The sequence below is a fragment of the Uloborus diversus genome, chromosome 1, assembly GCF_026930045.1.
Source record: "Uloborus diversus isolate 005 chromosome 1, Udiv.v.3.1, whole genome shotgun sequence".
Taxonomy (NCBI): Eukaryota; Metazoa; Arthropoda; class Arachnida; order Araneae; family Uloboridae; genus Uloborus; species Uloborus diversus.
Window position 1 is genome coordinate 92,823,683 of NC_072731.1, and position 72,089 is coordinate 92,895,771.

The window sequence follows — 72,089 nt, forward strand, 5'->3', positions numbered from 1 at the left end:
ATTTTTTCTCAGTTCCATAAAGGACGGATAATGGACGACATGGCCCTGGAACTTGTTGGAACCTCAAAAAGTTTCTTTCGGAATATCAGCTCCTAAAGTAGAAGTGCGGGTTGCTTGGACCAGAAGTCATCCACGTAACTGTGGGTGGGTTCAGTTCAGTGAAACACGGAAGTCTGCAGCCTATACGGTCGTTTCTCCACGGGATTTCTTGAGCTGACTGACGAAAAGGGACTATGTAAGTAATAAGGAACACTGAGCAAGAATTTAATCATGAAAAACACATTAAAGGTATACTACCGTATAAAGCACAAAATTAATGTCTGCAGCTAAGATTGAAATAGGATATTTTTGATGGACCCTTAGCGACATCTAATAATTTGTTCGAACTGCATAGTCCTAAACAAAGCATTTACTTAAATACAGTGTATTTAGGTAAAATATGTTAACAGCAGAAAGACGGAAGGTCCTGTGGGGACCCTCGCATACTTTGTTGTTCAGCAATATTCAATGGACTTGAAAAATATTTAATTGAGCTGAATGGAACTTTTTCACTTTTCATTACATGACCCTATTTGAATGCTTGTTTAATTATTATTTAATCATTCGCCCCACACTACTGTAAATATTGATTCTTTTACCTAGAAAGATGGGAGGGGCAAAAGTGGCCCGTAAGCTGTTTTACAATAAAAAAATACATTTTTTTTTCATTTGTTCCAATTGTTGTAGTGTAAATGCTATTCACACTAATTTAACCTGTAACTTCCTCTTTATGCAGCTGATTGAATATCCAAATGCTATAAGCTGTACCTATTGCTTACCAGCCGAACGGTAGCCATTGCTCTTGAAAAGATAAACGAATTCGACCTTTTGGCAAGTAAAGATAGAAAAACTGAAGATAATATTTTTTATTTAGTATCAAAAGAAAGTACATTGGGCATGTAGGCACTCAGGAGTAATTTTAAGAAAATTCACCGCAAAAATTGGTGGGGGCCGCACTAACTCCTTCAGTTTTTCTAGGTATACAGGAAATTTCAGACTTTCTAGTGTAAATAATAACCACCTGGAGACAAATAATATATTTTGCTAAAAGGTAAAGGTACGGCGTTAAAGCTTAGCATAGCAGTAGATGCGAGTACGAAGTAGTTTAGTGAAAAAGATTTTTTTTAATGGTACAGGAAAAGAAATCGCATAGATAAACAGTACTCAAAGTTTTGTATCTTTACGATGGTCTACTATGATGTTAAAACTTTTCTGTAATATTGATACCGTAAAAGTCATAGAGCAAGAGCCCATGAGCGTCAGACCTACGTCATCGTATAAAGGCCCAAAATTTTTCTGCTAAAGCACATCGCAATTAGTAAAATACGATCGCTATTGTTTTAACTGAATCAAGCTTGCTTTAGGAGGAAACAGATAGCGTACGTTGCGTCAAAAGCTGAGTCATCCCATGTCAAGTGACCTCGTCGTCTCCAACCGACCATCTCCGAATTGAACGAATTTTTGTAGAGGTGCACACAGACATGTCTTTGAAACTAACCTATACAAACTGCGTCCAAGACCCAAATTTTGAGGATCTAGGATCGACACAAAAAAAGGCTTCAAAAAGGCGGATTAGCTTTGTGAAACGACTTGTCATATTTAGCACGGTTACCCCATTGGAAGACTTTTTGAAGCCCCCTTCTTTTTTCTTTTTGAGGTATATTTGATACTCATATTTTGCGTCTTCAAATTTGCATGGGTTAGTTTCAAAGGCATCTTTGCACATCAATAAAATAACCTCCAAATCGGATATGGTTGGATGGGGATCATCAGGTCACGTGACATGTAATGAACCTAGAATGTTTAGATTTTGCAGAAATTTTACGCACCTTTGCTACCTCTTTCCTGCCAAAGCCAGCACAACTCAGTTTAAATAATATCTAAACTTTCTTACCTTGTATGATGTCCTTACGCAGAAAAATTTTGGACCTTTATACTATGACGTAGATTTGGTACTCATGGGATCTTGAATTATCACGGTAGGCCATGTCGGGCATTAATTATTTTTTCAATTACCTTGTTATTTGATTTAAAAAGTAATTGCAATTGAATTTTATTAATCGTAATTAAACTATAAATTGCACTTTGCAGTTAGTTTAATTGGATAATTGTACGTTAATCGTTTCTCACCATTAAAATAATTGCAATTAATTTTTGATTGTTTTATGACACAATTAAAACTAACAATTAACTTTATGTATCAATAGGTACAGCGCAGGGTACAGAGTCTAAGGTATTATTCAATTTCGTATTTTCGTTCAGTGCTGATTAATCGCTCGCCGCGTGAACTAGTCTCGTCTTAGCAAGCTCGTAATGTTTGTGTTTTAAGTGTTTTAAGTTTGTGTAAATCATTGTTTTAGTTTAACCCGTAACAGGGGACGTGAGATCTCAGAGAGCACTCTGTTTTATTTTATTACTAGCCGCCTGCGGCGACCAGCTGGTCCGCCTTTTTACGCCATTCGCCTTTTTCACTAGGGGTGACGCCTTCGGCGGCTGCTTAAACAATTTAGCGACGGCATTAATCAATGTTTTTCTCTATAAATCAGTATTATCATTCGTTTTTTTACGCCAATGTTGCCACCTTCGGCAGCTGCTTAAATAAATTTCGTGGCGGTGTCAATCAATCTACATCTATCTATATCATTAATAATTTGAATAAAATATTTTCTAGATCTGTCTCCAGTTTCGTCGTTTGGAATATTTTTAAAGGAGGGGGAGGGGAGACACAAACGACGTACTCTTCATGCAAATTTTGTCGAAAAATAACAAAAAGCACTTCCACTTTTATGTGAAAGCATTGTTTTTTCAAAGTCATGGTGTATGTGGGAGAAGGAGGGGGGGGGGGCATTGACATCCAATGTGCAAGCAGCCACCTACTGCGGATGTTTGGCTAACTTGTCATTTACCTTTTTACTTCAAGTTTGCCGCCTTCGGCGGTTGTTTAAATAAATTTGGCAGCAGTATTAATCAATGCATCTCTATCTTTTTTTTGTGCCATTCACATTTTTACACCAAGATTGCTGCCTTCGGCGGCTTTCTACCTTTACAATCTATCTCTACATTTTCTTATCCATCTCTATTTATTTTGACCTCCTCACACATTTCCTAATAAAAACAAAGAACACTCAAAAAACCGCTTTTTTTATTTAAGTAGAGCAAAAAAAAAAAGCTCAAATTCCCCGTAGTGTGCAAAAAGTAGCGTTCGACAAAGATAAAAAAATCTCGCTGTTTTTATTGAATTAATGCGCACAACTATGAAATGTAACGTAATATAGATACAGCGAAAGATCCAGCTTGGGGGGGGGGATGAAAAAAGAAATAAATGCCATCCCTAAATAAAACAAAAAAAAGGAAAGAAAAAAAGCAAGCGCTGCCGAAAAAACACGTGGTCATCACGTCAGAAAATGTAGAAATAAGCTATATAGTAAAAAAAAAGATTAACATTGCTTGCGATTAAAATTCCATCGTAAATATCGAATCGAAACCCAAGTAGTGACGTCACAGGCATAAAAGATTGAAGAACGCTTTTTTCGACTGATGCGTGAAAGGACATGATGTGTTCAGCATTAAAAAAATTGTTAAAAAAAACTATTGCGTATTTTTGAGAACTTTTTTCTTCTGAAGAGGGCGAAATGTTTTTACTATTACCAACTTAAATTTCAGAAATGAGGCTTTGATACTTCTCGCAGGATGATATTAGAAAGAAATAAAACCCAGAAAAACATGCAAATTAAAGGTTTTTTCAAAAATTCATAAAAAATACAAAAATTGCTCTATCTTCAAAATTTTTTTGTTCATCATATTTAAAATTAAATTTCCGACACTATAGTACCAAAAATATTTGTCTGGCGCGATTGGTTCGGGTTCTATGAGGTTAAAAGTACTAAAAAGGGATAAAAATCACATAAAATATTAAATAAATTTTTTCTAATTAAAATATCAAAAATCGAAGCCCGAGGTGCACAACTTCAGCAAAAACTACACCTGTATACCAAATTTCATCTTTCTAGGCCTTACCGTTTTCCCGGGATGCGCGCCACACACACAAACATCTTATTTTATTATTTGTATAGATTATTTTTTTAATCGTTTAATTAAGATACATTTCTGTAATTTCTCTCAGATGTTCTTTGGACTTTTATTATTACGAAAAAAAAAATATTTTTGAATTTTTAGTTGACATATACCTTTTCTGAGGAAATTTTTCTGGAGTCATATGGTTTTTGAGAAAAGTCATACGCTGCAGTAAATAATTTCTTACTCGTAATAAAGGCGAATCTGTTGTAAAAGTATATTGTACACAACCAGTATTTTTTTAAAGAGTTTGTTTTAATTTAAATTCACAAAGCAATTGACAATTATTAACTGTAGAAAATTACAATTAACAATTAATTTATTGTTAACTGTTACTACTACAGTTAACAATTAAGAATTTGTTTGTTGTAGTTTTCCACAATTACAATTGATCAACTGTTAGTTGTTTAGGTTACGCTTACCAATTAATCAATTGTTAATTTCAATTGTCCATGCATTTAAAATTGCCCAACACTGACCAGTACGACTTTCTTATTCAGCAAAATTGTCGACTCTTCTTTAATTAAAATCAACCCTTTTTCAAGTTAAAAGTCTAATGATTGAACAATTAGTTTCAAAAGAATGTTTTTGCTTCTAGCAAAAGGATCACGCATTACTTATTGATGTGGGATGCCAGTGGAGGCAACAAATACATACACGTGTACAAAACGATCTATTCATTTCAAAAAATAAACTGTTCAAATGTTGTCCATCCTATTCATTATGTTAAATGTTCCTAAATCATCGCATTGTTCTTGGCTCATCATCATTTCGTTTCTACTCATTCTGTGATTCATTTTTATCCACAGCATATACATAGCTATTTTTGTTTTAAAAAATATATTTTTAATTTGGAAGTCAAAGTGAAAATCCATTGCACCGGGTATTGCATAAAGCCAGGTATTCCATACCATACCGGTGTTTGGGGCAAAACATCGTACAGAGTACAGTATTTTATGCACTGCTCGTAAGTACTAGAATATAATTGTATAAATGATATTGAATAAAAATACGAAGCTTTGTTATTAACTTATTAAACCGTGCTAGAATTCAGTAGGCTAGAATTTTTATCTGGTTTTAATTCAAAAGTGTATTAGTAATTATTTAGCTTCATATGTAAGCATTGTCCATTCTTAGTGGTACTTCGATGTGCTGTTGAATTATCAATTTGGAGGAACGGGGATGTTGCTTGAAATATCATTTTACTTATGCATACCATGACACAAACTCACCCTAACTCATTTTGAAACATTTTTGAAACAACGCAAAAAGTTTAGATTCCTTTTGAAGTAAAAATATGCATTTCATCATGTACATATTTTTAAAGATAAAAGTGTAAGATAACGCATAACGAGTTAGAAGAAAAATAGCTAAGCCAAAGTTCTGATACATGTTGATGGTAAAGTTAAACTTTCACTCAATATCAGTTATATAAGACGCATAACTTAGAAAGTGTTAATAAACTAGGATTACCTCAATAACAAATGGACGGAATTCCACTAAATTAAAAGCGTCTTAATGCGATTTTTTAGCAATTATTCTTTGTCGAGAATTTAGTATTTTTATTCGTCATGAAGGCTAAAAAAATTCAGCCACGTACTCACACAGAGATCTCCTGATTTGGTGGTGGCCACATATGACTCATCATCCTCACCTCACTCTGATTTTGAGGCAGCAGTGGTTGAGCCTCTGGGGTTCCTTGCGGATCCAGTTTGGGCGTGTTTGTGATTGAGGGTGGCCCCATCATCGATATCCCCTGGTGCTTCGGTGGAAGCGAGTTGAGATACTGACTCGGATTCATGGTTGGATACGTAAAGTCCTGAACCTGAAGATACTGTCCAACTGGAGATGGCGGTGGAGCTCTAACAGGATGCTTGCTTGTACTACCCAACTGTGCTGAAGGATCGACATTGCCTCCTTGGTCAGGTCTATTTCCCATTTGTTGTTGTTGCTGCTGCTGTGGGAAATAAAAGTATTTCTAAGAAATGAGGTATTTTACAAAAGTTTTATACTAGGGTTTCCAAAAAATGGATGTGGTTACACCATATTGTTTTCCAGGGTTTGGTGAGGATTACCATGAAGTGTTTAATTATGCGAAGGGAAGATAAGGTTGCCGTGTGAAAATTATAATTTTTTAAAGGGTTCCGATAGTCATGAAAGTTTGGGAACCTCTTCCCTATACAATCAGATAACAAGAGTCAGTTCACATAATTGGATAGGACCAGTCAAGTGGACATTTTGCAGGTATCAATTGAAAATTTTTCTCCATTTCTAAATAATTGCTCTTGGTTGCAGTATAGACAATATCACCTGTTGCTGAGAGGAAGAAAATAATTTCTGAAGATTAATGGAACAAAATTGAAAACTTCATATTTTTCTACAACGAAATCTACTAGAAATATCAGCATTTCATTAACTTTGGTCGAAACGCTTGGATACACACAAAACAATTTTACATTAATTTATTTTCTTTTGAATATAAATAATTAAAGATTTTTACATAAAAGTGGGAACGAAATCATTGCAAAAACCAAATAATTGCACCACATTAAGTTATTCATTTTTTACAGTCATCCTGTGAAACTCTCTGTAGAAAACTTTGCCTCAACGTTACGTGGCTACAGAATTACTGAAAAGTGTTTAGGAGTAATTATTGTTGTTTCAATAACTTATTTTATAACTTTTTAAAACTTATATAGTTTAAAACTAATTAATCAGCTAAAATTTTACAAAACTTAACTATTTTGGTACTTTGATTTCGATAAATGTGAATTTTTGTCTTAAATTCATTTATTGAAAGCATGTTCAAGTTCCAAAAAAGCGCACCATCAGATTCTTACAGTCATTTCAGTTTAAACAAATTTTATTTTTTGTAAATGCGTAGTTGAATACTCAACATACTCGAAAACTAGACAAAAAGTGGTTTGCAATGCTGAAAAGGTTTCTAAATACGATGAACTAATAAAGGGAAAATCACATTTTTTGGACTTTCGTCAGTCTGGTTCTGAGTTAGAGTTTAGACACTTTTAAAATGCTGGATTTCATGCATAACTGAAGGAGAAAATTTTGAGTATGAACAACGAATTTAAAATATAAACAAATCAAATTGTTACTTACTACTTGGAAATTGGCTTTTTGCAGAGCTAGTTCCATCCTGTTCCTATCCCGCTGGTAATACACACCAGCGAAGATAAGCACATTCAGAATGAGCAAAGAACACCCAACAGCTATCGTAACACTAAGCGCAGTGGAATAAACTCCCATGTCAAAAGGACTCGTGGATGCTGTAGTAGTCCTCTCGTTAGTGGATGGCACGGTACTCCCACTATCGTCTAGAATACCAGACGCATTTTCATAACTATCCACTTGAGTTACACCAACATTATTGAGCTTGATAGTTACTTGTCTGCGGCTGGTGGTGGCATCAGGTGATTGTGTGGTTGATTGGGGGACATGAGCTTCAGATGGCATGTGCATGGGAGGTGGGAAGAAAATGTCTTCTGGTAGGATTCGAGAAAGATTAACAGGTCTGTCCCGCACTTTGCCATCGTAAGTGCGAAGGTTGTTGTGGTCGTCCAACATGTGATGTTCGTAGCTTAGATTTCCTTCTCCTGGTCTGTTGAGGGATGGGATGAGATGTAACCAGAAAGACAGACGATGAGAGTGGTAATGATCTTTCCCTTTTGATTTTAAACCTAGAATTGACACAAAGTTATGGGTGCTTTCATTCAAATGCAAAAATTATTGTCTATACTAAAGATAAATATATAGCTAAAGTATTAATATGGTTACCTTACAATTATATCAACATATAAATGCAAATAAGTAACTAATTTTTTTACTACAATAATGTATATATTGATTACAAATATATAATTAAAATATATAGTTGTTTATTACAATTATGTACAAAACAGCTTTCATTCATTGCAATTGCATTGATTTCTTACGTACCTCTGCTCCTAAAACAGATGTAACCCTTTTCACATAATTTCGGACTGTTTCATGACTTACTAATCTAAAATTCTCAAGCATATTCTTATGAAATCAGCATATAAAATTGTATTATTTTTTCTCACTTCTTCGTAGGGAATTGTTTGATATACGTCATGCCACAAAGTCAAAATGAGTTTTCCTGCCTCGTTTAATTAATCATTATATTTTTTTATCCCTTTTGCGTAACCGTGATTTTCCACCATAGATATGTAAAGTAGCCTATTTCATTAAAGATAATTTGACAGATTTAACGCAGTGAAATTAGCACTTTTTGTTCTTAAGAGTAATTTTTTTTAAGCAGGACACTTTTGATGGTTGATGTCTTCTATTTTCGTAAAAAATAATAAGATGCGTTAGTGGTACTGTGATAAGAAAAAGTAAAGTTTGTTTTTTTTAAAAAACAGATTTGTTTAACCTTGAGTAGAGATTAAAGTTAAAGGTCGTGGAAAAAAGAGCTAAATATTTTATTGTTTCGCTTCAAAAGCATTGAGTGAACCTAGCCAATTCTTTTAAATGTGGATACTACTTGATACTAGGTACATGGCAGCATAAATATTTTGGTGGCTCACTCACGGCTTTGAGTGCAAAGGTCAATTGAAGCTGCTACTTTTTTTTTACTTTTTGCCTTGTTTAGGCCCAGATTACTGCTAAAGCAAAGAGTATCCCACGGAAATCAGTACGTGATTAACTACTCACTACAACATAGTACTAAGAAAAATATAAAATAGCTTTCGTTTCTCTTGACTTTAGTAGTTAAACGGTCTCAAAGTCGATGATTATAAAAAAAGGCCAACTTTAGAGGTCAATAATTTTGTGCGTTACGGGTCAACAACTTTGGGACGCAGCTGTAGTTAGAGTCCGAGTGGTGTAGTTTAAAATCTAGGTTAGAAACCCATGGCAACTAATAAACTTTTTTAATTACGCGGTCTCAAAGTTGATAATTTTAAACGAAAAGAATCAAAGTTTTAGGTCAATAACTTTGAGCAAGAGCTGTAATTACGCTCTACGTGGTGTAGTTTTAGACTCATGTCAGAAAACCATGAGATCTAATAATCTTACTTAGTTAAACGGTCTCAAAAGAGATGATTTCAGTACAAAAGAGCGTTTTTTCACGAGTTTATATGCGTGCTACTCGAATTCTTATGAGCTCAAACCCACATAAATACTAGAACGAATCAACAGCCAAATGTCCCAAAATTTCATGGTTCCAGTGTTAATAAAATTTTCTGTAACCTTGACCACAACATGGCGATTCTTCTCACAAAGCTGATCCGCCATTTTGGAGCACTAAAGTTAGGAGATCCTAGATCCTCAGGATTCGGATCTCGGAAGCTGAAAACTAGCATCAGGTTAGTTTCAAAGACTTCTTTAACATTCTAAACTTTCATCCCAATCTGGGATGATCGAGCGGGGTCAGTTTGAAAAATCAGGTCAGTTGACGTGAAATCACTCTGATATAAACATTATGCACATTTCATTGCATCTTTTGTTGTTGTCTAACAAAACTGTGTTTTTTTTCTTGTTTTCTTTTTTATTTTATTTATTTATATTTTTACTTTTGAGGATTATTTAACAAATTTGTTTATTTATAGAAGTTTATTACTAAGTGTATATGCAAATTCTACTGTCATCGTTTAACATGACGGTGCTCCTCAACACTATGCCATCATTGTTCCGTAGTTTCTGGATACAACACTCTCCCAGTTTTGGATCGGCAAAGGTTCCGTGAAGCCATAGCCATCGCGATCCCCCGATCTGACTCCCTTTGATTTTTACTTGCTGGATTATTTGAAGCAACATGTGTTCAGTGAACGTATCGACGAAACTAATCATTTAAAACAGATAATTATAGACGTTATTCACTCTGTTACGATAGACGTCACTTAGTTTGTGTGAGAATAACTCTAATATCGTTTAAACGTGAGTAAAGCAATAAATAATGGCTATATCAAACTGCACTGAATATGTATGCAGCTTGGAGAGTTTTACTTTTATTTTATGAAGATTTCACTTTGCTTTCTTACTTTGTTGCTTTCCTGAAACCAGTCAAATGTGCACCATGACTTTTAAAGCACACTATATAATCTCTTATGTTCCTATATTAATTAGGAACATAAATTCTTTTTTTTATTTATTTTTGGTTTTGGTTTTTTCAATTTCCTTACTATCTACTTGAAATTATGTCAGTGAGTAAAATGCAGTATGAAAGTGCCTTTTAACTAAAAATTTTGTATTAAAGTTATGTATCAGTTGTAATTTGCTAAAACAAAAACAAAACAGTTTAATCACACAAGGAAGTTTTTGCCAAAGTTTTGATTCAATGCAAAATGAAAGAGACATCTATCTGATGTCTAAAAATACATGATCTTTTCTAACTCTTTAACATCATATGATCTCTCAGTAGGTATTCATAGCACACTTAATTCGACCAAATTAGAAGACTTTCTTCGGTTGTTTTTTTTTTTTTCATTTCATTTCATTTGGGTAAAAGCAAATGATAGTACTCAATGCTAAATATTTCTTTAATCATGGTAGACTTTCATTTCGTCTTCTCTTCAGAGTAGAGTCATAGAGTAGGAAACGAAATTCTCTCTCTTATACGAGTATTACACATACCACAGAAAATATTTCTCAAAAAATTTATAAAGTAGCGGCTGGATCAAATTAAATACTATTTTACATGCTGAGTTAAACTTTGATTCTGATAACAATTATGTAATAAAAAAAGTGTTGTTGTTAAAAATTTTAAAGTTAAAAATTTTAAAGTTTTATTATGAAACCCCTTAGCAATATTTCAATTCCGGAATCTTGGATTCCTTTTCTTTGAAATTTTACAAGTCTCTAGCGTAAATGCACCTAAAATACGAAACAGTTTAATTTTTCTCCCCGTAACTGTTCGATCAATGAATAACGCTTAAAGAAATTTAGAATTTAACATTGTTCTTACCAAGTGAAAAATAAGGCAACATTTTGTGTGTCACGGATAGGGAAGAGTGTTGTACCTTGGGACACTTTTCATATATTAATTTTTAACGTCAATTACTTGAATCAAATTTAAAATCTAAATTCACATTAAAATACCCCAGCACACTTCTATGCTATATATATATATATATATATATATATATATATATATATATATATATATATATATATATATATTTATTTATTTATTTATTTATTTATATTTTTAATCAGGCAGCTTAAAAATAAAATATTGCCAATCATTTAGAGTAAAAGTTCCAAGCTGTCCCAAGGTACAACATCCTATTGTACCTTGGGACACATCCTGTTGTACTATCGGAAATCCTTCACGATTCAGGAAACAGCCATAAACCAATTTTGCATCAAAAAACAAAAAAAAAAAAAAAATTCTCGTAGTGAATTAAATCATGAGTTATTAATTATGAATTAGGAATAATTTTGTTATCTAACATTAAATGTGTTTAAATGACCTCATAAGATTATAACTTTGTTCCATGTTCCTAAACATATCTTAATATTAAAGAACTATGCATATGTTGTACCTTGGAACGTGTCCTAAAGTACAAAATGTTTGGCTGTCTCACGGTACAATCACCACGTGGTTTAAGAAAAATCAAACCGATGGTAAATCTAGATGCACTATCATTAGTTTCGCGTAAGAAAAATATTTAAAGTACTTCTTTTTTACAACAAAATAAAATTCAGTTGATCAAATTTACAAAAACAAAGACAGAAAATCAATTAAAAATGAAGAAAATATTTACTTTGGAGTCAGGAAATTTTCTTTCTCTCACAAAATCGTCAATTTTACTCATTTGATGCCGATTTTTACTATAGCACTTTTTAGTGGTGAAGGTTACTATTACAGATTACAAAGGCATGGCTGCTAAAATTAGATTCTGAGAAACTAGCAGCGTCCCAAGTTAGAAACGCCCCAGTACAACACTCTCCCCTAATATCTGTAATACGACCCATACTTACTAATAAAAATATATCTTTGATGCAACCTGTCATACTGCGGCCAACTAACTATGTTGTATCTTGCTGAATCCCTATCTTCGCTTTCCACGTCTTCGTCATTGAAAATAACGTTTGGATCTCTGAAATTTAAAGCGTGATACATTTTTGCGAGCTTTTGAATCAAGAGTAAATGCACATATTAAAAAAAAGGAAAGAAAGAAGAATTTTTCATCATGAACAAAAACACCTTTATTTAATATGCAACGACAAGGTTCCGATGTGAAAAATAAGGAAAAGACATTAATTAATTATTTTATCAAAGTTCCCAAATACGAATAAAACAAATATATATGCTTGTTGCTTGGTCCTTGGCTTGGTGCAGTAACATTGTGCTCAAAATCTTTTTGGTTGATAACTTATTTTATTTTAGAACAAAAAATATAACTATGCATTTTGAAAAGCAATAATAAAGTTTAAAACAGAATCAGTTTCTGTCACGGATATTCATCATGGTTCACGTTGCCTAGACTAGAAACGTGACAAAATGTCATATGGTTCAAGACTTTCGCTAACTATCCAAAATTTTTATTTACAATCAAAAATGCATTACAATGCGAGTCCGCGAAAAAACCATTAGATTGTCTTTATATTGACGCCTCAAATATTCCGTTTCCGTTGATAACTTAAAAGGGTAATGAAAAATACTTTTTGCTTTAGAAATCACACGTGCGTATTATTTTTTTAGTAACAAAATTTTGAATAAGACACTTTAAAGAATTATTTCAAAGCATCATATCCGCTGGTAAGTGCGAAACAAACTGCCCGTTTTCCATGGCATGGCCCTGCTCCACTCTTTTAAATAAAACTATGCTTTCTACTACCCCCTGCGGAATGTTGAATGCAAAAAAGTTATATTAATACCATTATTTAGTTGAATAAAACAACAATATACTTATGCTTGAGTAGGATTAGCTGAACCACTATATGTTCTACTCGTATTCCCGTTGATACAGATATTACTAATATTGTTTAAAGAAAGTTTAACAAAACAGGATACTTAACCATGTCTCATAAACTAAAGATTAGTTTTTATCAATTTTTCAATGAGCTATTGCCTCACTTTTTAGATTAAAGGTAAATGCAAGAAAGCTGCTTCCGAGTAAATAGAACCAAACATACATAAGGAGTTATTTTGATTTATTTCAAAAGCCTTATTTTTGGAAAGAAGTAAAACAGGCTACTGCATTTCGAAACAAAACATGTCTTTTTTTTATATAAACTATCGAAACCTACTCAGTAACGAAGCTCATTTACATGGTTTCACCATGTTATTTCAGCACCAATATCATACTCACAATAAAAAAACATTTACATAAAACCTACTTTCTTCTCTCATCTCGTGAATCAAAATAGGGAAAACGCACCATCAGAATTTGCCCTAGTAGAAAATTTTACTTGCTGACTTTTAGCTGATCTTAAATTTTTCAACCAGGAGATCAGTTATTTCTTGGAAAGACAATCTTACAGGGAAGTTTTCTTTTTCTTTGCGTGTTTATTTCTCATTTTTGCTTTCTTAGAATCGCTTTTATTTCAGGAGAAGCAAATAGAATATCTTTGGCCATTTGAGTATGACCTTAACAATGATTACTTCTTTTAACGCAAATCAGTGAAAAAAAAAATCCGTTATTGGCTCGGATTTGAAATTAAATACTTTTATATTTCAACTTGAAAGTAATTCAAGTTAATGCAGCCCAATTGTTCATCCCTATTACCTCAAAAAGAGAAAAACGAGGTCAAGTTCATAGTCCAGTTTATTAGAGCTACACTATACTAAGACATGGTAAAATACTGTATACAGTCACTGGATTGATTAGATCGTATCAGAATACGTGGTTAAATAATCCACACATAACGCACTAGTTAAAGTATGATATGGCTGGGCCAGAGTTTCTCTTCTGTTGCTCTGAAACAGATTAGGAAGACTCGATGTCATCTTTCCCTAGCCATGTGCATGTGATTTTGGTGGGCTGAAATATCCAATCAAGATTTGTGCTTTAAGACTTCTGGATTAAACAAAAAATGTACTTCTCTGTTTCGTTCAGAACTTCGGCGCCATGCAAGCTGCGCTGTAGTTGCAAAATATTTTTGGGGAACTCGTCTTTTTACAAGGCAGATTTCATACTTGACATATTTTGATTAGGGCCAACAAAAAATGGACTGTTTAGTTTACCTAAAAAGACTTGCTTTTTTGACACATTTTTTTTTCTTTTAAAGAAACGTGGTTTGAAATCGGTTTACATTAAGTTCGCAATACTTTTACTGTAAAAAAAAAATTATTTCTGGGTTATATGTAAACGCTGCTTGATGGATGCTTGTCGTTTTACTTATCCACTCAACTTACTGTTGTTCTACCTACCACCCCAAGTCCTAGTCCCGACTAAAGGGCGGTACTTGTTACATGAATTTATAACCTTCCATTGCATGAAATGAGCAGTACTAGGCATGCAGGCCTTCAAGGCATGCTAATTTAACTGGACTGTCAGTGGAAAAATAATCTCAGCTTTAATGAGAGCACTTATTTCTACAGTTAGTTATGGCTATACTGATAATTGCAAATAATCGTGAAGCTGTTGCATCTGGGTACAATATGCGATCAGATTAGTTCTGGGTTAGAATGGCAACTTACAGCTCAATTCCCGGACCAAGTCTAATAAAACTAAATCATTTGTAGGAAGAAGTTTACTTTCGAGCACAACTCTCTCTCTCTCTCCCTCCCTCCCTCCCCCTCTCCCCCCCCTCTCTCTCTCGTTAGTCATCCGGTTTTTTTTTAAATGTTTTTTTATGAAGAAAGCTGAGTACAAATGTAACAAAATTGTACAAGATTTTCTCATAATGATGTGAACTGAATTGTGAGTCTTGGGGGAAATGATAACGTCGACTGAAAATATTACCAGAAAAAATAACTGTTATGAGACTTGCTGAAGCGGAAAAAAACAAGGATGTTTTCTGCATTTTGTTCTTGAAAAAAATAAAAAAATTGCAGGTGGAAACTTAGAAAAAAAAGGTTGTTTTTCAAACTTTTAGGGATGTCTAAATTAGAGCAAAAAACCGCGTCATTATTCGCTTTTCGTGCATTCTTGAAAAAGATGTATGAACTTTTATTTTCTGAAAACTGGCTTTGCTTTCAGTCTGCAAAGATTAAAGAACTTCTGAAAGTGTTTCCTGGATATATAAGTGATTAAATAACAACTGTTTTCATAAAAACTCAATATGACTACTTAATATAAAATCCGAATTTAAAAAAAAGTTAATGTGTGAATTGTGCATAATAATTTTAAATTTAAATACATGACAAAATATGCGTATGTATTACATTGGAAATAAATACGTTCTTATGCGTCTATTATTTCCAGTTAGTAAAATAAAGTAAAAAATAGATAAGACTTAATTGCAACTGGAATATTTTTATATTGCAGAAGAAATGTTATGTTGAAATTTAATGATTGGTAATTTAGCTATTTTTAATGTTTTCGTGAAGTAAGCTTTCGTTTGTTAAACTGTTTTTAAAAGCAGGCATAAAAAATAGATACATTTAGCGTAGTACTAAAAACACACTATCGGAAAAATAACTTCTTTTGCTATCAAATCTTATGTTTATAATTATTTTTTGTTGTTTTTACTATTATTAATATAATGAGCAATCAAAATACATAGCTAGTATAAAAGGTGCAGGCTGAAGTTTTTTAAAAAATATGTTTTTTTCTTTTTTTTTAATGAGCTTATTTTTAAATCCTTTATTCCTTCTTTTGGAAACCGGCTAATCATTTTGTCCTTTTTCTTTTTTTTTAATCGAAAAAAAATAAATAAATTACATGCTTTGTTTAAAATATGCTGCTACTTTATTTGTGCATTTATTTATTTTTGCTCAAGTATTTCATCAGATGAGCAAGGCATATTTTGTTTCTAAAAATCAGCTTAAAATGTTAAAAAGGTATATATGACATAATTTGCAGTCTTAGTTAATTTAGAGAATAATGATACTAGAAAGTCGATAACTGTGTACGGGAAAGTAAGCTCGTTTAGTTATGGACGGAACTTCTTGTTTTATCACTATTTATTGCATTGTTATTAGAGATGCAAAATTTCTGGAAATTTTAAAGTGGTGGGAAAAAATCCGGTTCTTTCGGCAAAATTTGGTAAAAATGGAAATTTTGATTTCTTTATGAATATAATTAGGGTTTCTTAATAGCTCTGTGTTTCTTGGAATATATAAAGGGTTAGGCATTAAAAAATATATGCTATCCACACATCTTCTTTTTTCTGCTTGACAGAAATACACATAAAGGTAAGATTAATAGAAAAAAAAAAAAAAAACTTTTCGTTTTATAACTGAGAGCTTTTATGGTCAAACACCAGAAATAAGTCCAGTCGTAATTCAAACATTAATATTGGGTAATGTGTGTCTAATCATAAAAATTACATTTTATATTTTAGATTGCCTTTGAAACTTGAAATATTAATTGAAATTTTCGACTTTCAAACATGATTTTTTTTAAAGAAAAATAATACAATGTTACTGTCTGAAAATAAAAGCTATTGAGTTTTTATTTTTTACAACTCAGTCTAAGTCCAAATCAAAACTAAATTGGTTTTTCTTAAGCTGAACCAAAACTTAAACTGCAGTTTCACTTTATTCATATGGCCGTGCTAAGCACAGTAGTAAAAGTAGTCATATCAGCATTTTTGAACAAAACTGAGTTATTAGAACAAAGTTGTTCTCAGTTTCGTACTTTACATAATAAATAAAATGTTTTAGGGTCATTTGATCAAGAACTTAAAAAAAGAGAAAAAAAGAAATCTCAATCAAATATATGGAAGAGCCAAACTTTAAAACACTATCTCAGTTTGAGCCCAACTTCAAATTCCACTTTTTTGCTTAGCAAGACAGTATACAGGATGCGGCAAAAAAAAAAAAAAAATCGGACGAAAATTGTATCATTGAATGGAAGAAAGGTAATTTCATTTTAATAAGTGCCTAATTCATTTTTATCTCTAATTTTATTAGAAAGTAGTTTACAATATATTTCCTAGTTTATGTATTGTTTTTCGGTTTTCTTACAATTTTAAATAAAATACCTGCGATTTTAAGTTGTTTAACCAAGTAGAACGACAGTTCGTTTGCTTGTTGTGCACCAGCAAACAGTATTTGAAACGGTATGTCATTTCGAGTGGCTTGGAAATGATGGTCGATGTCCGGAAAGTTGACAAAACGAACAATGAACATTTGAGTTAATCGTGAGGTCATCCAAAAGTGAGTTCAATGAAATCCTTGGGTCTTCACGAGAACAGTCGTTCGTAAGATGGGAATTTGTAACCGATAAGTGCGAGTAAGGGAAAAACAGCTCAAACAGAAGTTTTATGAGTTCCTAAAGGTTCAGATATTTGTATGACTCCAAAGATGCCAAAAACGTTTGAGACGGGCCACAAGGCCACGGTGAAAGAGATGGTATTCAACCAGCTCATATCCCCGAGAACAGTAAGAATTGGTCTGTAGCCAAGCACCTTAAAAAATGTTAAATACTGCCAAAATCCGAAGTCAGGCTTGGTCTGTGAAGGAATCAGCACAAGCGAAAAAATATCTCTAGTTTTTTGTGGATGAGGGCCGTAAAATGAATCAAAAAGTGAACCAGAAGGACAATTTAGAAGTTATTGTATTTCTGTGGGCCTAAGAGCACTTCATCAATGTAAACTGGACATTTTCCTTGAACTCCACACCGATTCATATGGGCAAAAAGACAAGATTGGTGCAAGGCGCATTTTTTTTTTTTTTTTTTTTTTTTTTTTTTGACATGATATTATCTTTTGAGTGGACGCTCTACTCGTTAGACCTCAATCTCATTTGTTGCACTGTATGGCCTATTTAGATGTCAAAGATCTACCCTAAACTACACGTATTCTCTATATCAATTGCGTTATAGGGAATAGGATTGATTAAAGGACTTGTGGCCCTTGAATAAAAAATTCAATAAGCAGTTGCATCTCTGTATTACTGCAAAAGGCTGCTAGTTTGAAATCAATTAAATTTATTGATTGCTAAAGGTCTACTCATATTATTATTGAGTTTCATGAAAAATTGCTTGCCCGGATATTTTTGCCGCACCCTGTATATTTGATTCGCACAGTCAGCAGAAACATAGTTTTGTGGTTGATGTTATGCTTGTTTGTTTTATGAAGAATGAAAATAAATTCGTCACTAAGGTTATTGGTTTAAGTTTTTTTGCAAAAAATATTATTAAACGTTTTTTGATCTATATGCAAATTATATTATCATTTATTAAGGTTAGACAGTATTTAAACACGAAACGGGGCGGGGGGAATTGCATCAGAATTTAAGTAGGAAAATTTTCTAATCACTTTTTGCTGAAAATTTCAATTAAAATCCTACAAAGTTTAAAAAACTATTTTTTTTTAATTTTTCCGAAGTGGAAATTTACTCTTCGGAAAAAACGGTTTTTTCCGTTTTTTTCGGAAATTTTCCGGTTTTTTCCGACTGTTTTCATTTCTAACTGTTATTAACAACTGTTTAACAGTGCCCAACATTACTTATTTACATAGAGGCTTAATACAAGTACTAAAATGTCATTACCATCCACTGTCCGTAATCAAACTTTCTTATAATAATCTGCCTAGATATTTAAAAAAATGTAAAAGAAGTCTGTAAAATATTTTTTTACTTTGCTTTCTGTATCCAAATTTGAGATTGAGTTAAATTTTTTGATTGATTGCATTTAAAAATATGTTTCTTGCTTAGCTAAATCTTGTCCCCAGCAGTTGTGCTTCACTGCCTACCTGTTCAATTTAAAAGTACTGTATCTCCTTGCAAATGATTTACTGCAAATACAGTGACCGCCACTGACATGAATCACGTTTGTTCTAAACAGTTTTGATTCAATAAAGCGGCTGATTCAATAAAGTGGATATTGCAATAAAACCAGATTTTGTTCTGTTTTTGACGATTTGATTCATTCAAGCGGTTGATTCACTTAACCACTGATTCAATTAACCGGCTTTCACTGTTAAACAACTTCGCATTTTTTTCCTTATGAAAAAAAATACATATGTTTAGCAGCTAATAGTTATTAGATATGTACCTTTCTAAAAGCACTGCTTTGGTTTTATGCTGAAAGATATAACTAAATGTGATACCATATAGCACACAAATACGGATTTTAAAAATATGCAGAACTACCACATTTACATGAACGACACAATTTTTATAGGCTCTCATGACCGTTATAGTCCAGTCAATAGATACATTTTACCTTGCAAAAAATGGGGTCAAAGATTTTATTTTTTTAATTTGTACATATTGGTGCCGACATGGAAAAACCAAGTTATCCAACACGAAAGACCTCGGGAGAACTTTTGGGGGCCGAATAACCACAAAAATTTATGACTTTTTTTGTTTTTTCCAAAATATCTCCAAAATGGTTCAACTTAGAAAAAAGTTTTAAATGTAAAGTTTAAAGAACGTAAAATTTCCTACAATTTTGCATTTACAACTTTTTTGTAGCACAAATAACAAGCTTGCTACAGCTCTTTGAAAATAGGCAGTTTTCCTCCACTCCGAAAGAAAAAAAAGCTTTCACACCGAAAGCAAGGCGTCATAATTTGAACTTGAATAGAAAATTTAGTTTCAGAGAGTTTATTGACAGTTAGAGTAGTTTGAGGTTTTTGCTCCCCCCCCCCCCCCGCTGGACACAGAGTAGCAATTCTGGCTGACAGATTAGTTCCCACTAGACTCCAAAAACAAACGATGTATTATGAAACTGAAATACATATATACACATTCATTTAAAGCACATACGACGATGCAATAATAATAAAAAAAAACCCTTCCCCACTGCTCACGAACTAACTTTTCTGATCTGGGAACTCTTTCTGATCAGAGGTAGTCTTCATCAGACTCCAATAATAGATGATATATTGCTGTTTGTAACTGGATTACACAATATATACATTCATTTGAGCGATATAATTCGTACATTCTAGTCTAATTATTGCAAACAGAGATGCGATTTTTAAATATTAACGTGAAGGAATGAATATTAGGCAGCTAATAAGCAAACAATCAGCGCAGTCATGCATCCTATGCTCAGATACAATAATAATAATAAACCCTCCCCCACCGCTCAGGAACTAATATTTCTAGTCTGACAGAGGTAGTCTTCAGGCAGACTCCAATAACATATGATTTATATTGCAGTTTGTAATTGAATTACATAATCTTCTCATTCATTTAAAGCACATAATTCGTACCATCTATTACAAGCGGAAATGCAATATTCGAATATAAATGTGAATGAATAAATATTAAGGTGATAATAAGCAAACAATAGACATAATAATGCGTAAATAAAGGTACAATAGTAATACGTAATGCACACTTTGAAAAAATTCTGCAGAAACTGATACTTCTGCAGAACCTCTGACTTTTTGAGGCATGAAAAACCCAAAAGAATTACCTTTCAAAATGAAAATCAAACTGTAGAAGTTTAATACAGATTAATTACAGACAGAATAATACAGATCTGAGTTACAGAGAGATTCATTCGACCTTAAAGCAAATAGAGAAAGGGCAACAGAATACGCTGTGTATCTTCTTCAAAGCCGTTTTGAAGGTCCAGGTTCTCCCGGTTCAGAATCTGTAGGGGGTAGAAAGAAGCTGTGATCCTTTAATTGTTCATCTCCTTGTTGCGGTAATTCCAAAAGCTCCTGGAACAAATCTTCTTCAGCAGTCTCATCCAAAGATGAAATATCTGCAACATTTTCACAATTTGTGCCACTGCAGTGTTTGCACGTGCTGGAGCATTTTAAACCTGCCTTGTGACAAGAAAAGGCTCCAGTACAATTTTTCTTGCAGGTACAAGGCACGATCTTCAAAAGATTCTGAGTAACTGAATCTCTTTTCGTGTCAACATGCATTAGACCTTGCTTTCTGCGTTCCCAACCCCATTTTTCTGGTTCAATTATGTTGCCCAACCAACTTTGAATTTGGTGGTAGAACCGATATGAGTGATAACGTAAAGCATCCTCCCCCCCTCCCCGCACGTTGGAGGTAGCCCTGCAAGATTTATCTTAGCCCTGTATACTAGTTTCATAAAAAGATTAAATTGCAAAGTATTCAAAGATAGGTTCAAATACTTTACGTCACCTGTGCATAATATTTGCAAAATGTTTTCTCCAGCTGCAGCTAAGGCATCATGATGACAGATTGGGTCCATAAATACTTCAATAGCTTCCTTAATTTCAGGAGTTTTTTTGACTATTTTGTACAACTTAATTTTGCCTTGGCCAAAGATTGCAGAAATCGTATCACACCCACTAAACGCATGGATGAAAAGAATATTGCTGGGGTCAGACTTAAGAGATAAAGTGAAGAAAAAAACAAATCACAATCATTCCCTCTTCCAGGTTTTAAAAAGAACCAAATGCTGAAAGGCTGTCCTAAAGTTGTCATCAGCACCAACAGATCTATATCCTCTCGCCCACTATAACAACCTTTTCAATTTCTTTTGCCTTTGAAAGAGCAGTAAGTAAGTCGGCATCATCTTGAGTCTGTCTGACTTCAATGCCACTTTTCGAAACATGTCTCAAGAAGTTGAATAAGACAATTCTTGTTGTTATAATTTGCCAGTAATCTTTCTTGAGGAATTTAGTTAACATGTTAGGTTCAACCATTACTTCAAGGGAAGAGATTGATTGCTCATTGATATAGCATTTGTGACAGGCAGTGTGAATTGTCACTTCTTTTAAGAACTTTAAAAAACGTTGATGTTCTTCATTTTGCCGTTTTGCGCTGCATCTTTGAAGATTTTCAATTTCCTTCTCCTTCACAATCTTTATTTCGCATTCATGCAAACTGATTTCGCAAATAATAATAATAGTAATTAAAAAAAAAACACCGTGGTCAGGCGTAATCACTTCTAGGGAAAAAAATTATAATACAGAACACACAAATTGATAAAACATACTCTCGCTCAAACCCTGAAGTGACCAACATGAGTAGCTATTGAGTCGATTCATCTCATTTGGAGAAAAAAAAGGGGGGATGGAATGGGGGTGTTTTGTTTAAGTTAAAGGGAACGGAGGCATTTACCCTGAACTGTGAAAGACAAATGATTTCCAAGGTCAGACTGCCGGCGTTTCTCCTTTTTTCCTCCGTTATCCGATTTGCTTTCACGCACTTCGCTGGGGGGGTTCAGAAAAAGTGTGACTTTCAAGAAGCTGTAACTCGCTTGTTTTTCATGCAACAAAAATGTTATAATGACAAAAGTTGAAGGAAATTTAATCCCCTTTAACATTTGCATTGGAAGTTTTTTTGTAATTTTAACCATTTTTGAGATATTTTGAAAATATTACAAAAAGTCGAATATTTTTGGGGGGTTTCGGCCCCCAAAACTTCTCCCGAGGTCTTTCGTGTTGGATAACTTGGTTTTTTCATATTGGCACTAGTATACACAAATTTAAAAAATAAAATCTTTGACCCCATTTTTTGTAAGGCAAGCCCGTTTTTTTCTACCTATTGACTGGACTAGTTAGGTGCAATTGGCAACTTAAATAACCCCTTTAGTTTTAGTAGCAACCATTCAAACTTTGATAGAATTTTATGCGTGAAAATTTCTTAGGATCCTGGTTTAAGTCGATTTTATATCAAAGTAAGCAAGAAAAAAAATACAGCAGTCGTTACTATTCTTACTAAAAATGAGTTACTTTTAATATTATTGCACAATTTCATTCTTTCTACGCTTATATTAAGTGAACCTTTGCTCAAATATATCAAATTTTAACAAAGGGTAGCCATATATATGCCTTTTCAGGTGAAATACATATAAGTATTACTGTCATCCATGTCATTACAATTCCCTACAAAAGTTTTAAAAGCGTGGATGTTAGACTGAATGATGGTGATAGACTGAAAATAAAGTGATATTAAGTGAATTAATTTATAATATTTTAAATGCTTAATTTTTTAAAGTACGGATGTTTTATTTCATTAGTTTAATCGAATCTCATTTTAAATATGCATTGATGAGTGATTAAAAATTGTTTTAATATTGTAGATTTTTTACATTTATTTTTATTTTAGATAATAAATTTAATGAAGTATTAATTAATCAATTGATCCATAAACCAAAATTAAGAAAAATTAAGAAAACAAAATTGAAATCATGCAATTTGTCAAAATTAACCTTCTTTTTGTAGATTTAAAAAAAAAAATTCTGCCTTTCTAAAAAATTTCAAACTGCCCTCTATATGAGAAACTGAAAAGTTTGAAGCACAAAATAATACCTTCCTAGAAAATTTCCAAAGTGTAAAATATACACATACACAAGCACTTAGATATTATCATTACATTTATCAAGTGATCAACAATAAAACTGCACTTACCCATTTTTTGCAAAATTGGTCCAGTACGTCATCACAGATCGTGATAAGGAATACTCTGACCTGGTGTAGTTTGTGCTAAAATGCGACAGACTGGACACAAGAGGTGCTCCAAAAACATAATTCATTTCTTCTCCACTAACACACCCCATTCTAGGTGAATAATCACTTTCTTCAGTCTGGTGATCAAATACATAGAAAAAAGTCTTAGAAGCATGTGACACCGAGTGATAATTCCCAGCTTTAAGCATCGGAGCAACAGTCAGTACATCACTAAGAGCTTCCACAGTAGTCTCAAAAATATTCAACGGATGCTGTTCAGGATGCAGCCAGTCAGTGTACTCGTTTAAAATTGTTAAATAAATTTCCTGCAAATGGAATGTAAAAACATTTCTCACCAACGTTCGAAATATTCGATCTCTGCGAACGGAATCAATCCCGAATTTCTCTTCGTGGGCCGAAAACCGGAAGTAGGATTCGACTTTAGTCACACCAAACAGAAGATCATATTGACCGAATAGGTCCTTGTAGTTTTTCATAAGGATTGCGGGCTCGTTTGGTATAACTATGCCGTCTATTGTCGGTCCGAATGCTGTCAGATAGTCGGGGATGTCCAACTGAACCCTCATGATGTCCGCGATTGAGCGTTGCCGAATGCAGTCGACCAAAGCTGTGTTGTCTCTCGTAGGACAGTCGAGAACGGATGCTAAGTATCGTGTATGGGTTGCAGCGTCACGAGCTAGCGCCCAAGGACTAAGCGCTGATCCACTTTGCATTATACCTCGTTGAAACAAACCTGGAAATGAACATCAATAAATGTCTTGGAAGTTAAACTTTGTTCAATGAAACGTTAAGGTTCTAGTGATATGCTAATGTAATGAATTGATTTTTTTTTTTTTGTCTTTTTAAAGTGGCGTTTCAACGGAAGATAAAATTTCCTTCAAAAAGTAGTGCTATTAAAAAGTTTAGATACTATTATAATATCATACTTCAATTCCGAATTTCTATTACTACGCTTTTGAAACTGGAGGTTGTATGAGGCACTTTTTAGGTTGAAATGTTGTAGCACCAGCGGCACTTTAGTAAGGGTGCCAATCGACTCCTTATGGTTCCCTTATGCGGCCCTTAAAGGTGACATTTGGATCCACACGGTACCCAGGGAACCCCTACGAGTGTCATTTGGCTGGCTCTAGTATCATTAAGGGTGCCTTGGAAAGCCAAGTAGCATAAGAGTGTCCCGTTGGTGCTACACCGTTTCACTTTTATAAGTGCCATATGCAACCCGCAGTTTTAACAGTGCAATGCAATGAAAACAGGATTACACGTAAGCAGGTTATACAAAGGCTAAAATTATCCGCATTTTACAAAGCAAAACTCTTAATTACCTAAATTCAACTCTCTCTCTCTCAAAAAAAAAAAAAAAAAAAACATACCGTATCTAACGGAGATGCAAAAAATGTGCCCACTTAATTTGTAATGTAAATGCATACACACAATAAATATTACACATAAAACTTGAAAACGAATCTTGATTTTCTTGAACAAATTATTTCCGGTGTCATACTAGAATTTATTGTAGAATAATTAATTGCCATGAGTTTGATGAACGTTATTGCACATAGACAAGAAATTCTAAGTTTTGTTAAATTTTGAGACATCTCCTAATGTTTCTTTATTATTATCAAACATTAGAATCATTGGAAAATTCTGCATTTGTCACCTTTATCATCATCTTCTAACTATAACGATATTAAATCAAATATTTAATTTTAACATGCAACATAATTTTTTTTCTAAGAGGGATATAATATCGCAAGAGGGCAATCAGTGGGGATACACTTCGGTTTATGCAATGCGAATGCAGACATTTAACTTGTTAGACATGTTTTAATTCATATGGATGTTTCGATTTGCACTTACCTCTTGCCATTGGTGAAATCATTAGAAAATTCACACAAGCTGCTCCATGTCCTTGCCCAAATAAAGTAACATTGTTTGCGTCGCCACCAAATTCAGCTATGTTCTCTTGAATCCAATGCAAGGCTGCTACCTGATCCATTAATCCATAGTTACCTCGTGCAGTACCGTCAAATGCAGGTAGAAACCCTAAAGTTAAGGTTTAGAAAGCTAAATTAGACAATGTAAGCCGTTTATGTTTAGTATTTTCGTCTAATCAAAGAGTAAGTCGGGTGTGCATGAAATATAAGAAATTGAATAACAGAGAATTTAGTTTACAGGCCTAAATGAAGCCCTCTACACAAAAGTGATTGCTTAAAAATGCATTATAATATCTTAAACAGGATATTGAGAAAAGAGAACCTGGAGCAGTTTATGCCCTCTGTGATAAATGAATAAAAGGAAATGCTTCATATAAAATTATTTCTTTTAATAATGAATTAATACATTTAACTTTAAAAGACAAAATTCACACTAAATATTCAAAGGTAAATTTTGACAACACGTGCGGTGCACATTCAGTTACTAATTTGACTTTTTTATTCTTGGAATTAAATTTCCAATTCGTTTGGCTGTGTAAACATTTTTCTACATTAAAAGGAATTCCTAGTTTGGAGAAATTATTTTCAACCCAAAAGGTAAAACCATTCTTTAAATACAAATACGATTTATTAATAACATGTAACTATACTAATTTATTTCCAGAATGTAAGACTATGTACTAAGAAGTAATGTATAGATATAAAAAAAAAAACATCCATTAATTTGCTACAAAATATCAAAAGGTTTCTCTTTCCTATAAATAGTTAATCTCGAATTAATTTTTAATGAAAATGTGGTAAGTTGTGTTCCAATTTTTTAAAAGAATAAGACCCTATTATTATATTGTACAAGGTTACAGAACAGCAAATGTTTCAGCACATTACTCAAGCATGAAAATACTATATTTTTTTGCCTTGCACCAGTAGCAAATATGCGTAGATGGTCGTTATTGAGTTATCTTTATCTCAAGTTTTATCTTTATTAATTTTACACATACAAGTTTGGCAATTTTTAAGATGCCAGAGGTTTTGTTCAACGTTTTCCGATTGAACATCAGTGGTTGTAGATAATTGTTTTTCATATCCAAGAAATACATTCTGACTATATTAAGTAAACTAATGTAATATTTTTCACCTCACCTCATAGTAACTAGCGATTTACTTCAATTTTTTTTATATTTAGCAGAGGTAGTTGCCTTAACCCTTTGTTGCAGAATAACTTTGAGCAACAAAGTTGAGCCCTTTTTTTTTAGCTGATTGACATAGTGTCTTTCACATAATCCACCTACTTTCATCTCGTCTCAGCTCAGTAATTTAAACAGCGATACATAGCTACATTACAGATTCGCAAGTGTTTTATGTGACATGTTTCTACGTCCAGGAATGTTTTTATTTTCTCCAACACCCCTATTTTGACCCCCCGCCCCTACGAACGTACAAAAAATTAAATGTAGACTTTTGGATAAAATCTGCTGGTTGAATGAAAAAAAAAATTCTTATTCGTTGTTCCCCTTCAAAAATTTGAAAGAAGCATATACATTCATCTAAAGGATAGTACGATAATACGGTTGTTATTTTTCAACCTACGATGCATTGTAACGGAAAACCGGTTCAATGCTAAAAACATTAAATTAATGTATCGCACATCAAAAGTTACTTCTCAACATAATCACCTTGGCGGCTCAGGTATTTGTCATATCTTCGGCTTTGAAATACCCTCCCCAAAAATGTTGTTGCAAATGATTTAAAGTTAGTTCGGACAGTTTTGATCTAAGCTGTTGGTCATTTTGTAAGCTTCGCTTTCCCCTACCAAAGGCCACGTTTTGCATTGATAATTCACTGATATAGTGAACATTCGACTTTCCTGAACTACGTGGTCAAACCATTGAAGAAGATCGACAGACTTGCGTTTTTGACTTCCTTCATGTCGCCCATCAGTTCAGCTGCCTTCAAACTTAGGACACCGAGCTTTTGACACCCGTCGGGAACAACACGATCCGTCATAAAGGTGTCGCCATTGATTTGGATCATTCTTTTATGAATTAGAAAATCGCTCGTCAAGGTATGACGGGAGAAAATTGCTTCTACATTTGAACGAGGCAATTGCCTGTTTGGTGATATTTTGATGGTTGAATTCTTAACCCTAGCACCAGGGGATTCACCCTTAACTCCAGTAGATAGCGTTCATTGTTGACCACTTTTTTGTTTCTTCATTCTCCTGAAATGACACAGACTTACCAGAAAAAACTGTTAAGTGACCGAATCCAGTTCAGCCTTGTCAAAATAAAGTATTTCCCTGCATGTCAAACATTACCAAAACAAATTATCAAATTATCATACCTTGGCGCAAGTTTCATTGTTGATGACGTCAGGAGTGTTATTCGATCAGTGAATTCGCTATTATATTTCTGAGAATTCCCGCTGTCCTATTCTGTGACTTTCGTTATAAGTCACGCCTATTCCTCTCTGTTTGCAAGACACAAATGACGCTTCGCAATTCACATTTGGTGTGAGAATCATTGGAGAAAGTCATATTTCCGTGACTGTAGCTGAACAAGCAATTGCGTCTTGGCTTTGACAGTACCAGATGATGTAGAATGGGAGCTGCACGGTAGGGCAATCCTATTCACCTCAACCTCATGCTGTGCAAACGGAGGTTGAAAAAAAAAAGGTCTCGTACATCCCACTTGGATTAATATTTTTCAATGGTTATCTTCGAAAAATATTTTTTAAAAAAGTTTATTGAAAATTATTTGTTTAGAAACACACATGAGATTATATTTGTTTACTGTAAACTTGGATGAAAATAAATTAGGGTTTCAATCTGTCATCTCAGAGTCAGATAGAGATTAGTCACAAATTTGCCAGTTTGCAGAAGAGGAAAAAAATAGTCGCTAGTTGCATATAAAAGATTGGACTCGTGCTCTTTTAACACTGGTAAGTTATAACTTTTTTTTTTTTTTTTTTGAGGGGAGGGGTTAATACCAAATTTTGGACTTAGTGTAGTCTGGCTCTGAGGTACAGAATTAAGTTTATAAAGTTAGTATTTTAGGAATTGAACCTTCTTTGCTTCATTCACGTTTTGCTCCCTTCCACCTTGTATAATTTTAACAACAAGAATGAAATTCTTTTGAAGAACCTTTTTAATTTAAAGAAACACAATATTATATATTAATCTAGATACAAATTCGTATTAGTGCACTTTAAGATACGAATTCATCATTGTTTAATTTCAGTTCCGAAAGAACTGATTTTGAAGCATTCCATACGGGAATTGTGGAATTTAACATAAGCGTCTACTTTATCGTTGTTACTTTCTGTCAAAGCATTTCTTATTACCAAAAATCTTTTTTAATATATTCGTAAAAAACAAGTAAATAAAATGTTGTCCCAGTTTAACCTGAAAGACCTTCATTCGCAACCTTTGGTCTTAGATGCATGCTTCCAGTTGCAAAAATGTTCAAAATCAAATGCAGAGCTAAGATATTGAAAGTTTGAAGCAAAAATAAAAATGAGTCATAAAACACAAAATTTTCCTTTTATGAGGTCCCTAGGTCCCCTAACTTATGTTTAAGGAAATAACCCCCACTAAAAATGATTCCAACACAAAATGTTGACAGTAGTACGACCAATATTCACCAAGATATGAAACGCAGCGTTTTGTGACTTACACCTCTTTACTCTAGCCGTCAATAACACCTTTTGGGGGGGAAATATAGCGGTTAGCAAGGGTTTAAAATTCTATGGTGTGTAGTTCGTAGAGTGTGGTTTTTTAAGTTGTTCGATGTATTGTAGTGCGTTTTTGTGCATCTTGGCATAAATAGCAATGAAAAATTTAAATATTTTGTTTTTTTACTTCGACAACCTGTCATTCTTCTTAAAGGGCAATTGGAATTATACATCTAGGAATAATGGAATACTCTAGGAATAGAGGTCTTGCAGGTGAAAACGGAATATCCTGTATAATGATAGTAATAAATATTTTAGGCCTACCAAAATATAGATAATTTTCTGATTTTTATCTTCTACAAAAAACAAAAAATAATAATGAAATAAACGATGTGAAACTGTCTAAGGAGTCATAACTGCAAAGATGAAATTCTGAATGCGGGTGAGATAAATAGTAAAACATGTCCTCACAAAGCGCTAACATTTTTACGGAGAAATAACATAACGTTTTTAAATGTAGAATATTAGTGCTTCTACTGCTGCATCGCCCGCCCTTATTTTAAATGTCCCGGTTTCAGAAAAGGACTTTCGAACAAAAGCCAGAATTGTATGTGTTCATATTCGAAAAGAAAAAATAGCAACAGATCTTTCGTCTCAATGACTTTCTTTACGCTACAAATTTTATTCAAACATTGCTACGGAAGGGTGAGATGAAGCACTGAACAATAATTTCAATGGAGGAAAGACTTCAAGAAATAGGGATTTTATTTCGAAATCTAAGTGTCATTATTAATAGTTTTAAATTGATATCTCCGCTAGTTATTATCGGAAGATTATGTTAAATAGCCAAACATAAAGACGGGGAGATTACAAATCCATTGATACTTGGTTTGATGGTCAGTTCACTGTCGTTCGGGAGAAGTAACTTGGACATATGTAGATACATACATACATACATACATACATACGCTAAGTTTTTTATTTTATAAGATACCGCAAAAAGCGCGGGGAAATCACCACAATGGCATGTTTTCAAAATCTTTCGCCAAACCAAACAAAGCAAAGCTTATATACTTCTTCATCAATATTGCTGAAATTTAAACTTTAATGTTTAATTATTTAACAAAACAAAGCATTAAACCAGTATTTTTTTTTTTTTTGACAAGTGATAAAATCAAACCATATTTATCTTTAATAATCCGCTAAATATTAACAATAAAGAAATAAAAACCAGTCATTAACTAACATAAAAAGTTCCAATAAAATGAAAAATTCAGGAATTATTTAAAAAAAAATGATAACAACTACGTATTTCACAAATGTTTATGCTAAATATACATGAAGAAATATGTGTTAGTGGAAAATAATTGTGCTACAGATAAGATTCCTTTTTTTCATACCACAATGTATGCTTTAATTTTATGTTTCTTTTCTAGACATTTCCGTGAATGTTTAACAAATGGATAGCGATATAAAATAAGACTTAATGTATCGTAAAAAATACAGACAAGAGCGAAACAAAACTTTCAAAAACAAATAACATAATTAAATAAATATTCCAAAATTGAAAATGTGGTTAAAAGATATGGAAAATGTGTGTGTGCCTTTTTTTTTTTTACAATATCGAACAAATATAACGCTCTCTAAAAATATTTTTATTAAATTTCTAAAGTCAACTTTAATTCGAAACTCAATATAAGCGTAGTCACCGAGTGTTTTGTTTTCGCTACAAAAAGAAAAAAAAGCTAAAAATGTTGTTTTAGGATTTTGTTTAAGAAGCATTTTAAGTGCTTAAGAGAAGTTGGTACCGTTCAACCTCAAAGAAAAAATTAATTTTTATGTATTCAAAATGTTTAAATCAAGAGCTTTTAAGAAACAACAAATTCATGGTTCTATGTAGATAAAAGTAAATCAATTTAAACATCAATGGGGCAGGAATGTATTAAAATGTACGTCTCATTTTACTTCCAAACGCTATTTTCAAGAAACATCAATTTTAAAAATGTTGCTCCTTTATCTAGAAAACTACTTTGGAATTTTCACCACATTTTATGTATATGATAATAATTACGCTGAAGTGAAATTTTTGCTTTATGACAATTTTTCCTAAACTATTGTTTTTATGGTCAAAAACTTAAATTAATTTTAAAAAATGACTATTGGTTAAAAATTCATAAATTATGAACTAAACAGAATTGCTCTCAAGTTTCACTTCAGTAAACTTGGATATCGCTTGAAAACACTGTGGAAATTGTAAGTTTCTATCATTTAAATGTTTTGATTAAAAGGTACATAGAATTTAGCAATTTAACATTACGGCTTATTGGTTATTCTTCAAAAAGCGTAAATTTTCTTGCACACGCCTTTTACGGAAAAAAAAAACTTTAGGAAAAAATTTATCTAACAATGCTTTTTAAGTTTATAAAAAATATATCTATTTAAACCTGCCAGCATTCTTTTAATAATATTTTTTTATTTTAGTACATTTTTGGTCCACAACATGTAAATTCTCGCCTCCGTGGCATTAGGGTGTCCAATCCCGCGCCGAATTCAGTCCCGAGGGATTTCGGGATTGTAAATTCGAAGTTGATCGTGGTGTATATCGGAATTTGCACAAGCGTTAAAAAACTTAAATCAAAAAGTTACCACCCGGACATTTTAGAAGCTGTTATACTTCAGTGAGCCAATAAGCACTTTGGAAATGTAGACTGAGTGTTTCTTTTTAGAAACTCCCATCCAGCTTAATTTTCCAGAACGGCAAGAGTGCAAGCCAAAACTGCAAAGTGAATTTTCCTGATATAATATCTGTAAAATGAGCATCCTACTGGCTAGACCTCAGTCCCATGGATTATGATGTATGTTCTACTTGAGTCTGGGGTCTTTCCTAAATCATAAAAAAAAGGTGGACTCTCTAAATCAATTTCTTTGGCGGAAATAGGATGGATTAAAGGTAAAAGACTTGCGGCCAGTAAAAATTTCAATATGCGTTTGCGCTTCTGTGGAACTGCAAATGGCTTGTATAAAACTGCTTCTCCGTTTTTTTTTTTTTACCGCACCTTGTTTAAGAGTTCAGAAACGTATGAACTAACTCACCCAATACACCTAATCGATAGTTGATTGTTACTACCACGACGCCACCAAAGCTGGATAGGACACTACCGTCATATGGATTGCCAGAATTCCAATCATAAGACTCGCCGTGGATGTAAACCATAACTGGCAGCTTTGTTGGTTCTCGCCCAACTGAAAAAGGAACAAGAGACATTAGTTTCATGAACTAGGATATTAAAAAAGGACAACTGTATAAGAAATTTAGAGAAAAAAATACGAAGCATAGCAAGTCTGGTAATATTTAATTGTGTACAAGTTAGGAGAAAAAGTTTTTTCCCCCTCTCGTGAGAATAGGTTAGTGGTTACAGCATCAGGTTTGTGTCAGAGAATTCGATGTGCGATGACGTAAACAAAGCGGAATGCATGGGGCGTACTTTTTCGTACTGTGTATGTCAGAATGTCTTCTAGCTTGTAGTTGAGTACTGTGATCGAATTAATAATTGGGACAACGCTATTATTTGGTGGACATTCAAGACTGTCAATAGCATAATCCAGCAAGTCCAACTAAGACGTTTGTCTTAATGTGATATGGATATCAATTCTTATTGCTTAGAACTGGTTTAGATGAGAAATTATGAACTTTTAACAATTTTTCAGATTGTATCTGTAAGAAGAGAAAATTACCCTTAGCATTCACTCATTTTCGTACGCTAAAAAGAGACATAACTGTTTGAAAGCAGGCAAAGATAATTGTACTTAACAGTCACGCCTCTGTAGCTCTCATAGCTGTAAAAAGTATCACACTTATATTATTGGTATTAGAAAATTGAGCTTCTCCGGCCGTCTGAAGAAATGCATTCAACTAAACCTTTCCTCCTCGAAGAAAAGACAAATATGAAAAAGAAATGAAAAACTCCAAAATAGGATAAGTTCCTACTCGGAAACAGCATTATTATACCAACAAGAACTATCCAATACATTATGATGTATTCATTGCCTATTGATATTGATATTCATTGTTCGAGACTGCAGCAGAGATCTTTCACTCTTGGTCAAAAAAGACGTTATCAAAAGTTCGATTTTCCAATACGAAACACAGAAAATCTTCTTTTACCACTTGGATTTGTGACTGTTTAGTCCGATTATCTCTGGCGTAGTCCCTCCCCCCCCCTAACTCTCAACAGGTTGTAACCCTATTTCCTACACTGCAATGAAATAATAAAAAATATTTCTTTCTTCTCTTACAGAAACAAACTTCACTCATGTTTGTGAAAATTGCAACACCAAGAAGGAATTACGCAAATGAGCCGAAATTTGCAGGAGATGTATAGCAGGATAAGATATGCAAATGGTTAGAATCACACAGACGTCGCGCATGCGTGGACCGAGAAACGTCCTCTGAACTGCGGCGCAGATTCTGTATATAAAGGGCTACAGAGGTTTTTTGAAATCAGTGTATGTTTATCTGCCGATGGTAGATGTTTATCTAGTACTCAAAATGCCTCGTCCAAAACTCAGAGTCTCATACGAACGAGTAATGGAGTTCGAATGGCGCCGCATGATTGGCATGCGCGAGGGTGAACTAACGTACAGAGATAACAGTGCTTGCACTGGGTGTAATGGGTCAACTGTAATGCGTATTTGTTAGAGATGGACAGAGGGCGCTGAAATTAGTCGAAGGGCTTTCGATAGCCCACGTAACCAAACGACGCCACGGGATTATCGATACCTCACCCACCTAGCTGTGATGGATCGTATAGCGTCCTCTCATATTCTAGCATTACGTTGGAGAACCGTGAACCGCAAGAAAGGAAAAGTTGAATGGAAAACCATGTTGGCCTAATCTTTGTCCAATTGAATTCTTTCTTTCTGGGTTTCGTACCTAAGAGAAATCTCTTGGCCTTTGCTTGCATTCATATTGGCTCCTGATTGGTTTATAACTTTGTCATTGGTGTTTGGCTAATCAGCTGTTTTTATCTTTCAAGCTGCATGCTTGTCTGCTCTTGGCTTTTGTCGGATGTCTTTTCATCCATAAGCTCATTATTTTTTGCATTGAAAAAGGCGTTTCCTGTAACGCCGAAACACGTGTCTGCTGTAATTTGCAAATTTGTGCTTCTTCTAACGTTGTCTGTCTTACAGTTAGAAATATATTCGAACATATTTATGTTTTAATGTACCATCAACACTGATATTTTAGAAAAATGCCTGCTGAGAAAAATAAATTACGTACTAAAACCTACAGATCATAATTTCGGCAAAGTCCTCTAAGTTGGAAGATAAACTTCGTGGGATAAAAATGGGAAGTAATATTTCCTCGAAAAAATAATGCATGGGAACATGCTTCTAATTAAATAAAATTTAGACGTGGTAGTTTATTTGCATTTAAATTAAATCTCCGCAATCCGCAAAAAACAGGAAAAAACCTTGATTTGTCAAGTTTTCTTTAAAGCCTTATAAAAAAAATTGCATGTAAAAAAAATTAGTTGCATGTTTGGATCATTCATCCTGCTAAAAATTCTTATATAAGTAATGCAAACTTCTGTAATTGCGTAGGTGATTCATTGTGCTCATTAACATATATGCCGAAATAACTGTTAATATTGCTTTTTGAAAGAGAACTTTTCAAAGCAAAATTTGTTCTTTTTCGTCATGATTTTTTTAAAACTCAAAATCGTACATCAAACCTTCCAATAATTAATAAATGTTCATGCCTTACAAGCAGAAAATGCACAGTGAAATTTTAAACTGAAAAAAAAATAGCTATCATTGTTTTAAACAAAAGAAGTACACTTTCGCTAATTAATTAGGATGAAAAAGAACTGTTTATTGGGTTAAATGGATTAGGTGCCTTGCTCACAAAAAGATGGAAAAATACCATTACACTCTGTCTGTGCAATTTCTGAACATTTTTCATTCATTGTATGTCAATTAGAAAGAAATGGGGCGCGAATGTAATTAGTGTTTAATTACGTTATTGATTAATCACGATGGACAAATTGATGACTGAAAAAGAAAATATGTGTACTTATAAAGAATGGCATTTTTCTTCCCTTTTCTTTGTTTTTTGTTAGGTGGGAAATATGATTTTCTCTGGAAAGCAAAATATGTTTTTGCTTTCCAGCACCACTTTATACCTTATAGAATTTTTGTTTAAAAAAAAACTGTAATAGACTTTTGAATGCTGCGAAAACGCGGCAGGGTTCTTACATCAGCCCTCCATTTATCGTTTACAAAATAAATCGGCAGCATTATACACATTGGCGCGTATTAGTATTTAAACGAAAAAAAATGATCAATTGGGTTATTATATATATATATATATATATATATATATATATATATATATATATATATATATATATATATATATATATATATATATATATATATATATATATATATATATATATATATATATATATATATATTTTAAAGCAACACAGAACTAATCAAAAGGAGGAAGAAAGTAAAAGTTTTCAAAAGGTTTTAAGATGAAAGAATTGAGAAAACTGGACTAGCGATAGAGACACGCTTATTAAAAACAATCCATTTTCAGAAGCTACATCTATAATCCGCCCTTAATATTTCCAAACAATGTGACCCCTGGAAGTCCTACTGAAAAAAAAATCAAACCGAGTAATTTTGTTTTCCAATAAGAATGTACTTAAAATTTTAAAATTTTAAAATCTCGTACTAATAGCAATTCATTTTGTAGCAGTTAATTCTTATTTTTCAACAAAAAAGGAAATTCAAAGATGAATATTTAAAAAATAAAAACTGAACTGTAGTAAAAAAAAAGTATCTTCAAGATCCTGAAAATGCTGAAACGAAATAAAAAGTTTCATGAAAATAATTAGAATTTTGCATAAATTAAACATAGGAGGAAAATTATAACTTTCCCAAGAAAAAAACTATTCTTATGCAATTTTTTTCTTACGAAATTTAAAAAAGATATTTTTTTTCCAGCGAAAACAATCAAAAGACCTTTTTAATGAAAATCCGGGAAACTTTTTAAGAGTTTTTTTTTTTTTTTTTCAATTTCTTACTTTTTTCAAAACTTCAGACTCGTGTAAAATCTGAAACAGATAAAAGCATTTTTAGAAAAAAGCATTTTGTCGGTGAATTAAAATATTTTTCAATAAATAAAACCTAGTTAATTAATTTTTGTTGTAAAAAACGCATTTTAAACTGCATTACTGCTATGTATCAATAAAAACGTATATTTCATAGAACTAACTGAAGTTTAGAGTCATGAAGCTTCATCCTTTAATTTTTTCTTTTCGTTTTATAAAAAATATAATAGAATGTTAATTTTTTCTGATATCCTGTGGCGTATTTAAATTTCATTACTGGTCTTGATTTAAGAGTGTCCAACTTTATTGTTTCCTAGAACTCAAAGAAACTTTTATCACAAGTTATAGAAAACGAGCCTACTTTCCTTTTCTTTGCATGCAATTAAGCAAGTCTTGGAGTTGAGTAAAAAACAATTATTTTAAAACAAAGCACAGCTATTGTTTGTAAAGCTACTATTTGTCGTACAAATTATATTAAGTTTTGTTTCTGAATTCGTTATTGTTTTAGCGAAATGCACCTGTTAATAAGAAATGTGTGCACGAAAACAAATATGAAACGGAAGTACATCCATTGTACTATCAATGCAGAATTTATAAATCATGTAATTTAAAATATTGTTTAAAAACTATGTAACGTAATATTTTTATTTTAAACCTAATCCTGATTTAGCAAAAACGGTATAGTCATGGAGGGAAAAAACGAAACAGGCGTTTATATTCGAATAATGAACACTAAAGGTAATAAGATAAATAAATACCTTTGTGCTGAATAGTAAAGTCAGACCAAACAACGTAAGTAGAAGCACAAATTTGTAAATTACAGCAGACACGTGTTTCGGCGTTACAGGGAAACTGTACCCACTCATTTTTATCTATCTTCCTTTGTTTATTTTTGCCTTTTTGTCTTGATTGACACCCCCCCCCCCCCAATTTTCTTCTATTTATCTTTATTTTTCCTTTTTTCGAATATTTTTTGTTTCTGTTTATCTTATTTCATGGTTTTCCATTCTGCTTTTCCTTTCTTGCGGTTCACGGTTACTGACAATTTCTTTTCTTTTTGTTTAAGCTTCGGCTTAATCCTTGTCCAATTGAATTCTTTCTTTCTGGGTTCGTACCTAAGCGAAAGCTCCTGACCTTTGCTTGCATTCCTATTGGTTCCTGATCGGTTTATAACTTTGTCATTGGTGTTTGGCTAATCCGCTGTTTTTATCTTTTAAGCTGCTTGCTTATCTGCTCTTGGCTTTTGTCGGATGTCTTTTCATCCATAAGCTCATTATTTTTGCATTGAAAAAGGCGTTCCCTGTAACGCCGAAACACGTGTCTGCTGTAATTTACAAATTTGTGCTTCTACTTACGTTGTTTGGTCTGACTTTACTAAAGGTAATATTTTCTTCACAGAAATAATGTATTCTATATATTTCCGTTAATTAATTGTCGTTAAAGAGTCTTTTTCATATTGAAATTTGCATTTACTTTAAAATTTCTATATTTATTTTCTCCAACCGATGCTACACAACTAAATTAAGAAAAAACCATCTCGTAATGTTAAAATGATTCTGGGTACATGGATATTTCTTTTTATAATTATAAAATTTAAAAAAACCGAAAAACAATATGATCTGGGACTATATTATGCTTCTATGAGAACTCCATCTAAAAGGGATATTATGCGGGTGCATTAAATTTGAACTTAAAACATTCAGTAGCTTTTGCGATATGCTAAAATATCAATTTTTCTTGCATTTTAGGATGCATCTAAATTTGCTAAGTGAAGAGTGGAAGTATATTTAAATGTAAATGAACAGGAGAATTGGTCAACAGAAGAATGTAAGTAATTATAAAACTACACTTGTGCATAAGTGTGATTTTTAAGTCACACGTTTCCGGTTGTGCGAGGTGGGGGTGAGGGAGGAATCTTGACCTTGTCCTAGAGAAATGAAATACTCGAAGCCTTATAACTCGAATTTTCCTTTATCTCGAAGCTTTCATTCGTTCCCAACATGATTTAGTGTTTCCAATGAAAAGTCGCATAATGGTCGCATAAATGTCAAGTTAAAAACTTGATATTAATGCAAATGTCAAGTTAAAACTTGACATTTATGTGGCCAAAACTCAAGGAGATATTCGAGCTCAAAGTTTTAAGGGACTATACAGAAGATGAGATTGGAACTTATCGCCGTATCAGAAGAATGACAGGTTGTAAAAGTAAGAAATATAAGGTATTTATATTTTTCATTGCTATTCAAAAATAAATGCAAATGGCATGCCATGATATGCAAAAACACACCTATATCTCGAATGTAATCCTTTTAAGTCGAAGTTTTAACAAAAGTTTCGTTTTCATTTTATGCACAAAAATGCAGCCAAAATACAAGAAAAAATTCCCCTTAAACAGATTATTTTGCTTATCAGTTTGTTCGAAGGAGATAATTTATTTACAATAGAGTTCCTTAATATTTTTGTTGATGTGGAATAGGCGGAAATGAAAGATTACTTAAATATTAAGAAAAATATAACTATGCTTGAAACCTTGTTTTACGGAACAATTATGGAAGCTCTGCATGGGCAGATTCTGATAAAGATAATGATGAAGAATATTTGCCACTTTTAAATAATCAGTCAGTACCAGAATTTGAAAATATTTTGCTTCAGTACCTTTAAAATTTTGAAACCATGGATAGGTCGAACTGTATTTACAAACTTAATGAAGTTTTAAGATGCGATAAAAAAAATAATAATTAGCAGTCAAAAATAACTATTCTTTTTGAAGTATCTTAGTAAATTTATTCTCTGTAAAGCTATTTTTTGTAGAACTAATATTTAATTTATCTCTAAGTAATAATGGTAGTTGTATATTATGCACTATTCCTGAAAAATAGCAATAAAGAAATTATTCTCCAGGTGGCTAGAAAAATAATTCCCGATAACTCGAACTACCGTTTACTTGAAGGTTTTAGCGAGGGTTGACTGTACATGCAATTCAAAGGCCCTGAAACACATACGACTAGATTGCATTTTAAATGTATTGCCATTATAAAGAGGCTAACTCAGCTCCCAGCAGTTCCTAATGCAGATAAATTTACAGCAGTTGCTTCTGTTTCATGGAGAAAAAATGAATAAACAAAGGATACAGACACATTGCTGGAGTTCATGCTGAGGATGTTACAATAAGTCGCAGACCGTGGAAGCAGTAGCGCAGATTTTGGAATAAAAACTTCCTTGGTTTTAACATTATTGCCGTTATTTGCAATAATGTTAATACCAAGTAGTTTATACAGAGTATTCTGTTTTAACCTGCAAGACCTTTATTTTCGCAACCGTTATTTCTAGATGCATACTTCCAATTGCAAAATTGTTCAAAATCAGATGCAGAGTTAAGATGTTAAAAGTTTTAAGCAAAAATAAAAATGAGTCAAAAAATACAAAGTTTAACTTTTTATACGGGCCCTAGGTCTCCTAACTAATATTAAAAGAAATAATCTCCACTACAAATAATTACTGACACAAAAAACTTGACATTTATGCGACTAAAACTCAAGGAGATATTCGAGTTCCAAATTTTAAAGGACCATACAGAAGATGAGATTAGAACTTATCGCTCTTTCAGAAGAATGACAGGTCGTCAAAGTAAGAAATACAAGGTATTTATATTTTTCATTGCTATTCAAAAAAAAAAAGCAAATGTTATGCCGTGATACGCAAAAACACACTTCAAAACTTTGAACAATTCGAAAACCCACAATCTATGCACACACAAAATTTTGAAAACTTGTTATATGCTATATTTTTCCCCAAAAGGTGTTATTGACGTGAAAAGTGGTCTAAGTCACAAAACGCTGCGTTTCATATCTTTTTGAACATTGGTCGTACTAATTTCAAACTTTTTGTGCTGGAATTATTTTTCAATGGAGATTATTTCCTTAAATACTATTTATGGGACCTGGGTAACGCATAAAAAGTGAAATTTCGTATTTTTGACTTATTTTTATTTTCACTTCAAACTTTAAATATCTTAACTCGGCATCTGATTATAAACATTTTTGCAATTGGAAGTATACATCTAAGACTAACAGTTGCAAAAATAAAGGTCTTGCACGTTAAAACGGAACAACCTGTATGCATGAAAAACTTCTTTAACCTCCTTGAAAAGGAATATTCTAGCTGTTCTAGATTTCTTTTTTTTTTTTATGTATGCATTCGTATTATTCTGTTTGCCCCAAGTTGGGTTTAAAAAAAGTTAGGGGAAGCTGCTGTACCCACGGACAAAATTTACTTTTCAATTTTTGCTGGTCTTTGTGAATAAACAATCAATCGGTACAATTTTCTGGCAGAATCACAACTTATCATCTAACTTGGTATTTTTTGTCAGGTGAAAATCTCAAAGCTTTCAACTGCAAAAAATTTTCTTTAAAATCACCTTTTTGTTCATGGGTACAACACACGTTCACTCCGCGGACAGGTGCCTTTAAGCCCGTAGACATATTAAAAAATAATAATTAAATAGGTCAGAGGGAACTAATGTAGGGGAAACCATGGTAAAGTGGATACCCCGGGCAAAGCGAATATTGTTTATAACTCCCAAATTGTTCGTTGGCCGGCAGCTGCGTCGTCATAGTATATGTCATCTGTTGCCGCTCCGTGTGCGGCAAACACGTCTAGACGAGTTCGCGTCGTGCGGCGCCAGTGAGCCAGCAAAGTATGTTTTTGAGAAAATAATATTAATTTGCAGAGGTAAGTGTTTTGTTTATAACTTTAATACTATTTGTGACAGGTTCTTTGTTATGAGTATGATTTGATGCATGATTAGGTAGCTTTCAACTATCCGTAGACGACGAGTTTAGACACGCTGGTTTTTTAGTAATTTGAGATAACCTCAAAAATGTACCTGAAGGGCAAAGTGAATACCATATTCACTTTTCACGGCCATGACAAGTCACTTCATCCGAACCTGGAAGTCCTCAAATTTTGTGATATCAAGACTGCTACCATTTAAAACAGTTCTTATACTCCCATGAAGTCTGAAACCTCTGTTGGGGGGGAGATGACTCTCCCCGGGGTCCAAGGCATTGATGTTCCCGCCGCTTCATCCAAACCTGGATATTCTAAGAACTACTGTAGTGTTGCAGTCTTAGGAGCTATTCCTCCGCCTCCTAAACCAATAACAACAAGCTGCAAAGATCTACACTCCTGACAAGTACTCCAGTAAAGGAAGATCATAAACAAAAATTTGAAAAAGCAAGAAAGACTGTCATGAAGTCACTAGATGATGTTTCGACTAAAGCTTCTCAAAAAACTGTTATAATGACTACTACCCAAAAGACTGTAAATCAAATATCTCTGCCACATTACATAAAACTGCAAAATAGAATAATATAAAGATAGAAGGAAAGAAATTTGAAGATGTGTAAGGTGTATTTTCTGTGATAAAATGTACATTGAAAAAGATGATCCGCCAACGGAAAACTGTATACAATGTTGTATTTGTACTCAGTGGTGTCAGAAAGAGTGTTCAGCATTTTAAAATGGTGATGAATTTTGTTTGTGATAACTGCAATAACTAGTAATGTAACAGATTTTTTTTTTTAATATGCTATTTTTTTTTTTTTTAAATAATTCTGGATGTTGATTTTTCTTAGTTTATTTTTTTGTCTGCAATTATTAGTAGTGTAGACGTGTATCTAATGTGCTCCTTTAATTTTTGACGTTTATTTTACTTTTAAGTTCAAATTCTTTATTTGTAAGAACTACTATAATTAGCATAGCAGCAAAAACAAGTTTTTTTTATATATTCCTTATATTTTCAAAGTTTATTTCATTTTTAAGTTCAATTTCTTTGTTTGTAACAACTACAACAATTGGCATTGTAACCAAAAAATGTTTTTTGAATTTGTTCCTTTACCTTTCGATAGTTATTTTGTTTTTAATGTTTAGTTTTATGACAAATAATGTTGTTGTTCGCTTTGCCCTTGTACTGAATCCACTTTACCCGGGGTGTCGGGAAAAGTGGATGTTCATGCCATTGTTGAAAACAGGCCTTATATCTAAAAGTTTAATTAATACTAAGGACAACAGTTATTGCATTACGTAAGTTCATTAAATGAAGTGTGATTATAAATGTGTTTTTCAAATTCCCCAGTTATAACTAAGCGACAAGTATCAAGGAAAGCTTAAGGTATCCATGTTGCCCGGGTTTCCCCTATACTCAATGCATATTCATAAGCCATATTATATTAAAATACTTCAAGCATCCATTGAAAAAAACACTAAACAAAAAAAGTTCAAACAGAAATCAAACTTTGAAAATTATTCGAATGCGTAAGGTTTTTTCCATTTTTCAAAAAAAAAATATCCTTAATTTTTCACATTAGTCAACTGTTTGAAAAAAATATTACTCCGAAGAGAGTCTAATATGTTTTTAAACAAAAAAATAATTAGACACATGACTAGTATGTCTCTCTATGTACTTATATAATGACTTTAATTTAGATGAAATTTGAAACCTTTAACAAAATTAACCCATTACAAAAAAATTCGGTTTAGATTACCCCAACAAACCCCCAGAAAAGTCGACTTCAAATGAAAAAAAGCTGGGATTGTCAGTCTATAGATGCTACAACAGGTGAGGGTTACTTCAACTCTATATCTTCAAGCTCTACTTCAAGTTCATCATTGTTGTTGAAAGTAAAATTCGGAGGCTTATGACCTCTGGTGTCAATTATTCTGTGCCGAATTATTTAGAGTGATTCATTTTTCCATGTGTATTTTCCTAGTATACTAATTAATAGAAACGTCGGTATTTTTTGGGATTACTGAACGTGCTTTAATGTGTGAAATAACGGAAATCTATAGATAATAAGAACTATGATCTATGAATATTTTTAAATTGGCCTGAAATATTGCATAACTGTTGCTATGTTGGGAAATAAACCTCGAGGTGAAAATGGCATGCTACGAAAACAAGTCATATGGATTTAGATTGATATAAAGATAGGGAAAGAGCATTTTCAGACGTACTTTTGCAACCGAAATGCAAATCTAGACGGTGTGCAGATCCCACACATGATTTTAAAGCGAATTATATTGTTTGAGTTTTGTGACCTACACGTATACTACAGACAACATGAAACAATCACGTTGAAATAGATTTCAGGCAGGTTAAATCATTTACTTATGTTTTTTTTTCCTTTTGCCCATACCTTCGGAAGTGACTAAATATATACAGCTGTCAAGGACAATTGGACAAAACTGGATTGTACGAGATCAGAATAAAGAGATGGGTTGAACTCTAGTAAGACACATTTGATAAATATTTTTTTTTCTCGCATTTTACAACAAAACAAATACGTCATTAGATTTATCGTCAAATAATTTGCTTCTGCATAAACGAACGATGTAAAAAGCGCAACATAGACAACAATAATATTATGTTTGTGAAATAATGGTTCAAAATTTCTTCTATGTTAGTTCCTAAAAGAATTTCTAGGAGTGAGCATGTAAATAATTTTTTAATGTCTGAGTATGCAATTTTAGTACTATATATGCAATTAAAAACGACGGTTCAACTTCGTTCTCTTTTAAAACTATTAAATGTTTTTAAAATGGATTTTTCAGAACAATTGAAAATAATATCCAATGTTTAGGGGAAATAATTTTTAAAGAATAAAGTTAGAAAACTAAAACACTTTTCCTATTTTTACTACTTGTCTCTATAAGCATCATTTCATTATCTCTGGAAACCCAAAAGATTACCTTTAATTACTCATAATGCCTTCGTTGAACTAAGATAGGTTTATCAGAGAAAAGAATACATGTTCAAAATAGCACTTACTGCTTCTACGTCCTATTAAACATATTATACATAAATTATCCAATTACTTCATTATACTTTCATTAAAAAATTAAGCTGTTTGTTCGGAAAAGTAAATAGCGGGTAATTAAACAAACAAAAGAATGTAAAATTACATTTTGTTCGCTTGATTTGTTTACTTCGAATTTCCTTTTGTAGCCTTAATAATATTTTTCAAAATCTATCCCAACATAGTGTTATTTCAAATAGACTTTTTTTTAATTATCCTCCAAGGTATTGAATAATAAATGCCATTTTTGAATAAATATAGAAACAAAATAATTAGTTTATATAAGTGAAAATGGAGGCTTTTTGTTGGTCTTGAAACAGAAACATCTCGATATATATATATATATATATATATATATATATATATATATATATATATATATATATATATATATATATATATATATATATATATATATATATATATAGTTCATCAGCAACTTACCACCTAAGCTAAAGCAGTAACTACGTGCACTAAATCAACAGCCCGGTTATGACATTCAGTGACTGCAATTTCGTTTTTGTAATGGACTTATTAGTCTGGAATAGTCATTAACCAAGCTGGAATCCAAGGTCGTCTCATTGAAGCTGTGCCTTAGTCCTGGTTTAAGGGAGTTAACTTAGTGCTTATTATCCACGATTTCCCTTGTTGTTGCTGTTGTTGTTGTCTTGTGACAGGGGTTGCGATGGTTCACTTTTTCAACTGTACCTTAATCTGGTGCGAAGTCCAATATCCACTGTGCACGCATGCCATAAGAACCCATTTATAGGGTAGGCATCCAATCAAAGCCCAACACATTCATACAAAGGAAGGACAAGGACAGGAGAGATAAAGTACAGCAATGCCTATGCTGGGATTCAAACTTGGATCGCACTCGGATTCTTCTGACTACTAGGGAAGATGGGCGGCAAGATTTCCCTTTAATTGCTGAATTGAAAATTACAAGTACTGAGGATTCAAGAGATTTAGTTTAACTACTACTTTGTAGGAATTCTTAACTTCAATGAGATGACAGCAGCATTCAGCTCGATTATTGACTATTCCTGACAGATGAGTCAATAACAAGAACTCTTGTCAAAACTGCAGTCTTTGAATGTCATAGTTTCGCAGCCGATACATTGCATGACATTAATAAGTGCATACAAATATATTTTACCAGTACAAGCGTATTTCACAGAATCGGAAACATGCCTCAAAAAAGCGTGTTTCCATGATTATTAATCTAAGTACAGATTTAACAAATGGAAAATATGAGGAACATGGAGCTTTTGATTGATTACGTTTAAAAGTCCCCCCCCCCCCGACCGCTGACGCTTTCCAACCCCAAAGATTGCTTTTAAAAGATTTAAATTGTCTGTTAGAACGATTCAGATCACCTTCGAAAAGCACCACTCCCCCAGAAATAGCAAAACGAAGGCCGTTTTTCTCGCTTGAGAAAGTCGTTTTCAAACTCATGGTCTCCAGCAACATTTCGCTATTTGTAGTCTATGTATTTCGAATCGGCGTGTCAAGGCCTAAGATTTTCCCCCATCTTGGTCGTCATAGTTACAGCACTATGAACTTTTTCTTCACGTTGTTGCTGCAATGCATAAAAGTTATTCCAGCAATAATATACCACTAGCTGCATTAAGCCGCGTTATATCGCGCATTCGCTTATGTCCCGCTTTTCTATTGTTTCCCGAAAAATTAAAAGGGAGCAAGAAAAATCGTTGCTTACAATTTGAGACCCTTTATGGGAAAATGTTGTATATCTCAGGATCTTTGTTCTACTTTTTTCAAACTGCTTCCTAAAATTTAAGATGACATTCGAAGTTACATCTAGTTCTTTCGCAACCTGAAGTTACGAATGTCCCACCTCATCCCCCCAAGCGTACTGGAAATTTTTTCTCTCATACCATACCTTTGCGGAAACATGTTTGTGACACTTCTCTGATAACTGTACATTCAAAATAAGTTTTTTTTTTCATTGAAAAAAGGTTTACTTGAAAACCAGAAACACGCGTCTGAAATTAACTTCTGTTTTAGAGTTTAAATTGTTTATTATTGTTTGTTATTAAATACCCGTTTTGTTTTTACATTCGCTATATAATTTAAATCAGTTTTCGTATAGAAGAAAAACAGAGTAAAGTTTAACCTGACTGAATTTTTTAAGATTTATAAAATCAATTAAATATATTAGGTTAACAGTATGTTATTATTATTATTATTATTATCAATTTTATTTATTTATTTATTTTTAATTTTTTTCATTCTACATAAAAAAAACTAAGAAACGAAGAGATCGCCGCAAAAGAATTATGATCATTAAAATTAAAGAAAATATAAAGAAAGGATGCAAAATTGTAGATGCAAATTAAAAAAAAGTTAGTTTTGGAAAACAGTAAATTAACTGGTCACTTCAACAAGATGACATAAGTACGTCTCACGAATTGTTTTTCCCCTTTTTGCAGTACAATCTTCAATTAAAAAAAAAAACCTATAAAGTATATACATAAGTTTAATTTAATACTATGTCTCCAATCAAAAGCTTAAAATTTTAATGGAATTTTCCATGCGAATAAAATACACAAAAGGTCTCGTATGTAAAAACTAATCAAAAATGCACCAAAATTTTAATTTCTTTTAAAGAAATAAAGACAATGAATTAAAATTTGTCTTATCTGCAAGCAAATTTTCAGATATTTTGTTATAAGCCCTATAATCTTCAGGCTAAAATGTTGTCTTCAATTAGTTTTTGAAACATAAGAACGTTTTTATGTGGGAAAAAACCTCTATAAAAACCGTAATTGCTTTCTTTCTTTTTTTAAAATCTATCTACGGAAAGTAATATTTAAATTAAATCTGTTTCTAGGCTTAAGTTGGGACGCTTGTATTTTATCTTATTTTGCTCTTATTCCCTTTGAATAAAAATCTTAATAATTTTTGTTTCCCAATTTTTTAGAGGGAAAAATATGCCCTCAATGAATGCATCCTCCCGTAAGTAATTTCATTTTGACTTCTTAGAACTTTAAGAAGTGGATTATGTATATTCATGAGAGAAAGGATTTATGTGCCAGTGAGCTAATTTATGAGGTTATAAAACAAATAAAGTTTCTTAAATTTTCAAGGAGAACCTTTTCAGTTGCAATGTTTAGGAAAAGTAGCTTGGCATTATCTTGTTAACGAAAAATACATTATAACGAAACCGAAACCTGTTTTTGAAATGAATATATGACTCATTTTGATTTTTATAGAAAAAAAGTTTAGTTTGGTACCAATGTACTAAATGTTAAAACACCTTTTTTAAGATTGATTTTTTGAACAATTGCTCAGCCTGAAAAATATTTCTTTCGAGAATTTTTTTCTGATAACTACAAATATCTTAACTTACAAAAACAAACCTTAACTTGTGTATTATCATTAGCATCCCAAAGACCCCAGTACCTTCTAAATTTCTTGAATTAATATTAAAGAACAATATATATTTTTCTTATAATTAACAATTTTGAAGTAATAGGTTACACATAGACCGAAGCACAGTTCTATAACACATAAAACTTGACGTAGATGTTATGTTACATATCATGTGACGATATGTTGCATAACATGTGACGATATGTTACATAACATATTTACACTGGTGGACAATTGCTAAGGACGGAAGGCAATATCAGCGAGAGCAACCACAAAATGGAAGGGGAGGAAATATGGAAATTAGCATAAGTTTGGGACACAGTAAGGCGTTTTGTGAGTGTGCAAATTTTAAATTCACGACGTTGCTTGTCACGTGATAGCGCTAATAAGCGATATAAAGGATTGGGCACGTAATGACCATTGTTGTTCAAAGGCAAATTTTGACGGAAAAGAATCAATTGATGAACTTGTATTTTTCGGTATGTCTTCCCGACATCCCTTATATGATTTTATGAGTGGCCGTGTGGTTGCCAACATCGAAGAAGGCCAGACAAATTTAGAGGTTGACAGGGAGCTCGACGTCAGCCACAGGGCTGTTTCGAATGTTTGGAAATCATTTCAATTAAATGGAATGTGTAGCAAATGTAACAATACGACAACAGCAGAAGATTGTTATTTACTGCTAGCAACGAAACGGAACCATCGCAACACAGCTACTGAGGTAGCAAAGCAGTTTCCTGCTGCTACTAGCAAGCAAATATCTTGAAAAACTGTAGCCAGACATTTGAATGCAGTAAGACTGTACGTCCGTCAGCTTGTTTTGTACATCCTATTGTTAACAAGGCAGTGTTTTGCTCGTTTGTAATGATGTCTTCAGCATCGCAATTGGAGAGAAGTCGACTTTGCTTGTGTACTATTCTCAGATGAAAGCAGGTTCAGTCTGTCGTCTAATTGTGGACTACAACTAACCTGACATGAGAGTGGTACAACATACAAACCGGAAAATACAGAATAAAAGGACTAGTATCCTACAAATTGTGTCGTGGTAAGGGTAGGATTATGATCAATGGCTGTACGTCGCTTGTGGGCTTCCAAACAAGACTATGACGGCTACTGATACATTAATGTTGTTCTACTGCCTCGTGTTCACGTGTTCTGGGGTGCTGTGGGCGATAAATTCGTTTTCATGGATGGCAACGCAACATATCATTAACAATCGCTGTGCAACAGTATCTAGCTCGCTAAAAATATTCAACCCATCGGGTCGACAGCGTCTTCTAATAAGCAAGGACACCCTTATCCGGGACTTAAAGAAGAATGGTATAAGTTGCTCCCAACAGGTGCTGGATAATGTTGTGTAAAGCATCACATGACGTGTGGAAGCTTGCATCGCGATTCATGGTAGCCATATCCCTTATTGAGATATTACGCCGGAATGCTTGGGGGGTGGTAATTACGTTTTTTCACTTTTACGTATTCAGCCCAAACTGACCGTTTCGTTCTTTTGAACAGTTTTCAGCGCCTTATGGATTTCAGACCACAATAAATTATCGTCGATGCAATGTCCTAGAGTTCTGGCATTGTTTCATTTCACTTGACATCGAATTACATTTACTTTTTTCCGCACTACATAGCCCATTGGGATCCGTCCTTAGCAATTGTCCACCAGTGTATTATACATGACAAGCACCAAAAGACATATACAAACTCCGCAAATATTATTAATAAGAAGAGAATAGGTAAATGACATTCAGCATGCTTATGTATTACTTATTGATAAATAAATGTATATATTAAAGCTTTTTCTATGTTCCTTGAAAAGGAAACTCTCATTTTAGAGTTTAAAAAACAAATTATTAAACAAAGAATGAGTGAAATTTGTGTATAGGGCTTTTAAAATGTTGGGATTAAAAGACTGAGAAGGATCTCTGCATAGATGGAACTGTGATGTTAACGCGCATGTGAAAAGATATTGTTCTGGAGTTCTAAGTTCTCCACAAGTACAATGAGGAGACTCGGAGAGTGAAAAACAATGTAAGTATTAGGGGAAGAAACCATGACCAGAAATAAAAATAATTTGCGGTCTATTCTTTGTTCTTGGGTTAAAGCAAACACGAGGAGAAAATTCATACAATCGACGATCTGTTTCTCCTTCATTCCAGTGGAACTGCCAGTCTTCCAGTAGTTGACGGCGTAGATAAGCATTAGAAATGGATTTTAGAAAGGGAAGAGACATGGTGTTATGCTGAGGACTGTTGGCTGCTGTTCGAGCTATATTATCAGTTTGATGATTTCCAACATTACCCGAAAGTCATTTGACCCAGTGAAGCTAGACTGATGGAAGAGCGAGAAGTAGTTTCTGAATCTGTGCTGATAGAGTTACCACCGGAGAGGATTTTTTAAGGAGATGATGGACTGTCCGATATGATTTGAATGTTTTCACAATTGATTTTCTTAGAAACGTTTAACGTCTACTTGAGGGCAAAAAGCTCGGCCTGGAATATACTGTTGTCTATATGTTAGCGTATGCTCTTCAGACAGAACTGAAAAGGTTTCCTTTGAAATGGGTAAATGCCGAAGCAACATCGGTTTCTGTTTTGGAACCGTCTGTATAAATTCCATTATATGATGCAGGTGGAAGAGATACAGAAATTGATACTGGATGAGGTAATTGAATGTGAAAATAAAAAGACCACTTAGGAGAAACGGATTCAAATTGAGAAGGGTGAAAAGTTATACCATCTATGGTTATTTCCTTCAATTCTATGTTCTTGGCTCACAGCCAGACCTTCTTCCGAATCATAAGGTATATGGAAGTTACACTAGAAAGAATATGGAGTGTAGCTTGTGAACAAGTCTAATAGGCCAAGTCTTAATGGCCAACTAGATTATATGCCCAATACTAATCATTGTATGGTCAATTATATTATGTGCTAACATGATTGAATTTATTTTAAAAATTCAATCAGGAGTGCATTTTGAGGTTCAACAACTAATAGTTAAATTTTAAAAAGATGTTCTGTTTTCATGAAAGCTAAAAATAGGCAGTAAATTATACAGTAGTTTATTTTCTTCTCTGTGTACATTATATGATATATATTTTATGCAGTATTCCCTTTTTTCCACCTTACCAGCGGGAAGTACATTTAGCCACTTTTTATATCATTTTTCTCGCAAGTTTTCAGTTGGAATTTTTTAAAGACTAACACTTTTGGTTGGAGCAATAAAATTATGAATCATTGTTGGCCCGCTTAATGGAATAGGCAATTTACCTGGAAAAGTTATTCTAACAAGCGGGATATTCCATTATCCGGGATAAAAATAACACACATCAACGGTGTAGTACATGGGAATTTTATTACGTTAAGCGGGGTATTCTATTATCCGATACTCCAATAAGCGGGCTCGACTGTATATAATATTATATTTTAACTTGGTAACAAAACCTCAGGTTTTGTATATCTCTAATAGAAAATTGACCAAATGAGTTGTGTTTTACCCATCTATGAAGAAAAACCACCATTTTCCAAAGATTGACAAAAATATATGCTAAAAAAAATATGTACATTCATCTTCATTAACTCAGAGTATTGCAGCTTAAATCAATCAGACAGATTACTGACTTGTTTCTATTATAGAAATATCTTTTAATATTTTTTAAACTTACTTCAAAACTTAAAAGTTAGGTTTTGGCCCACAAACTTATTAATAACTTCCTTCCGAAAGTTCTCTGAAATACGCAATAATTTAACCAATGGCATGAAAGTACTATTATAACACGTAAAACTTATCTCCATATATTGCTTAAATTACACTTCAAAGCATTTCTGATTTATAATCTTGATATTCAAGTTAGATACTTCCAAGCGTAATCATGCCACATGAGCCAGTTCGAGGTTTAGTGCGACTTAGAAGCTGGCCAATTTTAATACCCTCATAAGAATATATCCCTTTAAATTTAGTGCTTAATCCAACTACCAATGGAGTTTCCATTCTACCGAAGCGTGGAAGCAATTATCGGTAATAGCCTAACCAATTAAATATGGATAAATATAGTTGTTGACCCTAGTTACCGATTTATGTGGTTTCGTTTGTAATCAAATCACTGCCAAAATGGATACCAAGTTATCTTATATCTAACTTTTAATTGCAACTTGAAGTTAATTTCTCCTATGTAAATTATATATATATATATATATTCAAACACACGACACATTTAGAAAAAATGAACATATAGCTTTTTTTTTTTTGTAACTGTCATGACATTCATGCGCGGTTATTCATTCTTATTTTTGAGATTTAGAAGCGATGTAGAAACAATACTAGCCGACAGCAAAAAAAAATAATAATAATTCAAATTTTATTTACATATCATACGAATGTTTAAGTGTGATCATTTGGTCAAACATTTGATTTTTTTTAGTTTTTTTGGACTTTGCTGTGTTTGTTCTTTTTTTGTTTTAAAATTTTTGCAATACAGGACACTTGTAGCTCGATGCTTATAAAGCAGTCATACTTTTTGCTGTAATAGCCAAGAATTCACCTGAAGGAGTGCAGGAGTCAAGTTTAGATCTTTGGTGAGCTTTCATTATTTTTTTTTCCTAAATCATGCTGTTTAGCAGCATACACCAAAGCTTCTAGTACCAGCTCTTGTCCAATGCAGAGGGGAGGTTCCCCAAAATTTTAATTTTGGCACTTTCACCCTTTGCGTCTTACTGTCTCATTTGTAATTGGCGTCGAGAGGATTAATATTTTAAAGCAAATATGGTTTAATTTACTTTATTCACTTGTGATACAAGCTCGTTATACTGGGATACCTAGTTATCTTATATCTAACTTTTAATTGCAACTTGAAGTTAATTTATTCTATATGTAACATATCGTCGCCTCAGAGCAACAGTAAGATATCTAATCCCAGAAATAACACTAAGATATCTTACTGTTGCTCTGAGGTGACGATATATGTCCTATGTAACTTATATGTATTCAAACATACGACACATTTAGAAAAAATGAACATACTTGAAGATTTAAAACCTCGTTATACTTAAAATTACTCTTTTTCATCCTACTTAAGACATCGTTCTAATACACATAGGTCATTGAAATTTGATAAACAGATCATAATAACCTAGGTACAAAATAATGTTAACATGTAACAGTTAAAACTTAGTTGAAATGAGATTCATGCTTTGTTCAAAATTGTACGTATAAATCCTCAAGTGACATTATGTGTATTTCTTTAAAAACCTTTTGTAGATTTAAATAAAAGTTTAACAGACATTTTTTTTAACAATGTCCTAAAGAGATGTTACTTCTAAGGGTTCAAGATTTATTTTGTGTTATAAATACATTTCATGTAAAAAAAAAATCTGACTTTCAGCAAAGTACGCTTGCAGAATTTTGAATCTCCGTCGAAATAAACAAAATCGCTCGGTTCGACAAACGTAAGCAATAGATAAGATTCTTTTCGCCAAAGGACTGAACTTTAGTACAAGCAAATACAATCCTAGTTGTTAAACTCCCAGGTCAATGCAGAGATGTTGGAAGCAAATCGAATTTTACAGATTTAGGCAAAACCCTTCTGATTGTTAAAGGTTTCGAAGAGGATAGGGTAACGGTTCTTTACACAGCGCCTTCTGCTATTTTCTGAAAAACGAAGTTTTAGGGAAAATATAACTAGTGCATGGTGGGCTAAATTTAACTAAAAAATTACACAAATGACGCGACAGGGATATATACAATTTTATGATCAGAGCAGGGTTTTTTTTATGCGACATTCATTTTTAAAAATGTTTTGTAAAAGTTAACTGAAGAAATAATTGAAATATATGCTAACGTTTTAATTTTAAGCTATTTTAAACTGAAAATAAATCAGTGGAATATTGTGCGCACTTGATTATGACAAATCATAAAGAGGGTGACAAATTAGAAACATAAACGTCGTGAAGTAGGATGTTTGCGCTAAAAATAAATGTGACTGGGCTTTATTTATTTTTTTATTTATTTTTAATGAAATAAAAATCAATGAGATTTAAACTTAAATGTTGTGTCATGAAATTGCTCTTTTCTATTCTTTGACGTTAAATTTACTGTTTATTTCTTGTATTTAAGCCTGAGTGTTAAGCATTCGTCACTTCACTGAACAGGACAAGTTAGATTGTTTCGTAGTTTCAATATAAAAAGCGAGATAACACAGAGTAAAACGCGAAAGAGAAGAGGAATGACTTTAGAGCCATAATTTCGCTTTTTACGGCTTGGCTACAAAAATGCGTGACTGTATTTGAATATCCTTTCTGATTTTCATATCGATAATTTGATTCCTTTTCCTTTAATACTTGAGAAACAGTAGTTTGAATACAAAAAGTAAAAAGGAACAACGTGAAGAACTGTTTGTCGTCACCGACATTCTGTGTTAAGACTTTACAATAATTAAATACAATATTGTGTTCGGAATCTACATATTCTTCCGCGAAATGTTGTTAAATAGACTTTTGACTTAAAGAAGAGCTGAACATTATATATGTACTAAAGATTATATACATACAGGGTGGTTACAAAACAACGTGAGGTGTTCAGAGCCCTCTAGCAAGTGAAGTATTGGACGAAAAATTTCATGGGCGTACACAGTAGACCATGGGATTTTGATTTCGAAAATAAAAAAATATAGTACGAAAACTCACCACCAGTGGAAATTTTGGCGATAAAAAAGTGTATTACTGTGAATATTGAAAGATTAAATGTCAACTGACAAAATATGGTTTATTGTAGTCACAAAATATTATTTTTACGTATAAATGAGGTTCAATATGACCAATATCAAAATTTTCCAGGATCTGCATACACAATATTTTCCACACATCCGGAGGGGTGGGGGAGGTTAAAATCTCCTACCTGTAAAATAATTCCGAGTTTTCAAAGTTGAGATATCGAGAACATGTCGTAGATACACCACATCGTGTCACAAGGTAAAAGTTTGGACGACTTACGGTGGCCATACTGTAGGAAATGTATAACTAAAAAAACTATCAAAGAAATGTTGCCACTATACACTAGGGTGGTTCGAAAAAAACGTTTTTTTCGAATTTGGTATCCGATTACCCCTCAAAAGTTGCAGTTTTGTACCCTGAATTCGGGAAAAATAATAAAAAAATTCTAAATTATCATCTATAGTTCGCGCATGTCACCTAAAGTTACGAAAAAATCAATTTTTTTCAAAAATTTTCATAATGTTGAAAAAAAAATTCTAATTATGTTTTTTTTATCCAACACCAAAAAAACAACAGTATGTAACATATATTTGATTTTAAAAATGGTTTTATTGCTGCTTTAAAATAATTTTGGTTCGCAAAAAAAGTTATAAAATGGTAATAAATCGGTGAATTTCGGGACATTTTTGACTATATTTAAATCACATCGTTGTACCAAAATTAATAGTTTAAAAGGTTGTAACTACACTTAAAAATGAAAGTGTGATCGATGCATGTATGTTTCTATAAAAGTCAAAAATAAACTAAATTATTCGCCAAGGCCGTGATCCACGCACTAAGCCACCGCGGCACGGCGCCTACTTGTCGCGACATGCAGCACACTGGCCGAGCTTGTACTCACATGAAACCATACCGCACCCGTTCCTCACCTCACAGTCGGTCAGTCAGTCCTAAACAATCAACATGGCGTCTACCAAAACTTCTAAGCGTTTGAGTCTTTGTCCAATTCTTGGTAAGTCAAAACCTTTTAGTGAAAGTGTTTTACCCACACATAAAGATGTTTTGTTAGCATGCATTGAGGAAACATCAAATTCTGCGAAAAATGTACCCTTTTCCGAGATATCTCATTGTGTTGGTAATCAAATAGAAAAAATTTACAGTAAAGCTTCTATACCAACTGTAAGTCATCAACGTGTTGTAAAATTAATTAAAGATTTGCATGACAAGTATTTTACTTTGAAAAAATCATTCAGTCGTGATAAACAAAAACCTTACTTTAAGAAAAAACTTAACGAGTTTGTCAGTGAAGCGAATAACAAACTTTTTGACATTGCTTTCTGCAAATGTGTTATGCATTTTACGTGTTCATGTGGTAAGAGGCCAAACTCTTGTAATTGTAAAATAGTTATGGATTGTAGGTGTGATAAGGAAAAGAAAATCCCTATTATTGAGAGAGAATTTATCTATGACCATCGAAATATGAGGTTAAGGTATATTGGTTCCTTGGACAGAGTAGAGACAAATAAGTTAATTAAAAGAGATCAACGATTACAAATCTGTAAGAAACCTAAAATTGATGAACCTGATGTTAATGCCAGTAAAACAGATATTACAATTGAACCTTTACATGACATTCTAATCGAGAATTGCGGAGATGACAGTGACAGTTTACCATCGACCTCTCAAATGCGAATTAAACTTCCTGCGACCTGCATTGATGAGTGATAGATACGGGATATCAGATAGAGCCACTGCCGCTATCACTTCAAGTGTTTTACAAGCCATCGGCTTAATCAATGAAGGAGATTTATCGCTTGTAATAGACAAGAGCAAGATCAGACGTGAAAAACATAAAGTTCGAGAGTCCTTACAAACCGAAAATAACAGTGCTAAGATATATGGGGTATATTTTGATGGGAGGAAGGACAATGTTTATTTCCAAGAAAAAATTGGTAATAAAATGTATCGGAGACTGAAGAAGGAAGAGCACATAAGTTTAGTACAAGAGCCTGGTGGGAAGTACATAGGCCATTTGGACACCAGTAAGTGGCACAGGAAGCGAAATTGCATCAACCATTTTGAGTTTTTTTAGAAAGTAAGGAATTTGACCATAATGAGCTTGTTGCTGTTGGATGTGACGGCACAGCAACAAATACAGGTTGGAAAAAACGGTGCAATACGTAATCTTGAGATTAAACTTGCCCCGCCCAGTGCAATGGTTCATATGCTTGCTTCATTTCAATGAACTGCCGCTGAGGACATTTGTTTGAAAGTGTAGATGGTGAGACTTTAGGGCCAACAAGTTTCTCGGGAACAATTGGCAGACTTTTATTGAACTGTGAAAAACGCCCGGTTGTTAATTTTGAAACAATCACTGGTGAAGATATAAACATAACAAAAACTGACTTGAGCAAGGACCAAAAATACTTACTTGACATATATCAAGCAGTGAAGACAGGAGAGTGTCCTTCAGATCTTCCTGTGAAAGATCCTGGTCCTCTTAGTCATTCTAGGTGGTTGACATGTGCAAATAGGACACAAGGCTATACATATCTGAAGTGACACCCTCTGAAGGACTTAAGATGCTTGTAGACTACATTATGAAAGTATACGCCCCAGTTTGGTTTGAAATCAAAAGGCATCCATCAGTGAAGTTTGGACCCAAGCACATCTTCAAAGCTATTCAGTCGTCACGTCAGCTACCCGATAGTGTAAAGCATATCATTGATCCTGTGATGCAGAGGAATGCTTTCTTTTGTCATCCGGAAAATATGTTAATATCAATGGCAGTAGACGAAAGAATCCATGTTCGGCAGTTAGCTTTTCGAAGGTTGCTAAAAGCTAGAAATCAAGAGCCCAAAGGGAAATCCGTGCGTACATTTCAACCTCCGACCATCAATTTTGCTGCTTCAGATTACATTGAACTGATTGACTGGTCTCAGTGTAAACTTTCACCTCCTCCAGCAATGAACCATGTGTCAAATGAGAGCTTAGAACAACTGATTGGTAGTAATGTTTTGCTGGAGTTTGACCCGATGAAATTTCCTTGCCATACTCAAAGTGTGGAAAGAATAGTAAAACTGGTAACTGAGTCTTGTACAAAAGTTTGCGGGGAAGAAAATAGAGATGGTTTCATAAGAGCAACACTGCTTTCAAGATCAGTCATGAAATCGTTTAACTTTAAAAGTGAATTCAAGACAATGTCTAAAGATGATAAGTAAACTTAAATTCACTATCATGCTAGCCAAGAATTGGTGAATGTAAATATTGTAAAAACACCCCTACATTTGGATGGATGGTTGGGTAGGGAGTGGGTGGAACTCGAAGTGCAGCCACCTCCCCGTGGTGAGTTCTGGGTTGTTTCAATGTCTTTGAGACGAGCTAAGAGCTGCACACATACATGCATCGATCACACTTTCATTTTTAAGTGTAGTTAAAACCTTTTAACTATTAATTTTGGTACAACGATGTGATTTAAATATAGTCAAAAATGTCCGAATTCACCGATTTATTACCATTTTATAACTTTTTTTGCGAACCAAAATTATTTTAAAACAGCAATAAAACCATTTTTAAAATCAAATGTATGTTACATACTGTTGTTTTTTTTTTTTTTTTTGGTGTTGGATAAAAAAAAACATAATTAGAATTTTTTTTTCAACATTATGAAAATTTTTGAAAAAAATTGATTTTTTCGTAACTTTAGGCGACATGCGCGAACTATAGATGATAATTTAGAATTTTTTTATTATTTTTCCCGAATTCAAGGTACAAAACTGCAACTTTTGAGGGGTAAATCGGATACCAAATTCGAAAAAACGTTTTTATCGAACCACCCTACTATACACTCATACCTAAAGTCTGACTTTGGGTGGTGCACCATCCTATATGAATGTTATCTAAGAAAGAAAGGTGTCTTGCCGAACTTTCTTCGTGACGACTTTTAGTATTATTCTTCTTTTGTTACAAATTGAAATTCCGTGTTGGTTGGTTGGTTGGTTACCTCATTTGTAAATAACAAACATTTGAAGAAAAAACTTGATGTGTGCTGCATTTTTTAGTAGTGATGTGCCGGATTGTTAAATAAGTAGATCCGCGGATACGAATACGGGTCCGGATCATCAGTGTCAAGATCCGCGGATACGGATACGGATCTCAACTTTTTTTTACCCAATTCCACTATCCAAGTGTAAAATTTGTTACGGAAGGTATTCCCGTCAGAATAATGGCAGTTTCTTCAAAAAAAATGTCAACTGCGGCAAAAATATAATCAAGACCATGATTTACTCTTTAAAGAAATCTCCGTTAAAATTGAGGGAGAGTTGGAAGGAATGGGTCAGCGCTGCATTTGTGCTTAGATGGAATGTGAAAAATTATTTCTAGCTTACTCGGTAGATGTAGGATACAGGAGCAAGAGTGTAAAGCTGCTGCTGGACATGCTAGAAATAATTTTTCCCATTTTATTTCAGCATAAATGCAGTGCTGACCCATTTCACCGAACTTCTCCGACCCACGAAATGCAGAGTCAGGAACACCTTTACAAACAGTAAGTAGAGAATTTAGTCTCACTTTTTTTAAAGGATGCGAGAAAAACAAAAATAAAGAATAACAGAAACCCCAAATCAATAACAATAACTAATATTAAATTAAAAATTAAAAAAACAAAACAAGTCACAGAGAGTCAACCTCATATTAAGATGAATTTCGCAGGTCAGAACACACATTTGTTAACAAATATGAACTGACAGCAGGTAAAATTTTTGAATCATTGAGCTTTTTCTCCTTATCTTCGGACTATGAAATCGCTACTAATCACACGTATAAAGTCTTGAATTGCATTTAAAATTTACTTAACAAGATTATAATAGCTCTTACTGTGTATAAGTTGGAAGTTTCAAACAAATATCAAACGCAGAAAGACAATCGTTCTTTCAATTAGGGCCAACATTTTTAACGTATGGGTAAATTTTTACTACCATAATTGTGAAAAACGTTAAATCGGTTTTTAATTAATATCTCCGGTAATTTAAGATCTGCAAAAACGAGGTCAAGCTAAGAACACTTTTGATTAAGTCACCTTTTGAACGAAAACGGAACTATCGAAATCGGTTCATCTGTTTAGGTGCTACGATGCCATAAAAAGACACACTGATACACTTTCAAAACTTATTTCTTCTTCTTTTTGCAACGGGGGGGGGGACAGGGGGTACAAATTGGCTTCTGAAATGATACCTTATAATTTAAAAAGTGAATAAAACCTAATATAAACGGAATTTAAGAGTCTTTTATTCAAATATTTAAAAAAATTTAGAATAGAAATGATCCGTTTAAGATCCGTCAAAAAAGTAACGGATACAGATACAGATCTTTATTTTCCCTCGGATATCCGCGGATACGGATACGGATATCTGGAACATCACTATATTTTAGCATTTAATTCTTCAGTATTCTCAAATAATACACTTTTGCAGCGAAAAAAATTCCCCCTGGTGGTGGTTTTTGGTATTATTTTTATAGTAGAAATCGAAATCACATGGTCTGCTATGCATGCCCCGTGAAATTTGGCAATGTTTCGTCCAAAACTTCACTTGCTAGAGGGCTCTGAACATCTCACGTTATTTTATAACCACCCTGTATGTCAGAATAAGACTTTTAAGTGAAAAATGGTATTTGAAATGCTTAACCTTGAGATGATTTTAAAACAAGAAGGATTTTAATACCATTTCATGCTTTGAAAAATTATTTATTCCTTTTTTATATGATTGTTTGTCAATAAATTCGTATCATAAATTTAATGCAATAATTTCAACTGCCACTTCCAACTAATGTCATACAATTAATAATAAAACGGTATTTATATGATAAAATATTGTATGTTAAGCACGCAAATTATGTTTTAATTGATTATACTTTTTTATAGTTATTGATGCTACCAGTTTGAGAAATGAAAGCTTTTCCAATAGAATAATACAACAGAAAATTATTCTTCATTTAAAAAATTTTAACTAAGTGTGATTGAAAATAAAATGACTATTTTCAACGGACTAATGACTAAGAAGTGCATTGCTTTCTTTCACCGAAATTTTAATTAACACCACTTTGCATAAAACGCTCTGGTCAATTAGATGAGAAAAATATACGCAGAGCAAATAAGGCAGAAAAATGCAGAAACTTTTCACTTTTTTTAGTGTACTTTCAGAATAAAAAGATGCACCACTTCCAAATTATTTTTTGCCCCTGGATTAAAAGTGTCACGTTTCTCCTTCAGAAAGAAAATAATGCAGAGAACGAAAGAAATGAAGAGTCATTTTCCTTTTTGAAAATCTGAACGTTCTTATTTTACTCATTTTTCATCTAACTCTTTTCAAATAATATGTGACGTAGAGAAAATGTCTTGTAGGATTTTTTTAATACTGTATCTATAGCAAAAGACAATTTATTGAAGAGAAAAAATAAAAATTCTCTTTTATTCGTCAAAATGTGTATATTTCCGCTTTTCTAATGACACACAAAGAAAAATGTGTTACAAATTATAGCGAACTCATTGGTGGTTTTCAACTCTTTAGTATAACTTGGTACAAAAATTGAAAAAAAGGAAATAAAAATTTGTTTCAATGATGAGATATTGAATTCAAATTACGTTTTCTCAATCAGGAATTGCGATAAGACCCAGTTCGCTGAGTTTCTTATTCCTGCTAATGTCTTTCATTGCAACCGTGATTTGAATTCAAGACGTCAAAACTTAAATGAATGCCAAAGGCTGGATGCTGGATGTTATTTTCTGGATACTGTTTTCGCGTAATAAAGGAGTGTGTAATTTCGAGAAGGACGTTTATGTACAATTCGATTCCGAGGCACATGGACGCCTGCATTATTAACATAGAAAAATAAAATCAAAGGACGGACGTCAATCAACGGATAAGTGAAAACCATAAACTGCTTGCGATTGCTCAAAAATTGTATGATACTTCCAAGTATACACCCATATCAGCATAAATAATTTCTATCTGTATGTTGGAATCTGTTAACCTAATGATTCTTAAATATTTTCTTGCTTGATGCAAACATGTCTACACTTAAAAAAAATTTGAAACCTCAACTGAGCTCTAAATGGGGGTTAACTTATCATTTGATTATTTGCTGCTGAGCAAAAACACAGAAATACAGAGAAAAATCGAAAGGAGAAAAACATCTATAGAGTCATGTTTGTTCACGGTTGATATGGAATTGGAAAACGTCCAGTTAGACGAGTCTACTTGAATAAGAGGGAAAAGTACACTGTAAAAAAATTCCGAAACGTTACTGGTTATTTCCGTGGAACTTTTCGGGAATCCAGAGGTTTTCACCTATTTCCCCGTAAAATCAAGTATTTTCGCAAAAAAGTTTCCTGAATTGCTAAAAGAAGCATGGATGGAGACTTCTCACTGGTGTGAAAGGTAATTTTTGCTACCAGTTCAAAGATTGACCTAGTGTGTTTATTAAGTGTATAGGCTTTGTCTTGATTACGGGCCGTCCAGATTGACTCGACGGGACGAGAAGCAAGATTTCTGACGGCTCTGACGGTCCGTAGAGTTGAGCGTCGCATTGCATTGGTCTCTACGAGATGAGCCCGCTCTCTCTATTGGATGAGAGACTGACATGTGACTTTTTCGCATTCCGCAAAGTATGAACGCTTCTCCCTTTTCGGAAAACGTTACTCTGTCCGCTTTACGTGGCGAACGTGATGTGCGGCCGCTGTTTGAATGTTGCATAAGTTCCCAATGAGGGCAAATATGTCACTGGGTAGCTGCAGTCTTGCGAGGCAAGGAATATGCTTGGTTCTTGCTCGCAATTTTCGTGTAGCTTTGGCCATGGCTGCTCCAATGCTTCTTTAGTACGTCAAGGAAATTCTAATGAAATAATTTAATTTTTTAGAAGGTTCACGACAATCTTTAACCGGAGATATTTTCCAATATTTCATTAAGGTTACTGACTTTTATCGGAAAACGTTCCTGGTTTTTGCAAGATATGTTGCTGGTTGAAATTGGGCACATCAGCTGCCTATTATTTTCCAGGAACGTTTCTGAATCGTTTTTACAGTGTACAATTTTTAAGGCTCGTTCTTTGTCAATTTTAATGTGACTTTTCTTAATTTAGAGGTTAACACAGTAAAAAGTCTGTAAAAGTTTGCATCCCTGAAAACTAATAGATGTTTTCATTTTAGCATGTATACCGGATGTCAGTCATTCCATCTCATCGGTGGTCAGACTGTAACCAGGTTGCAAAATGAGAAAGGTCAGAATTGATGCAGTGAGAAGCAAAAGGATGTAAGCGCACTTTTTAGTAAAACACATCGAAGTTTAAACGCTGAGTAAGCTTTTGTTGCATTTTTACTTCCTTTTACATAGTGATGAAAGTTTTTCAGTCGAGAAAAAAAATTCATTCAAATATCGGCCCCATTTTTCCATTTTGCCGACCCCCGAAAGAATTTCAAGTTGTGTGAATCGGTTATTATGAAAAGAGGTCAACTCCACTTTTTCAAACTCTTCAGGGAAAAGAAAAAACGTATATTCATCCTATTTTTTAAATTTTGTTTGATTTTTCTTTTTTTACCGACTTCAAAAAGGAGGCGGTTATCTGTTCATACGGTATGTATGTGTTTTTTTTTTATTTTATTTTTTTTTTATTGTCCACTCACAGCGTCTCACATAGTAAACCGATTTTGATTATTCTTTTTTTAATGGATAGGGCATGACTCAACTTAGGTCCCATTACTTTCTTTGACCATATTTGTTCTATAGAAAAAGGTATGGGCAAAAAACAGTAAATTTCATGCAATCTCTCTATTAAATAATTAAATATAAAACCTATGTTACAGAAGTTTGGAGCAATACAACAGTAATATTAATAGTAATTGTACTTATAATTTTGAATGAAGGATTCTCTGAAGCAAGCATCAAGTTTCTTCAGTGTCATTACCCTATAGTTGGGGTAAACCTAACCTGAAAGTGAGGTAATGCATTGATTAGAATCTGCTTAGCCTTCACAATGTCACCAGGTTAGGTTGGCCTCAACTATAGTAGTATTGTTATCGTTATCATCTAGGACAATGATCGGGGCAAAATAAGGATATACAGGATTGTATCACAAGCAACTTGTATGCTGTGAAATGTAAATTAGTTCGGGAAAACGTAAAATTTAAATGTTTATAGTTAAATTTATATACAAATAAATTTCAGAGAGCAACAAAGATAATTTTTTAGTGCAAATTGTTTAAAGTTTAAGGCGTGTTTATAGTTCTTTTTTAGTATGAAGCATGTTTATAAAAAAAAAATAATAAGGTGAAGGTTCGTGATGGTAACTTTTTACTATTTCTGAAATACATTTACACTAAAAAGAATGAAATTTTAAAAAAAATAAAAAAAGAAATAGAACCGACTTTAAAATTGCTCTAAAAAATGAAAAATATTTTTATTCTTCAAACACCATCGATAATACTTTTAAACATAACTTTTGAAGTTGGCGCAAAAACGAGCTATAATTCAACTACAACTATAAATTTAACCAGATCCAGTTTCTTCACTACCACATACATTATGAATTGATAACAGCATATTTGAGTAACGATATAAATACTTTGTTCCTAACTTTGGATGGTTTTCTGAAAGAAATATGAACGAAACATGGTAACATGGTTACACTGGATTTTTACGCCAATTTCAAAAATTATATTTAAAAGTATTACGATGGTGTTTAAAGAATAAAATCATTTTTCACTTTTTAGAACAATTTTGAAGTCGGTTATATATATATATATATATATATATATATATATATATATATATATATATATATATATATATATATATATATATATATATATATATATATATATATATATATATATATATATATATATATATATATATTTCTTTTAAGGTGCGATGAAACTTATTTGAAATTGACACGATCCCGAAGTTTTGCTGTAATAATTGTCTAAAAAGAGGTATTTTTTTAACGGGAGATAACCCGTTTTCAAAATTAACATAGTTTTTTAGAAATAAATGTTACTGCAAAATATTATGCACTGTTTATTCTTACAAAATATCTCATTTTAATGGGAAAGCAGAAAAGAGGAATCTAAATGACAAAACAAATAATAATAGTTAAAATACTTCAGATTCTTCTTCGGTTGATGTAGTGGGCTAATCATCAATTTCCTGGTGGAAATTTTTATGAGCACCTGGCATATGTTGATGTAAATATTTAAATTATTTTTTCCCGTTTATTGGAATTTCGTCCTGATAAGCAGAATTGTTTGGTGGGGCGGGATAAAAAGTTTTGGCGTTTCTATATTTTTTAATAGGCAAAAACCTTTCTTCCAATAAGCAATCAAAGATGGTTTAGCCCTTGCAGTACCAGGTCAAGATCAAAAAAAAAATCTTTTTGCTCCTTGGAAATCCCTTTACCGCATTTTCTACTCGACTGGACTTTCTTTTTAAAATAATCTGACCACCAATTTTTAAAATCTGCTACATCCTGATGTGTCACCTGCTTTACATTGAACTTTTTAGAATTTGAGAAGGATACGATAAAATCTTCTTAGTGTTGTGTAAATCCGGTCCTCACGGCGGAAACGTAGAGAAAATCATTATGAAAAAGAGCCATCTCCCAAATATGACTCCTTTTCAAAATGAACGCTGGTGGGGGTCTTACACCGAACTACATTATAAAAATTAATTTGAGCCGTTTTCACGTGGAACCGTTGTGTTGAAGTTAGATGAGTAGGAAACCGCCATAAATAAAGTTTTAAAATAATATGGAATGGACCCCTTTTCAAAATGACCGATTCAACTGTACCTATGAATGAATGGATGCTCGAAATATCTATTTTGACGTTTTCCGAGCTAATTACCACGAGTTTTAACGTGAGGCTCGTATGTGTGTATACATCTTGCATGTCTCAAAAACAAAAAAAGTTAAAATTTGGTATGTAGACTGCTTGTGGGGTCTACTTGTGCACCTTTTGGCCGCATTCGTATGTGCCAAAAGTGGTCTTTTACACCTTTTTGGATGTAAATCAGTTTTAATTTCAATACAAACTGAAGTGATGTTATAATTCCGCGAGCTTTTGGCGATATATCTCATAACTTTTGATCGCCAAGTTTTGTCACCAAATTTGCAATATATCACCAAGATGGCGACATATTTTGTGAAAAAAAAGTGTTTGTTTTCACTTTGGCACTACTGGCGATATTTAGAAAGTTATCCATTTATTCACGTTGAAATTGTCTGTATTGGAAAACGTAATTTCTGTCAGATGCTTTTTTGCGTCGGTTCGCGACAAATTAGATAGTATTTGAAATGTTTTTGGATTCATTAATGTGAATGACGACGCCCAAATCAGGAAAGATTGGTGTGGTGTTGGTGTTTTTCTGAAATACCAACCTGTTTTCTGTTGATTCAAAATCACTAAATTTGCGTTAAAGGAAGTCATGTGATGCGCACATCAGCTCGTTTAATACTGTAAAAGCAACACTTTTCAGGGACACTTTTACCATCTCATTCCCAAAAAGGATGAGATTTTGTTATCTTACTTGCTCTAGTTAGAATTCAATTTTGATTTTGGCATTTGCAATCCTTTGCTTCCAGATGCTTCAATTCTTCTGTGCAGCTTCGTGGTTAGTAGTTCAAAAAGTCAATAACAATATGATGTGAAGGAAATAGTGTTAAATATTTGAAACAAAAAGTGAAAATTTGTAAGTTGGCCTACTTAATAAAAATTTAGAAGCAAGAGAAAAATAAACTCTTTGAAAATTTTGATAACACTTCCTGCTTTTTCTTTTGCGTTTCCATTTTCTTTCTCTTTTTTTTTTGACTAAAATGTGTGAAAAGAATTTTGGTGTTAATAAAATCAAATAAAATCATAACATTAAATTTAAAATGTAACCTGAAAATATTACACATATTTGTTGTTTAGACCATTAAATCTTTTTTCAGCTTATACGTGAAATCAGTAGGGGGAATAATGTTATAAAACCTTAAAAACTGAACACAGTTTTTAACTCACCCCACGAAATAATACTCTGAGAGAAAACCACCACAGCACAATTAATTCACTTTTAGTTCTTTTGAAGATATGCCACTCCATGAAAAAAAAAATAATTTAAATTTCGAAAACCTTTCATGGACTCGAAATATTATGTTATGTTAAGGGAGAAAAGAAGAAATGAAAGAGAACGCTAAATTAAATTTCCCTTCCCTCCTTGTGCAGTTGCTTTTGATATAACTAGGTTATCCTCCCAATTTTTATCTTCAACTTTTATACTTTGGTATATCTGTATTCCCAGTCTTCTTTTTAATTCGTTTGAAATGGATTTTTTTAATGAGTTGAAGTATTTTGTTCTGAATGATCGTGGATGCTGAGGATAACAAGACAATTAATTCATTTTTTCCACGGAATAAATTGATGCGTCAAATTAAATTTCAAACGATGGTTTGAGTCTAATTTAACGTTGGCATTAGAAAAAAACCGTTTGAAATTTCAAATCTGCTCGAAAGCTCATTGATGTATATTTACATTCTCGGTTACATGAATTTTGGCTAAGTATCATTATAAATGTCTTATTTTAAATCCTTTGACTAGTCAAAACAGCATGAAATTCCGAACGATACAATAATGGAGAAAGGTTTCCCACTATTACGACATCTTTAAATATGGGGTACTCGTAGTTTTTATGCATCAATTTGAAATTTACAGAGAATTTCGTAACTCTAGTTTGGAACCTAACCATGGTCTGAGCAGTAGTTTTTGAGGTTGTAGGTGATTGCAAAGTACAAAGTAATCAAGTTGCACCGCTCTTATACGTCAATAAACATATTCTTCGTAAGTTATGATTGTAAAAACGAGACTGCCGTATAAGCAAAAACGTTCCCAATTTTCGAAAAAAAAAGGATAAAATTATTGGTCCAAACGTTTAAACTAAAAGGATTCTAAAAATTAAATCCTGATTTCAATTTTTAAGCTTAATAATATTTTCGATATTAAATGTTAAACTTCGTTATGCCATAGAGTAGGGGAAAAGAGGTACGCATAAGCTTTTTTTTTTTTTTCGTTTTTTTTTTAAATTTCTCAGAAAATATTTTCAATATCCCACAGAAAAAGGGTTTCCATGACTGAATAGTCTTTTGTTTGTGCCATAGATGTTTTTTTTTTCAGAATTTAAAAATATTGTTCCTATACTTTATGGAGTTTTTAAAAAATAACTTCAATTGTTCACATGTGCCTCTTCAGGGGGCACATGTGAACAAGCTTGGGTCACATGTAAACACGATTGAAAAATGCAGCGCGAGCGTCATATTTTAACAAAAACCTCGTTCTAACGAAGCATACACGCATATACTAATTACATTCCAAGGTTTAGTAACCTATACTGTGTCAGTCTGAATTGAACAATAGCTGTCATTAAGAAAAAAAAAATGAATTATAGAACTCTACTCACTGTCAAATTTTAAAGTTTCATATAGTAACTTTAAAATAAAGTTGTAATCAATGGATCAACAAGAAATCATCTTATTAGACTACAAAATACAAAGAATATTATATCATACAAACTTTATTCTTGTTAGAGTATAGTGCGTTTAAGCTTCATACAGAATATGATGATGAATGTCAAAAAAAAATCTAAGCTACACTTTTTAGTTAGAGGGAAATATTTGTCTTTACTTTACTTGTAAATATTATGTACCACTAAAGTTAAAGCCAATCATTTAGTGATTAACGAATAAAAAACAATAAATAAATAATTAGTAATTATGCAAAAATAATTCACTATAACTTTACAAACTGATTGCCTACACTAATATTTATATTTGCGGAGAGGATATGGGAGCTGTTCACATGTGCTCCTACATGTTGCGTCCGGCATCTACCTTAGAACTAGTTTTCAAAAATAAAGAATTTTTAATTTAATTACAAAATTTAAACATAGGCATAAATTTACGTGAATGTTCATATAATGGTTTGCATTAATTACTTTTAGCTTATTAATTAGCTTAAAATATGTTTTTACAAGAAGAAGACAGTGATAAAAGTACATCAGCACCTGCTAAAACAAAGAAGCTGTCACCACAGGAACATAAACTCGCTCCTTGCTCTGAAATTTTGGTGAAACACTAGGGCTGGTACTGCTATTACTAGATATTTGTTTCAAATTTTTTGCTTGACGTTATTCCAGTAAAACATACCATGTTCACATGTGACCCCTTTTTCCGTAATAAAAAAAATAACGGTTATTTCATCAAAAAACTCTCGCATTTCATGAATCACTAATGCTCGAAAATGCTTTGAAAATATATACATTTTAATAAAACTTTCAAGCAGAAAATAATTTATGATAAAAATGCAAATACCTGATTTTAAATAAGCAACCCCAACTTTTTGAAAGAAACCAAAATTTGCTAACATTAATCATTTGTTATTTAAGAAGAATACATTTTCTCAATCTTTTTTCTTTCTAATTTCATTTGTCAACGAACAACGTTCACTTTATTATCATTTAAAAATACTAAACAAAAAATTTGAACGCATTATAATGAATAAGTCGATTTCAACATTTCTCTATGCAATAAAATATCTAGCAAATGCAGACATGAGTTTCATTCATTGTTTCCTAAAACGTCTTTCAACACAAATCTCTAAATCCTGTTTTTTCTGTTACAAAAAACGAGTACTTACAAAAACTCTATTAAAAGATCTCCAAAAGACTTGGCGTTTCTAATGTGGTAATTAAGTACTTCCGACCTTCCAGTGCTTATTTTAGTGTGAAATGTTGTTTGCCGCATCGGCGAGTTTTGAAGAGTAAAGTATCGTTTCAACTTCTAACTTGTTAAGAAGAATTTTTAGAGATCGGTTTGGTTCTTTTGATTACTTTGTAGAAAGTATATTTACGTTTAGTGTAAAAAAAAATAAGATGTCGATGACCTGAGAGGCGTTATTTTTACGAAAAGTATAAATCTTAAGACGTGTTCGCTCAAGTATAATTTATTACTATTTGAAATACATATTTTATTAGTCTTGAAAAAAGGAGGCTTATACATTATGTTTGAATGAACAAAGCAATAAATTAATGGATAGATAGCTACAGTAGAAACGATAACTACATTGCTAAAGTTTGCAGAAGCTTATGTTATCATTATATTTGTTCTTCAATTCATTTCTATTACTATATTTGATATTTATTTGATTGATAAAGGCGTTTCTGAATTCTTGGGCAAAACTTTAAGGGAGGATATAACACAACTGGACAAACAATATAATAACGAAAATAAGGGTTCCAAACGTCTTCGTAAGGAGATTACTGTTTGAAATACATATTTTATTAGTCTTAAAAAAAGGAGGCTTATACATTATGTTTGAATGAACAAAGCAATAAATTGATGGATAGATAGCTACAGTAGAAACGACAACTACATTGCTAAAGTTTGCAGAAGTTTATGTTATCATTATATATGTTCTTCAATTCATTTCTATTACTATGTTTGATGTTTATTTGATTGATACAGGGTGTTTCTGAATTCTTGTGCAAAACTTTAAGGGAGGATAGAACACAACCGGACAAACAATATAATGGCAAAAATAAGGGTTCCAAATGTCTTCCTAAGGAGAGAGGCACCATTAAAGTTTAGGGTCAAAATTTGGAATGAGTATAAAAAACGAAAAAATTGGTCGCATCGTTTGCGGTTTTCACTAAAATTATTCTTTTTATCAATATTTTCTTGAACATGAATTTTGAAGACATAGTTTTAAAAAGGCCGATAGAGAACGTTTTAGACTTTGGAGCAACGAACAACTATTTCTTACCGCTATTTTTGAATATCATTACATGTTTTTTAATGCTTGGACTTACATTTAAATTTTGAGCTAAGAATCAGAGTTGTTGAAAGAAATTAAGTAGCGAAAACAGAACTGTCTTCAAAAGTTGAAATACATTTCGTCACAAAAACATGTATGCATCAAGATTAAATTGAGCTGCAACCAACAAACTCGACAGGAATGTAGTTTGGTAAGAGATAAGTTAAATTTCGTCGCCAGTGACGAAAGAATAAACACGCTATCGCCCTTTTAGATGAATGACAGGTGGTGAAGTAAAAAAGTAAAGCATTTATATATTTCATTGTTATTCAAAAATAAATGAAAATGTTGTGGCAAAATACACAAAAACACACTGCAAAACATCGATCAATTTGAAAAACTACACTCTATGCACAAATATAATTTTAAACCCTTGTTAAATGCTATATTTTCCCCCAAAAGGTGTTATTGACGGCGAGTGAAAAGTGGTGTAAGTCACAAAACGTGTTTCGGTGAATATTGGTCGTAGTAATTTCAGATTTTTTGTGTTGGAATTATTTTTCAATGGAGATTATTTCCATAAATATGAGTTAAGGGACCTGGGGCCCGTATAAAAAGTCAAATTTTACATTTTTCACTTATTTTTATTTTTAGTTCAAACTTTCAATATCTTAACTCTGCATCTGATTTTGAACATTTTTGCACTTAGAAGTATGCATCTAGGACTAACGGTTGCGAAAATAAAGGTCTTGCAGGTAAAACGGAACACCATGTATATGTTTTGTTTGGTTTATTTGTCTTAAAGCGACTTATAAATTATATTTGGGTATACAAAACAGTTTGTTGGACATATCAAATATATATTTTTGGTTATATTTTTTATGGTTTATTAGTCTTGAAAAGAAGAACTTCATTTGAATGTAATCAGCAATAAGTGAATGTGGGTAGATAACTGAAGTAGAAGTTTGTTGAAGCTTATGTTATCATTAATTACACTGATGAACAAAAAAGAAAGTTTCGGCGAATATCTTGGTATCGAACACCTGTTTTAAGACAATCCAGACATGCTGATTAAAAATATGCAAACCGTTTACCTGTATCACCCACCGTTTTTGAGATATATAACATTAACCATTTATATATGTTTTACAGTGTATCAAGGCAAACAACGCACAGACAAGTTACAGTAAAGCAGAGTACTAATTAAAATAAACTATATAGCATCATCTAGTTTAAGGTATAATACACATATAAAATACATAGGTATAACATTAAGTTACTGAATTTAAAGTTAGAATGGTTTAAATTTCATGGTTGTAGACTTGCGTTAGTGCTGAATATGTGAAAAGTTTCGCTGAAGCATATTGCAGTAGTCAGCCAACATTGCTGCACTCCATCAACCCTGATAGCGTAACTTCATCAGCAGGGCCCGATTTAGAAATTTTAGGACTGTAAGCCCAAAAAACCTGTGGAGCCCCCTTAAATTTTGGTTTATTTTTGGTAGTTTTTAGAGTTTCGCTCAAAAAACCCAAATAAAGAAAGTGTTGTACGTTATTCTTGCAAATATAGGTGAAGAGGGGTCTGGTTTCCTTAAAAAACAATCACCTTTCTTATCGTGGTTATAAGCCTGACGCTATTTTTGAAATCTATTGTCTTTGCAATTGGAAGTTATTAAGCTTTTTGATACATTGTAGTGTGCCCAATAACAGTGTTTCTATGGAACTAAATATTATCGTTTACATTTCGCATACATTAGTACAGGGTTGGTTATCATTGACATTTTTCGTTTTACATATACGTGTATTCATTATTTTATTTATTTTGCAGACGAGAAATATCCTCTGAATAAGATCTTTCTTTTTATTTATTGCCATTTTCAGACAATTTCTTTTACTCATTTGGTATTTGTACTTCATTATTTTTAATTTGCACTTCTGCATGGTAATTACGAATAATTATTCCTAAAATCCCACGTGTTTCTTCTTCTCTTTTTCGATGAAATTTCT

At 32.8% G+C, this 72,089-nt stretch overlaps 1 protein-coding gene across 1 annotated transcript; it reads right to left on the reverse strand.

Annotated features, from left to right (window-relative positions):
• Nucleotides 1–5,713: 5,713 nt before the first annotated feature.
• LOC129222507 (neuroligin-3-like) lies at nt 5,714–32,406 on the reverse strand. The gene is made up of 6 exons (XM_054857379.1): nt 32,262–32,406; nt 25,423–25,608; nt 23,506–24,298; nt 12,076–12,194; nt 7,234–7,808; nt 5,714–6,064 (listed from the first exon to the last, which is right to left on the reverse strand). Exons 1-6 carry the CDS (start codon nt 32,380–32,382, stop codon nt 5,714–5,716), a joined length of 2,145 nt encoding a protein of 714 aa, XP_054713354.1. The 5' UTR covers nt 32,383–32,406.
• Between the last annotated feature and the right edge of the window lie 39,683 nt (nt 32,407–72,089).

Excerpts from the sequence above, each read along its gene's own strand:
- LOC129222507 (XM_054857379.1), bottom strand. The coding sequence starts at position 32,382 with ATGGTTTACATCCACGGCGAGTCTTATGATTGGAATTCTGGCAATCCA. Across the intron at positions 12,195-23,505 it reads ACCAATTTTGCAAAAAATGG|AGATCCAAACGTTATTTTCA; the intron begins GTAAGTGCAGTT and ends TTTAAATTTCAG. Across the intron at positions 6,065-7,233 it reads TGCAAAAAGCCAATTTCCAA|CAACAACAACAAATGGGAAA; the intron begins GTAGTAAGTAAC and ends CCACAGCAGCAG.